Source organism: Pocillopora verrucosa, chromosome 1, assembly GCF_036669915.1.
Source record: "Pocillopora verrucosa isolate sample1 chromosome 1, ASM3666991v2, whole genome shotgun sequence".
Lineage (NCBI taxonomy): Eukaryota > Metazoa > Cnidaria > Anthozoa > Scleractinia > Pocilloporidae > Pocillopora > Pocillopora verrucosa.
In genome coordinates, this window is record NC_089312.1 from 11,282,886 (window position 1) to 11,354,974 (window position 72,089).

At 37.1% G+C, this 72,089-nt stretch overlaps 3 protein-coding genes and 1 pseudogene across 4 annotated transcripts; all 4 read left to right on the top strand.

The window, feature by feature from the left end:
• Nucleotides 1-3,203: 3,203 nt before the first annotated feature.
• LOC131774755 (thrombospondin-type laminin G domain and EAR repeat-containing protein-like) lies at nt 3,204-8,323 on the top strand. Its single transcript, XM_066166904.1, has 9 exons — nt 3,204-3,299; nt 3,463-3,523; nt 3,715-3,741; nt 3,869-3,895; nt 4,467-4,501; nt 4,690-4,743; nt 5,381-5,461; nt 5,663-5,705; nt 7,138-8,323. Exons 1-9 carry the CDS (start codon nt 3,219-3,221, stop codon nt 8,211-8,213), a joined length of 1,485 nt encoding a protein of 494 aa, XP_066023001.1. The 5' UTR covers nt 3,204-3,218; the 3' UTR covers nt 8,214-8,323.
• Nucleotides 8,324-10,848: 2,525 nt separating this feature from the next.
• Nucleotides 10,849-12,943, top strand: LOC136281670 (uncharacterized; annotated as a pseudogene).
• Nucleotides 12,944-29,994: 17,051 nt separating this feature from the next.
• LOC131781924 (complement C1q tumor necrosis factor-related protein 7-like) lies at nt 29,995-33,923 on the top strand. Its single transcript, XM_066166934.1, has 9 exons — nt 29,995-30,094; nt 30,262-30,322; nt 30,510-30,536; nt 30,659-30,685; nt 31,301-31,335; nt 31,515-31,568; nt 32,197-32,277; nt 32,485-32,527; nt 33,234-33,923. Exons 1-9 carry the CDS (start codon nt 30,014-30,016, stop codon nt 33,317-33,319), a joined length of 495 nt encoding a protein of 164 aa, XP_066023031.1. The 5' UTR covers nt 29,995-30,013; the 3' UTR covers nt 33,320-33,923.
• A 7,891-nt stretch (nt 33,924-41,814) lies between these two features.
• LOC136280945 (thrombospondin-type laminin G domain and EAR repeat-containing protein-like) lies at nt 41,815-50,690 on the top strand. Of its 2 annotated transcripts, XM_066166907.1 has the most exons (9): nt 41,815-41,969; nt 42,134-42,194; nt 42,348-42,374; nt 42,507-42,533; nt 43,173-43,207; nt 43,593-43,646; nt 46,256-46,318; nt 46,511-46,553; nt 49,415-50,690. In XM_066166907.1, exons 1-9 carry the CDS (start codon nt 41,889-41,891, stop codon nt 50,488-50,490), a joined length of 1,467 nt encoding a protein of 488 aa, XP_066023004.1. In that variant the 5' UTR covers nt 41,815-41,888; the 3' UTR covers nt 50,491-50,690. The 2 variants fall into 2 exon arrangements, with proteins under 2 accessions (XP_066023004.1, XP_066023005.1); XM_066166908.1 differs by lacking the exons at nt 42,134-42,194; nt 42,348-42,374; nt 42,507-42,533; nt 43,173-43,207.
• The last annotated feature ends 21,399 nt before the right edge of the window (nt 50,691-72,089 follow it).

Below are 72,089 nucleotides of genomic sequence, written 5' to 3' on the forward strand. Positions count from 1 at the left end.
CGTAGTCGATGGCTTTTCTTGTGTGCTAAAGCGACGAGGCTTCTAGTAAAACAATATGGCTCTAAATGTTTAATGCTTCCTTATACATTTAAAAGGCATTGTTATGTTCTCAAGCTACCCTGCTCTCGAGCTGAAGCAGCAAAACTCCTGTAATAGAACAATAATTTTATGTTTTGAATGCTCTTTTTTTCCATTGTAATTCATGTTGTATATTTTACAAATTGTTTCTCCAAGTTATTCCTCCAGGAAACGAATAGATCGAGTGTAAGTTATCGATGATGATATAAACATCATTATAAATTCATAGTCAAAAGTTTGTAATTGTGGAAAGTTCATTTCTTGTTTACTCAGTGGTTAAAAATCTCCATTCACTTTTATTTTTTCCGTTGAAATTCAGTTTTCCGTTTTAAAAGCCTCATTCACTTATTTAGACACTTATTTTTGTCTTTTAAACAGACATAAAACAAAAATGGTTGATTTATTGATTTAGAAACTTTCATATAACAGACATTCATACCTCTTCTTCATCTCGCTCGCATCAAAAAGACACAACTCATAAATTTTACTTCTAATTGTGAACAAATTGTCAACTCAGCTGTTTTCAGTCTCCTGATTACCCGCCGCTGGTCTAATTTGGTATATGTAGTAAACCAAGCAATATTTACTTGTGTTATTTTAAGTATTCATCAGAGATACACACAATGCAAAATAGAATAGTTTGTCACGCAAATTGGTTCTCCGCTAACAAAGTCGCCGTGATTGCGTAACCTTCCTTTGTCTAATAAATGTGAAGCGACGGTCAAATTTTTCAGGAAGAAACACTGAGCTCTCACTCACCAAAAAAGGCCTGTTCTTGAGGATATAGTGAAATCAGATAGAATATATTTTCTGTGACGAAATTATAAAATAAAATTTAAAAAAAAAAGTATTTTCTGCAAAAACCAAATTTGCATGTTGATTTCAAGTGTTTGATCACAACGCATTAGCCTGATCACAGACTAGTTTACTCTCAAAATAGACTACCAAACTTAAGATCAGAGAAGTGCATCTCTTAAAATGATAACAAAATAGGTTTCTTGACTGTAGATATTTGAAAACTTATTTAAAAATTGCCACAGTATTGAAGCGGTTGATGGGTAAAAAGTATCGCGCAGTTAACAAGAGGATGGTTATTCGAGAAAAGTGGGCAATTATTTGAAAATTTTGCAATATGTCCTTACTTTCGTTAGAACCTAGCGAAAAGATCGATTCTGTCATGATCCTGAAGAACAGTTTTATTAAACCGAGTGAATGAACAATTGGTAAACAATAAGCATTTTTTTATGATGGTCATCTGGACACGTCAGCATAGTGCGACACTGGGACAAGGTGTTTATTTCTACATATCACTTTCATGAATAAGTACGCCTATCGATTGCGAAACCAAATTCTTAGAATTTTAATCGAACTCTCGAAAAATTAAACAAATTGACATCGTGTTTTAAGGTCCTTCCTCTTCGGTTCGCCCACTAATGTGAAACTTAACCGATTACATGAAATGCCGATCGCCAGTCTAAGAATTTCTAAACATAAGAAAGTGAAGATATAGCTTCATCGAGAGTCAGAGTAAAAAAAAAGGCTATCATGGAAGTGAAGTTGACCTCAATATCATTTTCTGTACAACTTAAGTAAATCATGGAACTACATTATATTTGCCACAGAACGCGGTTGTTTTCGTTATTCTCTAATCCTAATATATTCAGCGTTTTCATTACATGTTGAATGTAGAGCATGGTTCTTGAGGTGAAGCAAAGGCTGTTTTAGTGAACCGAGTAAACGGACAGTTAACAAACAATAAGCAATTTCTATTTCTGATCATCTGGACACGTCAGCATAGCGCTACACGGGATAAACACAGCGGGGTACGTAATAGAACAATGTGTGTGAGCCGTTTGCTCAACTTGATCAAATTTCCAACGGACCAAGGTAATTACTTTCACTTGTCAACTTTATTAAGAAGTAACCCTTTCAGCGATAAGTCATAATTTTTCCTTAGTGACCCCCTACTCTTTAATGTTTTTCTTAGAGTTATGTCTTCTGCCTCTTAAAAAAAGAAGGAGAATATTATATTTTCAAAATAATTGCTATTTTCATTACACCTGGTTACTCTGGTAAGCAGGGTCATTTTATCGTGGCAAAGCTATCTCGTAAATCCCCTCCTTTAAAATTTTTATTCGCAGGATAAACACATTTTAAACACAGCATAATACGCATATAGCATTCAATATCAACAAGGTTACTTTATATTGAGTTACACGTCATCTTTTTCATAAACCAGGCTAAGGAGGCAAGAAATAAAGAAAAGCCTTTAAAAAAAGGTTTGTCCCATAGATACTGCTTGATTCTAGAACCGAAAGATTCAAGGGATGCACTATTAGGAAAAATTATCTCATTCAAAGGAACCTTTGGAATTATGCCACTGATAATATTTTTCTAGTTAAAATGATAATTGGGTGAACTAAGTCTCGTCAGTCGCTTTTGAATAATTGCGGTACAGTGTTCTGATCTACGGTTGCAGTCAACCGATTTTTTTCCTTTCAAACACGCTTACGGTGAATGGCGTCGTTACAATCCCATTAAGCTCCACGAGAATAGTTTTAACAAAAAGTTGCACACTTATATCCTAAATCCACGGCAATTAACTATCTTAAGTTTATTTCATTTTTATTCAACCGTATTTTATATTGAATGAATTTACGTGTTTCCTACTTAGTAAAAGCAAACGAGAATTTTCTTTCAACTCACAGTATTCATATCAATCATCATATATTTGAAAAATTTCTCAAATTGATGTCAAGCGAGCTGAGTTCTTGCTATGGACACCTTTCCTTTCACAGATCAAAACCTTTTTTTTTTTACTACAGTAATTAGTGAGAATTTACATAAAGATCAAACAACTAATCTTCGCTGATAAGGGCCTAAATTCTCCATACCAGATCACTGTACAAGATAACGATGTTTTAAGGAGATATAAGAAGTTCATTGTAGTCAGTCAGGTAGTATATCATAATCCATAAACTACAAATTCTCATTGTGCATTGTAAACACTATTCATAACACAAGCCCTTGAACATCCTGAATTTTCCTGTTGTGGGACAAAATAAACAGAGTTGGAAAGTGTTCCTTCTATGCTGACAGATTCGTCTGCCATTTCATATCGAAGGGTGTTGAGAGTAAAAATGTTTCGCTTATTCTTTGTGTTGGCTCTTGCCTTTTTGTTGAGTTCCTTCGCAAAATCACAGAACAAATCTGCAAATCAGGTAACCAAATTGATAACTAGGCTTGAAGTAATTATATTCGAATCGGAATTCGAGTGAAAGTGAGAAGCTTTGTGTTTTGTTCGTGCTTGTGATTTCCCAAACAACACCTTGATTTCATAATTTATGTGTACACTGCTCGTTTTTACTTTCAAACCTTCAACAGAGTCATGGAACAGCGACAAAATCAAACTGCCGCGTTTCACAAGTTGGATACTGTAAAGATGGTGGGTAAAACTTCAAACAAAAATCCCACCTTGTTCAGCACATTTATAATTACCTTAGAATAATAATAATGATAATAATAATAATAATACTTGTAACACGCATTTACTTATTTATATCTGCTCATGTGGGCGAGAAAGAAAGAAATTCGAGTTTCTTTATTGATATTTGGTTTCTGTTAATTTCTGGACAGGAAAAGACGGAAAAGATGGACAAAACGGTGAGTGTGCAAAAGTTACTTTATGGTTCATTCATCAAGTTATTGACTTAAAAACGAACAACTTTTCATCAAAATAAACTGTTTACTTACCTTTCTAACACAAGAAAATTGATTTCTTTCTATGCAGGAAAAGATGGACGCGATGGAATAAACGGTGATGTAGTTATTTATTCAAAGTGAATTTTTGATTTAGATGGAAACATTTTTAACGTGAATTCCTTCATAAACACAAGTGGTAGGGACGGCTTATTATGGATTTGCTGTGGAGGGGGGGAGGGTTGGTGGAGGACTTTAGGAAGATCACATGTTTTTAAGGGGGTACTGATGGGGGATCAGTCGTCGACAACAGAATATCAAGGGGGGACTATAGCAAAATGACTGTCAATTAGCTGCCAAGGGGGGGGGGGTAGGGGTGGGGAATCATAAGAATATTACAGAGCCTTTGGGGAGGACCAGGTAAATTTTTGCGAGACGCTACCAAAATCCTCGGGCTGACCCGCTGATTGGTCCTTTATGGGAATTTGGGGAGAGAGAAAAACGAAAACCTAGTAATATGATGATTACTTGTGTCAAGTTAACATTACAACGAGTTTGAATGACTGAAAATTACTATGAATAATACATTTTTTGGGAAACGAAGGTGTACCGTGACTTTGTACTTTTGTTGTTGTTTTCGTTTATCTGTGTTTCACGATTTGTACTGATCGCCAACATTTTCAACATAGGACGAGATGGACGCGATGGGACAGTTAGAGCAAAGGTTATGTATTTTTAAAACGATAATGTAACCATCGTTAAAAAAATGACATTGAAACGGACTTGAGAATACAAATGCATTGAACTGTATATGACGTATCTTTTCTTGTTAGTGGTGAACTTATGAGTACATCAATCAAACTGTTGTCATGGTTACCGGTAGATTACTTCCATTCCTTTTAACTCATCCAGGGAGAGAAAGGTGAACCAGGCATGCATGGTGTGAATGGAAATGCCGGCATCAAGGTTGGTAAAAAATTAAGTGGTTTTCTGGCTAATTTTTCTTTGGTTTTGATCAGATTGACACTTTAACTGTTACCAATTATTTGGTTGGAATATTTAAATCGTGATTACTGCAGGTATCCCAGCCTAAAAAGATGCAGTTATAGAATTAGGTTTTAGCAAAGGAAAACATTTCATTATTCCGAACTGTAAGAGTTCTCTTGCTTCTTATTTTACCCTATTGGAGAATTATCTGACTGTCAATGAATACAATGAGGTATGTCATACGTTAAATTTTGATTTATTCAGGGGGATGGGGGTGAGCCAGGAATAAAGGGAAAGAATGGTAGTTGTAGTTCCGAAGTTAGTTCTATGAATCATTCGGTTCAACTAAAAACTGACAGACAAATGCGATAATAGTAGGACTAGGAACCCTAGTAGGACCTTGCAGGGATTGATCATTATTAAGTTGGGGGGGAGGGATCTTCTAAAGAACGTTTCATGAGGTTCTTATGAAAAATTCTTTCGTCGAGCACAGCTTAAAGATAAACTTGAAAAACAGTAACTTCTCAAAGTTATTTCATGATGGATAGCGAAAAAACTTCTCCCCCTCAAGTCCGTGCTATACAACCTTTTTTTATAAGTTTGCTTTTTCATCGAGGGCGAGAAAGGATCTGTTGGACAGAAAGGATCACTAGGACTAAAAGGACAGAAAGGAATGCCGGGAACATGTGATGACCTGGTACGGAAAGATATAATGGATAGAAATCATCACTTAAAAGTGCAACAGTCCTTGTGTACTTCTAAAGCAATGAAATATTGCAACAAGTAATTTGCTACTTCTTTTTTTATTATTATTTTTTGGCAGTTATTGTATGAAGTTCTTTGACATGCACAAGCACGAAACGATAATGATAACGAGATTTCTAATGATTCTTTGCAGAGCTCCTCGTCATCCTCCGGGAAAAGAGGGTGTTGTAAAGTCGGTAGGAGTCATTTTTTACTTGTTTTTGTGGCTTATGTCTCCTACAGGAGGCGAGGCTACTTATGTCGTCAAAATGAGTGAGTGAGTGAGTGAGTGATGGTTACAATAGAATTCCGATCTTGATCCAGTTTTTACTCGATGTTAACTGTGCTACTCACTCTTTGTTCTGAAGTAATAAAGAAGACGAGAAACATCTTACAATAATTTCACGATGGCGCGTAAAAAAACCAAAGTTTTTCCTATATCACATAAGGTGATCGGCGCAACATGAAAACCTACAGGAAAACATTTTTCTTTAAACGGGGAGTATCTTACCGTTTGAATCAGCGAATTATGCCCAGTAGATCGGAATATACCTTTTTTTCAGTCCTTGCCGTCACGCTACAAAAGATGATAAACACCTCAGAATAATTCACAGTAGCCTTACCAGCACGTTATTAAAAACAAGGGATTTCCTTGCAAAAATATCTAGATAAGTTTTATCTGCACATCGTGGAAACTATCGAGAAAAATTTTATGATGAAAAAATTTCTCACCAGTGAGAGGACTTAGATTTAATTTCTTTTATAAAATAGCACTACAACAATAGCAGCAAAATCAAAGACGGCAACATCGAGCCGTATACATCAGACACGAGCTATTTTTTTTATTCGTAGGACACTAGTTTTGTTTAATCAATTTTTTTTATATTGCTTCTGCTTAAATTTAAGCTTTCAGGGAATTCTTGTTATAATTAACAAAAAGTGCCAAAAACGCCTTCCAAAACGTAAGAACAATCAAATGAAAGCTGAAATCGCGGACAAGAAATAAAATTGCCACAAGTCTCGAGTGGACATATACTTTGTAAGTGGTTTTCGTTCCAATGTAAGATTTTCATCAAACTTCTGAGGGAAAATCTTGTTTGATGCTCCAGTTTTATGGAGTACAATAGAGGATATATTTTTTGACAAATTAGACGCCCGTTGTGTGTCAGTTATGTTAAGATTGACCATTCCCTCCATTCGCAGAAATGAACTTATTAACTTCCTAAGTGAAGCAAAAAACAAAAGAACAAAACAAATAAAAAGAAACCAGTTGAGTCAAGTTGTTCCATTGTCCATATAACTTACATATTTTTATATGCTGATTGCAATACAGTGATTGAGAAGTAGGGTTTGTTTTCGAGTTACAGGAAAATAAAGTGAAAAAAAGGACGTTGTTTGAGAGGATGGAGTGTTGCTTTGGTAACCTTATATTTTATAGAAAGAATTGTTAAATAACAGTTTCGCATGTCGTATGGAAATTTCGAAAAGAGCAAACTGTTAAAGCTTCGGTACGTTAAAATAAGGTGATTAAAAATAACGAAACTCTTTTGAACCACCTTTAATAGGGTAATAACCAGAAACAAAGGATGAGAGGTAAACTCTGTCAACTCTGTTTTGTTTTTGTCAAAGAATGTTCCACTGGTTTCCCTTTCTTCGAGAAAGTTCAAGACTTGCCAACCAGGGGAGCTACAGCTGTTCAACATTTCACCATCAATGGAAGTCTGTTCCTCACCTTTGGGAACTATTATGGAGATGTTCACAAATACAAGACAAGTTCCGTGGTTTATAAGATGGATGAACCGACTGAAAAGTTCACATTATACCAGACCCTGCAAACTGGAGGTGCATATGGCGTTGAGTACTTTTCTATCGCTGATAAACATTTCCTAGCTGTGGCTTGTCATTGGGATGGTACGTACCAAGTTGACTCTGTAGTATTCCAGTGGAATGGACAGCGGTTTGTGGTATTTCAGAAATTACCAACAAAAGGAGCTGCACACTTCAAGTTCTTCACATTAAATAGCCAAAAATTTCTCACAGTGGCAAACTATTTCGATGGAAGTACCCGCTCAATAATATCAGTCATCTACAAATGGAATGGCGTCAAGTTCAACAAGTTCCAGGAGATAGCAACTGAAGGTGCCTTGGGATGTACGGCATTTGAAATAAACAATGTCACTTACATCGCTTTCGCCAACTACTACAACTCTCAACAGAAGCATTCTGTTCAGTCCACTGTCTTCAAATGGTCAGGAAGACACTTTGCCAAACTACAGTCTCTTCAAACTTATGGCGCATATGACGTGAAGTCCGTAAATATCAATGGTCACACATTCCTCGCTTTTGCCTGCCACTACTCTGGAAGTTCCCACAACACTGACTCGTTTATTTTTAAATGGGATGGTACCAAGTTCGTTCTTTTCCAATCCATTCCTACTCGTGGAGCCGTTGCATTGTATCCATTCGCGATCAGCGGTCATACCTACTTAGGCATGGCCAATCACTACGACAGCAGCGTGAAACATAACACTCAGTCAGTTGTGTACCAGGCCTCTGGAGCACAGTTTATTAAGTATCAAGAGATTTCCACCCATGGAGCGTTTGATATGACATCCTTTGAGTACAAAGGTCACACCTATCTGGCAGTGGCAAATCACTACAATCAGAAATACAACATAAACAGCGCTTTGTACAAGTGGGTGTAGAAACAGGGGCACAAAACTAAAAGCGTAATGACCAAGGGTCTTAGCTGCTTATGCATTGGTGTAGTGATAGTATTTGCTCAATAATCGAAGAACAAGGTTTAGATTTAGGGATTTTTTTATCAGCCTCTTTAAAGTGAAAGTAGCAATAAAGCTGTGCATTGAACAAGACACTAACGTCTGGTTTAATTCCAATTTTGTTTGAGTAAATGATATCCACTTTTATTGATAAAAGTTGATCCCCAGAAAAGTAATATCAGACACGTTCAATATTCTGAAATGGACTTAAATACCTTTAGGTCATCTGTTGTGTGTGTGTCGTCACATAAGTAACACCTCCCTTCCCCTGCCCCCTAATGAATTATTTACAGAGACAAAGAGACCAGGGGTGATATTTCCATTTAATTCAGATTTTTTTGGATCCAAGAATGTTGAAAATGGCTAGAACTATAATTCTAAGCAAGAAAATACTTCGAAATTTAAAAGTTCAGGCAGCTCATAACATTCTTTTCTATCTACGTTCTGTTGACTTTGAAAAGAGCATAAATGTAATATAATAATTGTTGTATAGTTTATGATCTCCTCCTCAACAAGGGTTGTTGCTTACATCACTTGTCAGAAACATTCTTTCTTTTTGCTTTTAACAATCATAGAAATAAGCTCGTAGGCACAACTTTTTAGATTAAGCAAAGTGAGGAAGGAGGCGAAGTCCAGAGTAAAGAGTTAAGGAGTTTTGTGAAAATTTTCAAAATAGCTTACCTTTTCGCAAGCAAATATTGAGAGAAGAATATAAAAAAGAAAATTGTTTACAAAGCTTGTTTTTGAAGCTATGTGAGTTTACAAAATCGAATTTTTATTTAATAAAAAAAGTGCAACTGACTACAGATGAACTGTTGAATACGTCAAGGAGCACGCACAGGTTTCTTTAACTTTCCATTCTTGATGGCTCTGAGCTTTCGACATGATCGAACTTTTCTTTCTGTTTCTTCAATACAGTGTAAAAATGCCCAATTATTTCCGCCTCAACAAATTGTGATCATTTTTATGACATTAGGTTACCATTATAACACCACAGCCTTGAAATAGCCACAAAACATCCACTTTATCGCATTTAAGGCTTGAAATTTGTGCTAACAAGTTTACCATTCTCTTTAAGGGAGACGTCTGCACACATAGACAAACCCACGAATCTCTAATCAAAATAAGTCGAAGTTACTATCATCTGATTTTCTGAATTTCCTGAATTTCCTGTTCCTACTAAGTCATCCATCTTTTACAATAAAAAGAGTGCTTAACTATATATTATGGTATCATGGTACAAGACCGACCGAAGACTTTTACCAGGTTATCAAAGCCATGTGAACAATTGGTATTATAAAATAATTCAAATAGTACGCGCGCTCTGATTGGCCATAAAACCATTCTACATGAGCGTATGTAAACACGGTTTTCGTTCCTCTTTCATTAGTTATTTTATAAAAGAAATGTAAAATGGTTTCCGTGTTTACATAGCCTAATCGAAACACTTGGGAGGTTGGGAGAACACGAGATAAGTTTCCATTCATTATTGATCACTATTGAGATGAAGTACTAGAAATTGAAATATCTAAAGCGATGTAGAGTTTTTATTTACAACAGATTCCACACTTCTTAACAGTACCAGGACCAGGCAAGTACAGAGCATAAGGGAGCCCCTACTCCCCCCCTTCCCGCCTTTCACTCCCCCTAAGCACGTGGATTCAGAGCACTGTAGGAATCACCTTACCCCTCAAAGACTAGAAAATTGCCGACTTATTAAGAAAGGAGCCTCGTACCCTCAGCTGGAAAGCTTAACCCGAATATGGTAACCAGTCGTCATAAGCAAATTACGAAAAAAAAGCCTTCTCTAGTGAACCAAAAAAATGAATTTAAATGTAAGAGATGTGATGCATATTATGCAGGCGATACAATCTATTTACTATGTAACAGGGAGCATAAATACTCTAAATGTGATGAAACAACAGAAGCAGGCCATCTCACATAGCTGGTGGCTTTTCTTGTGTGCTGATGCGACGAGGCTTGAGACAGTGGCTGGTTGTCTGTTCACAAGATGAAAAATTCCCATTAAATTGTTTCCTCTACAGAATGCTTTCCTTGAAATTAGCGTAAGTTGACTATGGCTATAACGAGATGGAAATGAGGACGATGGAAAGAAACCACACAAAAAGTTTTTTCGTCACCAAATATGTGTCGAGAGGGGCGTAAGAGTTTGCCTAAGAAAGATGTAGAGCAAGTCATGAAGTATTTTTTTATCAAGCGTTGCGGTAAACGGAAAAATGTTTGAGCCATCCTTTCCAAGGGCTTCGGCAATAGTATTAGTGTTTTTATGATCTTTGTTCTGGCGAGGAAGGAAGTGAATTCAAGGAAGGTTTCTGGTCGCCTCCCGGTTGATAAGTAATCAAATTATAGGGTACTTGACCGGCGGCGAGAAGGGACACACTTTAAGTCATTGATTGACACCGAAAAACTGGCGCGATTATCCCTCGAAGAATAAGGAAGTGCTTTACTAAAACTGAGAGATTTCTTGGGCATTGAATTTTTCTCCGCGCGGTTGCTACCGTACTAGGTTAGGGACTACACTCTGGCGAAGAAAGAGAAGATGGCAAAAGCCATATTTGCATATGATGCAATGGCGGCCGAACGTGTTTTGGGAAGCTCTCTAAAACTTTTAGCTTTCCTGTTCACAGTTGTATTTATAATTCAGGATAATGTCATCACATTTAGGAAACAAGACCCTACCGTCCCACAGACGGTTTCAACATCACTCGAGGTGCTGGGGCTTGCCTCCCACTCAACTCTTCGACCGAATGGCAGGTTTAAATCTCGCGCCCGGCGCTTTCTGGCGCTCAGAGTGCAATACCAAAGGGAAAAGCAGCTTTAACTTGCAGAGAAATTTGATAGTATATGGGGATATATCGTCCAATCCTGGTCCTAAAAGAACGAAGATTTCGCCAAAATCACCAATGCGGTGAGTCTCAGAAGGCTGCGAAGAACAACCGAGATGTTATCTTGTGTGCCTACTGTAACAACTGGTCGCACTCTTAGTGTCTTCAGATTTCTCGTCTTATTTTTCAATACTAATTAGACAGGCCCGACATTGAGTGGACTTGTCCCACTTGTGCTCTGCCGTGATTCTTTCTTTGCGGGGTTTTCGGAAGGAGAACTTGCCGAAATCAATGTACTGGAAAGGGATCGAGAGAAAGTTACAAAAGAAGATGATGCCGAACTGTCGTTTGGAGAAGAAGATGAGGATATTATTTCTGATAATGTACAATTGGAACTCCTAGCAAAACGCCATAGCAAGGATCGCCTATTAGCTCATCTAAACATGAATAGTGTCCAGAACAAATTTGAAGAACTCAGCGCTATTATCAAGACCTTACGCGCTCACATATTGTTTATCAGCGAAACAAAGATTGATGCAAGCTATCCCAACACTCAGTTCTCTATTCCAGGTTACTCTCTCTATCGTAATGACAGAAAAAAGGGAGGCGGTGGAATTTTTTGGCACTAATATCTACATCGCTTATTAAGACACAACTTAAACCCGCCAAGAATTACAAAACATTGGAGCTTCTTGCTTTTGAGATCAAGACAGATACAGGCAATATGGTTATTATTGGCATTTACCGCCCCCTGAGACCAATGTGCGGTGAATATCAACCATTGCTTGAAAATCAGCTGAGCGAAATTTGCAATTAGGCAAGTTTACAAAGTAACTATGTAGTGGCCATGGGTGACCTGAACCTAGACAGGATGCGTCCTGATAAACCTGAGGGCAAATTGTTACTCGACCTCGAAGTCGAACAATGTTTTGAATGTCTAATTACAAAACCGACAAGAACAGGAAAGAGCAGAACAAAAAAAAAACAAATACTCTCGTCGAGGTGTTATTTAACAACAGACCGGAGTTATTTCAATGCGCTGGGAATTATTATCCTTGCCTGAGTGATCTGCCCTTATTTACGGTATCTTAAAGTATAAAGTAAATCCTAATCGATCAAAAGTCATCGCGTTTAGGAGTTATAAGAACTTTGACCCCGAAGATTATAAGAAGCTTCTGTCATCGGCCTCCTGGCATGTTGGACAATTGTTCGACGAAATCGATGATCAAGTACATGTCTGGTATTTGTTAATGAAGGACATATTAGACGTAATGGCACTAGTGAAAAGAATGAGAGTGTGTGATAAGGTCGTACTCTACATGATATCTGACTGGAAGAGTGCAATCAGAGCAAAACGAAAGGCCACAGCAAGGTATCTTTAAAAATAAGACACAAGAAAACTGGGAGCTCAGACGAAGAACAAGGAAATCGGCAACCAAACAGAGAAGAATAGCCATAAAAGAGTTTTGGGGGAAAAAGACTAAGGATTTGAAAAATAATCCAAAATGCTTTTAAAAAACGTTAAAGCCCTTTCTGAGTACCAAGAACTATACAAGAGATGAAGAGATTCATTTAAATGTGAACGGAAGTGTAATTAGGGATCAAAAACAAGTTGCGGAAGTACTGGTGGAGCATTGTGCAACGTTAGCGGATGGAATTGGAGGTGACGTGGCTGAGTGCAGGCATTGGAGGATTTTAAAGATCATTCCTGTGTCCAGCAGATTCAACAGGAAACCGATAATGGGAAACAGACCATCGATGTTAATCCTGTCACGCAAGGACAAGTTCTCGCTGTACTTGAATCGTTGAACATTAGAAAAGCTACTGGCAGTGACGGTATTCCAGCAAAAGTTTTAAAAATCGGAGCTGAGGAGTTGTCTAAACCACTGACTACCTTATTCAACTCATGTATATGAAACAGCGTGTGGTCCAGCGATTGGAAGAGAGAGGACCGGACCATGGTGTATAAAAAAGACGATAAGCTCTCCAAGGAGAACTATCGACCAAATACCATCGTCCCATACGTGAATAAAATCATGGAGAAACTGGTGGGTTCGTAGATATCCGCTGGTTTCGACTCCCGCATGTATAAAAATTCTAAGGCGTATCGTAGACATCACAGTTGCGAAACTACACAAATTAACCTAATAGAGTCATGGAGAAAGGCAAGGGATGATAAACTCGTTGTCAACATCTTCTCCACAGACATGTCAAAAGCCTTTGACTCACTCCATCCGCCTTTGCTACTAAGCTTAAAGCATACGGTTTTCAGGAGAGTCTGATACAACTCCTGAACAGCTACCTTTGTGACAGATGCAAAATGTGTCAAAATGGGAAATGAAGTCAGTTCGTATCGGCTAGTAAATAGAGGCTGTCCTCAGGGCTCCGTCCTTGGGCCTTCTTTATGGAATATCTTTCAGAACGACCTCCCTCTGTGCGTATCGACTGACATATCAATGTTTGCGGATGACCATCAAATGTATCGTAGTGGTCACAATCAAGAAGAGGTCACATCTAAGCTAAGTGCAAGTGCGGATCAGGGAACTAGGTGGTACAAGTCCAATCTACTGGCAGGGAACCTTAAGAAATACCAGGCGTTGAACATCGGCTACCGAACGGAAACAACTAGTTCTGAAAGAGAAAGTGGAGGGATCCGCATAAATAATGAGGAAATTAAGACCGCGGAAACTCTCAAACTTTTAGGGGTGACAATAGATTCCAGATTAAATTTTTCTTAACATGTAAACTCAGTTTGCAAGAAGACCAGTCAAAGAATTGCTGTCCTCATGCGACTAAGAAATCTAATCCTTATCAAGGCCAAACTCCAACTGAACAAAGCAGCTGTGTTACCTCATCTTACATACTGCCATCTGGTGTGGCCCTTTTTTTAGAGCTAGTGATTCGCACAAGCTTGAACGGCAACAAGAAAGAGGCCTGAGAGTGGTGTATAATGAAAAGCAAGCTAGTTATCTTCAATTATTGGAAAGGGCTTAGCTGCCAAATTTGATGAACAGACGTTTGCAGGACATTAGTATTCTTATGTATAAAGTTAAATATTTAAACTAAGTAATATTTGCAATCTTTTTAAAGAACATAGCTCTAAGTATAATTAGAGGCAATCTGATTTCTCCACTCCTAGGTATAACTCTGTAACTTATGGTGGGCACTCACTGCTACACTTGGGACCTAAATTATGGGCGAAGCTGTCATCAGATGACAGATCAGCCAAAACACTCAATGAGTTTAAAAGGCGCATTCGTGGCAAAGATCTTGCTGAGTTAATAGAAACCGGCTGCAAGGGTTGTATCCTCTGTTCTGCTTTCCATTTATCTTTACTCTCTGCCATCGATATCCTCTAACCACCTCTTGATTTTTTTCATTGTAAAGTGAATGAACTCTGACGAAGGGCTAACACTCGAAACGTCAGCTTTTTTACTCTTCAGGGTGGCATATACGTTTTCAACTCAGTTGTTAACACTAAATTACCTGCTACACTGCCCCACCGACGCAGTACCACAGTTTCTTTAGAAACTTACCCATTTATTTTAGAAAGAGAGTCGATTTGAGTGCGTATTGAACACTCTCCCAGCTGTGTTTAAAAGTTATCACCAATTATAAACATGCCCCAAGACTGTGCGACCACAACAAGCATGGCTTACCTTGTTTTTTACTCAGCCTTAGCACGGGTCACTTAATGGTGCTCGTTGCACCCGCTTTCTGGTTTCCTCGTACTTCTTCCGTTCATTTTCTTAACAAATGCAAATCTAGAACGATAACAAACATTTACTTCAGTGTCAAGTGTATTTAGGTACGAGCTATTTGGGGGCACTATATATAGCCGACATAAAATTTAGCCGACAATAAAACATTGAAAAATTAATTGAGAGCCTTATATCGACTGCATAGGGATTATTCTAACCTCACATTTACAATCTACAATCTATAATCTGAATCCAAAATCTAAAATCATTATTATGATCTAGAATGCTACTGATGTCTAGTTTTCTTATGGTGTTTTTAGAGGACTGAAGGTTAAATAATTATTTGCTTGTTTGCGCAGTCTGCTCTCTAGTGCAGGTCTGAGGTGTTTGAAAAATCAAGGTAAATTAAAATCTTTGGTGCGCAAATGATAACTTGAACTATTTCAAATGGTTTAAGCTATTATCAACACGTATTATCTGAAACTCTCTATCCACAGCTGCAAAGGATGTTGACCTTCAGCTTGAAGGAAGAGGAGTAACCAATCATTCTGTCAGGAAAACCTGTATTTTAAGGCTACTCGCTGCAGATATTACGGAGAACTTGTCAGCCCAACTGTGTGAACACAAAACCACGGATAGTCAGCGAGTTCGGAACACCAAAGGAGGATGTCCATGACCCTCAGTCGAGTTACTCGTTTCGAAACCGGTATGAAATAATGAATGTCAAGTCGCCACTTGTTCGGCTGCAGAAATCGCCACCAGTACACAGAAGATTCATTGATCATGAACCATTCTAACACCCCCCTACTGTCTTACGCCGCTCTACTACTTTCTTGCCGGTGCAAACGTAAGATCTAGCTCTGGATGCACCTTCCAGATATTTCATGGCGATGTAAAAGTCGATACGAATTAGAATTTTCCAGTTCTGAGCCAAAATAAAAAGAGATGAACTCTCTTTCTTAAAGGAAATCGAACTGAGTGCTTATATTAAACTTTCCTCTGCATTTCAAGGATTCTCTTATCAAAAATACACGCCAAGACGGCGTAACCGCAATAAGCGTGGCTTACCTTGTTTTACCTCGATTTGGGCATATTATGGTATTCCTTACACCCGCTTTCATTCCTTTCATTCCTCCATTTTACTCTTTCAGCGAAAACAGGGAAGGCGTTTCAGGTCTATTTTGCGATCTAACTTTCATATGCCCTTCTGTCGACTAAGCCGACTTCGCACTTGTGAAAGACATACAAAGGAAGGAAAAAGACGAAAAGCTTAAGTTGTAACCACGCCCGCCCTCGAATCTAACTTGTCACTCTTACTTTTCAGACAGGATACCCTGGACAGGATAGTTCAGTTTTCCGTTTCAACAGCTTCATTCATTTTATTTACATACCATCATGTTAATATAAGCTGTTTGGCATTATGATATTTGCGGTTTTCTTTTAAACAGATGTTTTAAAAACAAAAATGATTGATTCATTGATTGAGAAACTTACATATAACAGACATTCATACATCTTCTTCATCTCGCACGCATCAAAACGACGCAACTCACAAATTTTACTTCATATTGCAAAAAAATATCAACTCAGGCGTTTTCAGTCTTCTGAATATCCGCCGCTGGTCTATCTAGGATAGGAAGTAAACCAAATAATGTTTACTCGTGTTATTTAAAGAATCCATCAGAGATAACACAATGTAAAATTGAATCTTTTGTTACGCAAATTAGTTCCCCGCCAACAAAGTCGCCATGATTGCGTAACCTTCCTTTGTCAGAAGTATTCTGTTAAGTCCACTGTCTTCAAATGGTCAGGAGAACACTTTGTCAAACTACAGTCACTTCAAACTTACGGGGCATTTGACGTCAAGTCTGTTAATATCAATGGTCACACATTCCTCTCTTTTGCCTGCTACTACTCTGGAAGTTCCTACAACACTGACTCGTTTATTTATAAATGGGATGGTACCAAGTTCGTTCTTTTCCAGTCTATTCCTACTCGTGGAGCCCTCGCTTGCCATCCTTTCGTGATCAGCTCTCATACCTTCTTAGGTGTGGCCAATCACTACGACAGCAGCCAGAAATACAACACACAGTCAGCCGTGTACCAGGCCGCTGGAGCAAAGTTCATCAAGTACCAAGAGATTTCCACCCATGGAGCGTTTGATATGACATCATTTGAGTACAAAGGTCACACTTACCTAGCTGTGGCAAACCACTACAATCAGAAGTACAACATAAACAGTGCTTTGTTCAAGTGGATGTAGAAATAGGGACAAAAGACGAAAAGCGTAATGACCAAGAGTCTTAGCTGCCTTATGCATTGGTATAGTGATAGTATTTGATAAAAATCGAAGAAAAAGGTTCAGATTTAGGAATAGTTGAAATTGATATCTTTGATAAATGAGTGCTTATCAGCCCATTTAAGAGTGAAATCTACAATAAAGCTGTGCATTGAACATGATACTAAAGTCTGGTTTCTTTCTAATTTTGTGTGAGTAAATACCTTTCACTTTCATTGATAAAAGTTGATCCCAAGAACAGTACTATCAGATACGTCCAATATTCTTAAATGGACTAAAATACCCTCAGCTCATCTGCTATGTGTGTGTTTTGTCACAGAGTTCACATCTCCTCCCACCCCCACTCCCTAATGAATTCTTTACAGAGACGAAGAGATCAGGGGTGATATTTCCATTTAATTCTGATTTCTTTTGGCTCCAAGAATATTGATAATGGTTGGTACCATAATTCTAAGTAAGAAAATATCTTCGAAATTTTAAAAGTTCATACAATTCATAACATTCTTTGCTCTCAACGCTCTGTTGACTTTGACAAGAGCATAAATGTAATATTACAATTGTTATGTAATTTATGATCTTCTCGTCAACAAGGGTTACTGCTTACATCATTTGCCAGAAATATTCTTTCTTTTTGTTTTTAACAGCCTTAGAAGTGAGCTTGGTGACACAACTTTTTAGATTGAGCAAAGTGAGGGAGAAGCAATTTTTTATGATGATCATCTGGACACTTCAGCATAGCGCGACACGGGAACAAGGTGTTTATTTCTACATATCACTTTCATGAATAAGTACGCCTATCGATTGCGAAACCAAATTCTTAGAATTTTAATCGAACTCTCGAAAAACTAAACAAATTGACATCGTGTTTTGAGGTCCTTCCTCCTCGATTCGTCCACAAATGTGAAACTTAACCGATTACATGAAATGCCGATTGCCAGTCTAAGAATTTCTAAACATAAGAAAGTGAAGATATAGCTTCATCAAGAGTCAGAGTTAAAAAAAAAGGCTATCATGGAAGAAAGGTTGACCTCAATATCATTTTCTATACAACTTAAGTAAATCATGGAACTACATTTTATTTGCCACAGAACGCGGTTGTTTTCGTTATTCTATAATCCTGATATATTCAACGTTTTCATTACATGTTGAATGTAGAGCATGGTTCTTGAGGTGAAGCAAAGGCGGCTGTGATATAAGTGCTTTTTCCGTTTTTCTTCTTATTTTTCTCTTCAGAGTCTTAACAATTTTGTCGAGTAATCCCTTTTTAAACAACTTGCCGTATGGAAACTAGGTGAAGTGTAGCGAGGAGCCCTTTTGGTCCAGAACAAAATGAAAACATAGCACTTTTATTAATTATGGGCCTGAGGACTCAAATTTATGTCATTTAGATACTTAGACCTAAAACGAACATACCCTTTTCAATTATCACTTACTTCAATTATTCCCAATATTTTTTGTTTTGTGACAGTGGATAGCTGGTGTAAACAAACGACCTTGATTATTCTCTTCTGCCTTTGGTTACCTTGTTAATTAATTTTTTTTTGTTGCAATAAATCATAATCCCAGCTCTAAAACTCATGAGCCTATTCTCTGACAATACAGCTTGGACGGTTTTAGTGAACTGAGTGAACGGACAGTTAACAAACAATAAGCAATTTCTATTTCTGATCATCTAGACACGTCAGCATAGCGCAACACGGGATAAACACAGCGGGGTACGTCTTATTACAGTGTGTATGAGTCGTTATACGCAGGATAAGCATATTTTAAACACAGGATAATACGCGTATAGCGTATCAACAAGGGTATTTTATATTAAGTTACACGTCATCTTTTTAATAAGCCAGGCTAAGGAGCCAAGAGATAAAGAAAAACCTTTGGAAAAAAAAGTTTTGTCCCATAAATACTGCTTGATTCTAGAACCGAAAGATTCAAAGGATGTACTATTAGGAAAAATTATCTTATTCAAAGGAAACTTCGGAATTATGCCACTGATAATATTTTGCTAGTTAAAATGATAATTAGGTGAACTAAGTCTCGTCAGTCGCTTTTGAATGATTGCGGTACAGTGTTCTGATCTACGGTTGCAGTCAACCGATTTTTTTTTCTTTCAAACTCGCTTACTGTAAATGGCGTCGTTACAATCCCATTAAGCTCCAGGAGAATGGTCTTAACAAAAAGGTGCACACTTACATCCTAAATCCACGGCAATTTACTATCTTTATTTTATTTCATTTTTATTCAACCGTATATTATATTGAATGAACTTGCGTGTTTCCTACTTAGTAAAAGCAAACGAGAATTTTCTTTCAACCCACAGTATTCATATCAACCACCACATTTTTGAAAAAATCCTCAAAATGATGTCAAGCGAGCTGAGTTCTTGCTATGGACACCTTTCCTTCCACAGATAAAACATTTATTTTTTTCACTACAGTAATTAGTGGGAATTTACATAAAGACCAAACAACTAATCTTCACTGATAAGGGTCTAAATTCTCCTTACCAGATCACTGTACAAGATAGCGATGTTTTAAGGAGACATAAGAAGTTCATCGTAGTCGGTCAGTTAGCATATGTTGAAGTCCTAAATGTAATTACCGTCCTAAATGTTATAAAGTCCTAAATGTAATAACATTAAGTCCTGAATGTAATAAAGCCCTAAATGTAATAACATTCGGTCTTAAATGTTATATGCCTCCTATGTAATCGTGTAACTGCGCTAACATTGAGATGTTAAAGTGATAGCTGTTGCACCAAAGAATCCTCTGACCAATATTCATGCAATATTGCAGGCTCACTGATAGTAATCAGCGTCTTTTTATTTGCTAAAGAAGTAGGTTGAGAAACATTGGCTACAAAACCTTATACTGATACTGATGTGCTTTTGGCTTCAAATTGACGGACGCAAAAGCAACGAGAACGTTGACTAATAGCTCTCTCTATATCATTGGCTCAGACTCTTAAGTGTAACAGATTTTGACAAAATACTTCTGTCATCAGTGCTGAAGTTAGCACTTGATGAACCGAATTACAAGGAAAAGGAAGTCCACCGACTTATACGTTAGACAAATTCTGGGGCTCGGTAGGGCATTTTTTGTACTGTCTTCCATTGCCAGATTTGTATGGGTCTGCATAAAATATATTCATATGCGTTATTGACCAAGCGTGAGGTCAAAATGGCTGGATATTGGCCGAGTTCTTTTTTTCGTTTTTATGGACTGAGACGAAGACGAAAAAACTATTTCTCTGCAAAAACCAAATTTGCATGATGATCTCGTGTTAATACAATTTTGTCAAGTAATCCCTAGATAAACAACTTGTATGTTGTATGGAAACTCGGTGAAGTGTGGCGAGGAGCCCTTTTGGTCCAGAACAAAATGAAAATATAGCACTATTACTAATTATGGGCTTGAGGACTCAAATTTATATCATTTAGATACCTAGACCTAAAACGAGCATATCCTTTTCAGATATCACTGTATTTTTTTTTTCAGTTTTTTTTGGCTGCAATAAATCATAATCTTAGCTTTAAAACTCATGAGCCTATTCTCTCAAAATTCAGTTGGACGGTTTTAGTGAACCAAGTGAACGGACAGTTTACAAACAAAAAGCAATTTATATTTCATCTGGACACGTCAGCATAACGCTGCTACACGAGATAAACACAGCGGGGTAATAAAATAGAGTGTGTGAGTCATTTGTTCAACTTGATCAGATTTCAAACGGACCAAGGTATTTACTTTCACTTGTCAACTTTTTTGGTAAGAAACCCTATCGGCGATAAGTCATAATTTTTTTCCTCAGTGACACCCTACTCTTCCATATTGTTCTTAAGGTTATGCCTTCTGCCTCGTAATAAAAGAAGGAGAATATTATATCCTCAAAATAATTGCTGTTTTCAATATAACTTGTTACTCTGCAATGCAGGTTCATTTCTTCGTGGCAAAGCTGTCTCGTACATCCCCCCTAATATTTTTATTCGCACATAGCATTCAATATTAACAAGGCTACTTCATATTGAATTACACGTCATCTGTATTATAAACCAGGAAAGAACCGAAAGATTCAAGTGATGCTCTACTGGGAAAAAGGATTTTATTTAAAGGAAACTTTAGAATTATGCGACTGATGATATTTTGCTAGTTAAAATGATAATAAGGTGAACTAAGTCTCGTCAGTCGCTTTTCAATAATTGTGGTAAAGTGTTCTCATCTACGGTTGCAGTCAGCCGATTTTTTTTCTTTCAACCTTTCTTGCAATAAATAGCGACGTTACAAATACATTAAGCTCCACGAGAATGGTTTTAACAAAAATATGCACATTTATATCCTAAATCCACGGCAGTTTACTATCTTTATTTTATTTTATTTTTATTCAACTGTATTCTATCTTGAATGAATTTGCGTGTTTTCCATAAAAGAGAATTTTCTTTCAACTCACAGTATTCATATCAACTATCACATATTTGAAAAATTCCTTAAAATGATGTAAAGCGAGCTGAGTTTTTGCTATGGACACCTTTCCTTCCACAGATCAAAACATTTATTTTTTTTAATACTGTAATTAGTGAGAATTTACCTAAAGACCAAACAACTCATCATCACTGATAAGGGTCTAAATTCTCCTTACCAGATCACTGTACAAGATAACGATGTTTTAAGGAGACATAAGAAGTCCATTGTCGTCAGTCAGTTAGCATATCATAATCCATAAACTACAAATTCTCATTGTGAATTGTAAACACTACTCACAACACAAGCCCTTGGACATCCTGAATTTTCCTGTTATGGGGTAAAATAAACAGAGTTGGAAAGTTGTTCCCTTTATGCTGACTGATTCGTCTGCCATTTCATATCGGAGGGCGCTGAGAGTGAAAATGTTCCGTTTATTCTTTGTGTTGGCTCTAGCCTTTTTGTTGAGTTCCGTTGCAAAATCACAGAACAAATCTGCTAATCAGGTAACCAAATTGTAGTCTAATCGGAATTAGAGTGAAAGTGAGAATTTTTGAGTTTTGCTCGAGCGTGTAACTTCCTAATCAACCCCTTTGATTTCATAACTTATGGGCAGACTTTTCGTTTTTATTTAAAACCTTTTAACAGAGTCATGGAACAGCGACAAAATCAAACTGCCATGCTTCACAAGCTGGATACTGTAAAGATGGTGGGTAAATAATAAAAGTACTCCAGTACTTGTTACGAGCATGTAGTTATTTGCATATGCTCTATGGGCGAGAAATAGAGAAATTCGAGTTTCTTCACTGATGTTTGGTTTCCTCTCAGGGAAAATTGCTTTAGCTCATTAACTTGTTAGGGCGGAGCTACGAAACAATAGCTTAGAAAGATATTGTTTATGTTATTGTTAGAAAAAAATTACACCTTACATGCGTGTGTTACAACCTGGAATAGCGCTCGATTTTGAAACCGTCGTTATATATTCATCTCGTTCTTCATCTTACTCAACAAACGCTTTTATTCTATAATTATCCATTTAGGATTTGATTTTCATTAGAAAAAATCCACCCGCACAAGTCTGTAAGTCACTCTTACACTTGCTTCTTCGAAACGAAATAAAAATCACACACTGTGTGAAGAGTGAACTCATGCAGTAGCTAGTTCTACCACTTAAATCATAGTTAAAGTTAATGTTTGTGTGGGAGGCCGAGGCTTCCCGAGTTCTATGTGATCATCACCCTGTCGAAGTTTCCTTTGAGGTTAAGGCCTCAAATAGTTTAGCACCCCAAAGGGCATTTTGCCGCATTTTACTCCTGGCAATTGAAAAAGCGAATTTTATCAACGCTGCTGCGCTAGTTTCAGCCATTTCTTCTCTAATTATGGGCTTTTCAAGGTGCGGGTGCATTCAAATCTTCCGCTTCAGTGCTGATGAATAATTAATGATGTCCAGCCATTCTGCGCGGTGAACCGCCTCCTTGATTTTTTTATTGCAAAATTAATGAACTCTTAGAAAGAAAGTCGATTTGAGTGCGTATTGAACTCTCTCCAAGTTGCCACTTGCTCGGCTGCAGAAACCGCCACCAGTGCGCCGAAGATTCTTTGATTAACCATTTTTACAACCCCCTACTGTCTTACGCTGTTCCACTGCTTTTTGCAGGTGCAAACATAGGATCTACCTCCGGATGCACCTTCCAGATATTTCATGGCGGTACAAAAATCGATACAAATAAGAATTGTTCTATTCTGAACCAAAATAAACAAAGTTGGACTCTCTTTCTTAGAGGAAGTCGAATTGAGTGCTCATTTTAAACTATCCTCTGCATTCCAAGGGTTCTCTCATCACAAATACACGCCAAGACGGCGTAACCACAATAGGCGTGGCCTAACTTGTTTTAGTACCAAGCCTCGATTTGGGCATATTATTGTATTCGTTACACCCGCTTTCTACTTTTCTCTCATTCCTCCCTTTCAGCGAAAACAATCATAGGGAAGTCTTTTCAGTTCTTTTTTGCTCTCTAACCTTCTTAAGCCGTCTGGCACTTATGAAAGACAAACAAAGGGAGGAAAAGAGACGAAAGGCTTAAGTTGTAACCACGCCTCGCCTCCGAATCTAACTTGCCACTTTCGCTTTTCACACAGGATACCCAAAACAGGACAGGGTACTTAACGAGACCCATGACGACGACGGTTATATTTTTCGTATTATAATCAGACTATCGCAAAACAAAATGAATTAAAATTACTTATTTTGTCTTTGTTTCGCCGCCACATCTGTAACATTGTATTTTCAGTTTAAGCATGAGTCGCAGCAAATTATGGCATTCCTGGAAATGCTAACTTTTTCTTTCTCCTTTTATTTATTCATGAACTACAAATGTTGATATATTGAGAATCAGAGTTGAGCTATTCATAATTAACGACCGGAGGAAACATTAATTTAATAATTTTTTTGTACACAGTTCAAGTAAATAGAGGAAAAAGCTGAGCGGAAAGATCCATGATTTACCAAGAGAAACTATTTTATAAATTTACTGAACAAGGTTTTAGAATTAGTGTGTAGTTAAAAGTATAATTATCAAATAAGAAAAAGTGGGCAAAAACAATTATTTTGAATAGTTTCACGAGTTCCTTTCTCTGGTAAACTACACAGACTAATAAGTGATCTCCACTGATGATCCCTTCGACAATATTCAATCACAGTTTGGCTCTGGTAAATTCTGTTATAAAATAATTTATTTGAAGCGAAAGCTCTTTTGTTCTTCTACTAAAACATTTTGGCTCTAAATGTTCAATGTTTCCTTTGTATATTTAAAAGGCATTGTTATGTTGTCAAGCCGCTCCGCCCTCGGGCTGAAGCAGCAAAACCCCAGTAGTGAAACAAAAATTTTATGTTTCGAATGCTCTTTTTTTTCATCATAATACATGTTTTATATTTTCCAAAATTTTTCGCCAAGTTATTCCTCCCGGGAACAAATAGATGGAGTGTCAGTTATTGATGATGATATAAACATCTTTATAAATTCATAGTCGAAAGTATTAGCAATTGTCGAAAGTTCATTTCTTGTTTACTCAGTGATTAGAAATCTCCGTTCACTTTTAATTTTTTCAGTTGAAGTCCAGTTTTCCGTTTTGAAAGCCTCGTTCATTCATTTTTATCACATTAACTGTGGTGTTATGCAGGGATTTCTGGCCCTGAAAAATGCCGTAACTTTCTGAACTCGAAGTACGGAAACTTATCGAAGGTAGCGCAAAGAAAAGCTGTTCTTTTGATCCGATACCCACCTCACTGGTTTTTAGCTGCATTGATGTCCTGCTATAGTGATCACAAAAATGATAAATCTATCCCTCGTGGATGGTTTGTTTGCTGATGTCTGGAAATGTGCACTTGTTAAGCCGTTGCTCAAAAAAGCTGGTCTTCATCTACTTCTTAGTAACTACAGACCTGTTAGTAATTTGCCATACATATCGAAGCTCACCGAAAAGGCGGTGTATAATCAACTTCATTTACACATGATAGACAATTCTGTTTATCCAGAAATGCAATCATCTTACAGAAAAGGACATAGCACCGAAACAGCGCTTCTTCGAGTTGTTAACGATATCTTAATGAAGATGAATTCACAAGAGGTCACTCTTCTTGTCATGTTGGATCTTAGTGCCGCCTTCGACACTGTTAATCATGATATACTGATCAAACGTCTACACGAAGAATTAGGTATTGCTGATTGTGCCCTGAGCTGGTTTGAGTCATATCTCCATAACAGGATGCAAAAAGTCGACATCGAGGGATCGATATCTAACCCATTCGATTTAGGCTGCGGAGTTCCTCAAGGGTCGTGTCTTGGACCGATTCTATTTATTATATATGCATCTAAGCTCTTTAAGATCATTGAACACGAGCTTCCTTGTGCTCATTGTTATGCTGATGACACCCAGTTATATCTGAGTTTTAAACCTAATACTACATCTCAAGACCAAGTCTTGCAAGCAATGGAGAACTGTATTGAAAAGATCAGGAAGTGGATGATTCATGATAGACTGTTAATTAATGATAGAAAGACTGAACTGATTTTATGTCTGCTGAAGACATTTGGAGCTCGGTCTTTTCAGGCAGCAGCACCATACTTATGGAACAGACTTCCTCATGAAATTAGAATGATTAAGTTTTTGGATAAATTTAAAAAAGCTATTAAAACGCTTTATAAGAAACCTTTTTTTTATCATTTTAAGAGATGCACTTCCCTGATCTTAAGTGTGGTAGACTATTTTGAGAGTAAACTAGTCTTTGATCGGGCTAATACACTGTGATCAAACAATTGTGAACATGAAATCCACATGCAAATTTGGGTTTTACAGAGAAAATACTTTTTTTATTATTTTATTTTATTATTTGTTTTGTAAGCTTTTTGTAATCATTAACTCAGATATATTACATTAAAATGATTTATTCTAATATATTTTTAGCTACCATTACTATTGTAAATTTTATTTAGATATATAAGGTTTTTAATTTTTATTCAGTGTAAAGCACTATTGATCTGTACATGTAAATAGGGCTATACAACTAATAAATTATTATTATTATTATTATTATTATTAACCACACGTGAAAAAATATCGTATTTTTTCACTTGTGTTGATATAGCCAATCAGCTGCTGAACGTCACTCGGCTTTGGCGCCACTCGGTCAGGTTGATGAATGAACGGCAAAGCCTTCACGATTCTCAATACAAGTTGTTTATCGGAGCTTCCTCGAATTATATGGCGGCTAAAACACTAAAAAATCCGTATTGCCGACTGACAGTGACTTTCTTAGAAGGGGACAAAAAGCAATATACTAAAAGAAAAACCGAAAGTTACGTTTTCAGTGGCTTTGGTGTTAGCATTTCTCTCAGCTGAGAATGAAAATCGACAACTGGAAGATTTGTTACAGGCCCATTTTGGCCGTTTACCTGAAAGACTTTTTCTGTCGGTAAGGACAAAGTCAATAATTGAGAATTTTGTTAATTGAAAATTAGGCCATTGTTGGTTTTGTGATCATGATTCAACGCATTTTCCATCCTAAGAGTTGGCACCAAACGTACTCTTCGATTGTTATTCGGAGATTGTCGATTCATTTATTTTCATTCATTAATGAAGTCGGCCTTTCTTCTCAGTAAAGGGCTATTGTGTTTATATGATAAACAAAATAATACATGGCTGCTTGTAGATATGGAATTTCTCTTCTCGTGTTCAACTCGATATCTCAGTCGTTCGCTGCACTCACTCGTGAGCTATCGAGTTAAACACTCGAAGAGAAATTCCTTATCTACACGCGCCCATGTATTAATCTCTATATATACCATTATAATAATATAAGTTGTTTGGCATTATGATATTTCCGGTTTTCTTTTAAACAGACATTTTAAAACAAAAATGATTGATTTTTGGATTGAGAAACTTACAAATAACAGACATTCATACCTCATCTTCATCTCGCTAACATCAAAAGGACACAACTCTCAAATTTTATTTCTCGTTGTGAACAAACTATCAACTCACCTGTTTTCAGTCTTTTGAATATCCATCACTGGTCTATCTAGAATATTAAATAAACCAAACAATGTTTACTTGTGCTATTCAAAGCATTCATCAGGGATCCACACAATGTAAAATTGAATCATTTGTTTCAGAAATCAGCTCTCCGCCGACAAAGTCGCCACTATTGTGTAACCGTCTTTTGTCTAATACATGTAAAGCGACGTTCAAACTTTTCAGGAAGAAAAACTGAGCTCTCACTCTCCAAAAAGAAGACCTGCACTTCAGGATATAGTGAAATCAGCTCGAATATCTTTTCTGTGACGAAATCATAAAAAAGAACAAATAATAAAAAAGTATTTTCTCTGTAAAACCCAAATTTGCATGTTGATTTCATGTTCACAATTGTTTGATCACAGTGTATTAGCCTGATCAAAGACTAGTTTACTCTCAAAATAGTCTACCACACTTAAGATCAGGGAAGTGCATCTCTTAAAATGATAAAAAAAAAGGTTTCTTAACTGGAGATTTTTGCCAGCTTATTTAAAAATAGTTACAGTGTTGAAGCGGTTAATGGGTAAAAAGTATCGGGCAGTTAACAAGGGAATAGTTATTCGAGCAAACTGAGCAATTATTTGAAAATCTTGCGAAACGTCCTCTTTTTCGCTAGAACCTAGCGAAAATGACGATTTTATTATGGTCCTGAAGAACCAAATCTGTGACATTTTGATTCAACGCCAACATCTCCCCCTCCAAATATCACCCAGTTCTGTGGCAAGATAACCTTCTGGACCTTATTCCCTTCGTCAGTTTTTCTACTGATGGTTTTGTGTTTCAGTAAATAACTATTTCAGCAATTTTTTTTTCGAGCCTAATATCAGTCAATTCAGTAAACCGAGTGAACGGACAGTTGATACACAATAAGCAATTTTTATTGATGATCATATGGACACGTCAGCATAGCGCAACACGAGAACAAGGTATTTCAGGACGCCTAACGCGTAAACAAATTCTTAAAATTTTCATCCAACTCTCGAAAAAACTAAACAAATTGACATCGTGTTTCGATGTCCTTTCTCATCAATCCTTCCATAGATTGTGAAACTTAAACGATTCCATGAAATGCCGAGTGCAAGTCTAAGAATTCCTAAACATTAGAAAATGAAGTTATAGTTTTATCGAGACTCAGAGTAAAAAAAGAGACCATCATGTAAGTAAAGTTGACCTCAATATCGTTTTCTATATAACTCGGTTAATCATGGAACTATATTGTATTTACCAAAGAACGCAGTTGTTTTCGTTATTCGTTAATCCTGAGGAGACGGCTTTATGTATTCAGCGTTTTCATTTCATGTTCAATGTAAAGCACGGTTCTTGAGGTGAAGCAAAGGCTGTTATGTTACAAGTGCTTTTTACGTTCTTCTTCATTTGGAATCTTAATACAATCTTGTCGAATAATCCCTTCGGTAAACAACCTGTCTGTTGTATGGAAATTCTGTGAAGTGTGGCGAAGAGCCCTTTAGGTTCACCAGAGCAAAATGAAAATAGCACTTTCATTAATTATGGGCTTGAGGACTCAAATTTATGTCATTTAGATACTTAGACCTGAAACTAACTTATCCTTTTCAGATATCACAGTATTTAATTATTCCCAATTTTTTTTTGTTCTGTAACAGTGAATAGCTAAGGTAAACAAAGGACCTTAATCATTCCCTTCTGCCTTTGGAAACCTTGTCAATCAATTATTTTTTGTTACAATAAATCATAGTCCCAGCTCTAAAACTCACGAACCTTTACTCTGACGATTCAGTTTGGACGGTTTTAGTAAACCGAGTGAACGGACAGTTGACAAGAAATATGCAAATTTTATTTCTGATCATCTAGACACGTCAGCATAGCACTACACGGGAAAAACACAGGATAATACGCATATAGCATTCAATATGAGCAAGGTTATTTCATATTGAATTACACGTCTTCTTTTTAATAAACCAGGCTAAGGAGGAAAGAAATAAAAAAAAACCTCCAAAAAAAGGGTTTGTCCCATAAATACTGCTTGATCCGAGAACCGAAAGATTCAAGTGATGCTCTATTGGGAAAATAATTTTATTTAAAGGAAACTTTGGAATTATGCGACTGATGATATTTTGCTAGTTAAAGTGATAATTAGGTCAATTGAGTCTCGTCAGTCGATTTTGAATAATTGCAGCACAGTGTCCTAATCTACAGTTGCCGTCAATCGCTTTTTTTCCTTTCAAACTTGCTTGCAGTAAATGGCGACGTTACAAAGACATAAAGCTGTGCGAGAATGGTTTTTAACAAAAAGGTGCACACTTATATTCTAAATACACGGCAACTTGCTCTCTTTATTTCATTCTATTTTTATTCAAACGTATTTTACATTGATTGATTGATTGATTGATTTGCGTGTTTCTTACTTAGCAAAAACAAACGAGAATTTTCTTTCAACTCTCAGTATTCATATCAACCATCATTTTTGAAAAATTTCTTAAAATGATGTAAAGCGAGCTGAGTTCTTGCTATGGACACCTTTCCTTCCACAAATCAAAACATTTATTTTTTACCTACAGTTATTTGTGAGAATTAACGTTAAGACCAAATAACTCATCTTCACTGATAAGGGTCTAAATTCTCCATACCAGATCACTGCTCAAGATAACTATGTTTTAAGGAGACATAAGAAGCCCATTGTAGTCAGTCAGTTAGCATATCATAATCCATAGACTACAAATTCTCATTGTGAATTGTAAAACACTCTTCATAACACAAGCCCTTGAACATCCAGAATTTTCCTGTTATGGGATAAAATAAACAGAGTTGGAAAGTTGTTCCCTGTATGTTGACTGATTCGTCTGCCAGTTGATATCGGAGGGAGCTGAGAGTGAAAATGTTTCGATTATTCTTTGTGTTGGCTCTTGCCTTTTTGTTGAGTTCCGTTGCAAAATCACAGAACAAATCTGCTAATCAGGTAACCAAATTGATAACTAAGCTTAAGGTAACTGTAGTCGAATTGGAATTCGGGTGAAAGTGAGAATTTTTGTGTTTTGATCGAGCGTGTATTTTCCCAAACAGCCCCTTGATTTCATAACTTTTCACTTTTTTAACTTTTCGTTTTTACTTATAAACTTTCAACAGAGTCATGGAACAGCGAGAAAATCAAACTGCTGTGCTTCGCAAGCTGGATATTGTAAAGATGGTGGGTCAAAATTAAAACAAAAATCTCATCTTTTTCAGTACATTGATGATTACCTAGTATTAATAATAATAAAAATACTTCAGTACCCGTAACACGCATATATTTATTTACATCTGCTCATACGGGCGAGAAAGAAAGAAATTCGAGTTTCTTCACTGATGTTTGGTTTCTGTTAATTTCTGGACAGGAAAAGACGGAAAAGATGGACAAAATGGTGAGTGTTACTTTATGGTTCATTCATAGATTTATTGACTTAAAATAAATAGCTTTTCACCATAAAAATAAACTGTTTGTTTTCCTACCTAACAAAAGAAAATCGATTTGCTTTTTATGCAGGAAGAGATGGACGCGATGGAATAAACGGTGATGTAGTTATTCATTCAAAGTGAATTTTTTATTTAGAAGGGAAATATTTTCAACATGAATTCCTTCACAAACAAAAGTGGAAGGGACGAGTAGTTATTAATCTTCTGCGGGGGGGGGAAGGACTATAGGGGGATCACATGGTTTTAAAGGGGTACAGATAGGCGATCATTCATCGCCAACAGACTGGTAAGGGAGGACTAGAGCAAAATAACTGCCAATCAGCTGGCAATGGGGGTAGGGGTGCGGACTCATGAGACTATTACAGAGCCTTGGGGGAGGATCAGGTAAATTTTATCGTGACACCACCAAAATTCTCTGGCTGACTCACTGATTGGTCCCTCATGAGAATTTAGGGAGAAAAAGAAACGAAAACCTAGTAACGTGATGATTACTTGTGTCAATTTAATATTACAACGAGGTTGAATGGCTGAAAATTACTGTCAATAATAGAAACCTTGGGAAACGAAGGTGTAACATGTGAAACTATTTACAAAGTTGAAACAGAAGAAGTATTATGTCGAAGATGTGATTGTCTAAGGCGTGACTTTTGCTGCTGTTTTCGTTTATCTGTGTTTTCACAATTTGAACTGATCGCCAATATTTTCAACATAGGACGAGATGGACGCGATGGAACGGTTGGAGCAAAGGTTATGTATTTTTAAACCGATAATTAGAAAAAAAAGACTTTGAAACGGACTTGAGAATACAGATGTGTTGAACTGTTTATGACATACCTCTTCTTGTCAGTGGTGTACTCATAAGTACATCAATCAAATTGTTGTCATGGTTATCGAGAGATTATTTCGATTCATTTTTAATTATCCAGGGAGCAAAAGGTGAACCAGGCATACACGGTGTGAATGTAAATGCTAGCTTCAAGGTTGGTAAAATTTATATTTGGCATATTGAATTTAAGGATATAATAATCTTTTTACTGTCAAATGCAAAAAATTAAGTGATTTTCTGCCTAATTTTTCTTTGGCTTTGATCTGATTGACACTTCAACTGTTACCAAATATTTGGTTGGAATGTTTAAATCTTGATTACTGTAGGTATCCCAGCCATGAAGATTCAGTTATAGAGTTTGATTTTTGCAAAGGGGAACATCTCATTATTTTGAACTGCAAGAGTTCTCTTGCTTCTAAATTTCCCCGTATTGGAGATTTATCTGACTTTGACACTGTCAATGAATACAATGAAGTATGTTGCTAATACATTAAGGGAAAGAATTGTAGTCCTAGTTCCAAAGTAAGTTCACTGAATCATTCAGTTAAACTAGGACCTGGAAAAAAAACTGCGATAATAGTAGGACCAGAAACCCCTGGTAGGACCTGGTAGGAATTGGTCATTATTCAGCAGGGGGGAAGTCTTCTAAAGAAAGTTTCATAGGGTGTTATGGAAAATTCTTTCGTCGAACACAGCTTAAAAGATAAACTTGAATAGCGAAACGAGTTCTCCCCTTGAATTCCGTGCTATACAACCTTTTTTAAGCTTGCTTTTTCATCGAGGGCGAGAAGGGATCTGTTGGAGAGAAAGGATCACAAGGACTAAAGGGACAGAAAGGAATGCCGGGAACATGTGATGACCTGGTATGGAGGGATGGATAGAAATCATCAATTAAAAGTGTAACAGTCCTAGAGTGCTCCTAAAGTAATGACATATTATAACTAGCAATTTGTTACCTTTTTCCTTTATTACTATTATTTATCCTTTTTTTTCAGTTATTCTGTGATGTCCTTCGGCATACACAAGCATGAAACGATAATGATAACGAGATTTTTAACGATTCTTTGCAGAGCTCCTCGTCATCCTATGGGAAAAGCGGGTGTTGCAAAGTCGGTAGGAATAATTTTTCACTTGTTTTTGTCGTCAAAATGAGTGAGTGAGTGAGTGAGTGAGTGAGTGAATTCCGATCTTGATCCAATTCTTACTCGATGTTCACTGTGCTACATATTCTTTGTTCCGGAGTACTAGAGAAGACGATAAAGATCTTAAAATGATTTCAGAATGGCACATGGAAAAACAAAGCTTTTCTTCGCAAAAATTTTCATAAGGCGTGATCGGCGCATCATGAAAACTTACAGAAAAATAACAACTTGCACAATGCAATGAGTTCGACTCATTGCATTGTGCAAGTTCACATGTCATGTCATGTGATCTCTTGAAAATGGAATCAAAAAATGACCAGATAATTATTGATCTTTTAACTATCATTATTTAATTTTATTACACTAACTAGCAAGAATACGGAATTTTGGAAACATCCTTAATTTGAGCTTAATGTGCCTTCGGCTAAAAGACGGGTTCGGCAACCCTCATATTTTATCATTGAATTGTAATCAGTACAGTATATCAATATTCATCTTTCTGCTATACATGCGATTTAAAGCCCCCTAAATGAAGTCGTTCTATTCTATACAAATGGAATGGCTTTAAGTTCAACAAGTTCCAAGAGATAGCAACTGAAGGTGCCATGGGATGTACGGCATTTGGAATAAACAATGTCACTTTCATCGCTTTCGCCAACTATTACAACTCTCAACAGAAGTATTCCGTTCAGTCCACTGTCTTCAAATGGTCAGGAGGACACTTTGTCAAACTACAGTCTCTTCAAACTTATGGAGCAATTGACGTGAAGTCTGTCAATATCAATGGTCACACATTCCTCGCCTTTGCCTGCTACTACTCTGGAAGTTCCCACAACACTGACTCGTTTATTTATAAATGGGATGGTACCAAGTTTGTTCTTTTCCAATCCATTCCTACTCGTGGAGCCGCTGCTTGGTGTCCATTCGTGATCAGCGGTCATTCCTACTTGGGTATGGCCAATCACTACGACAGCAGCGTGAAACATAACACTCAGTCAGTTGTGTACCAGGCCTCTGGAGCACAGTTCATCAAGTATCAAGAGATTTCCACCCATGGAGCTCATGATATGACATCCTTTGAGTACAAAGGTCATATTTATCTGGCAGTGGCAAACTGCAAAAATCAGAAGTACAACATAAACAGCGCTTTGTATAAGTGGGTGTAGAAATAGCGACACAAAACGAAAAGCGTAATGACCAAGAGTCTCAGCTGCTTATGCATTGGTGTAGTGAGAGTATTTGCTCAAAAATCGAAGAAAAAGGTTCAGATTTAGGGATAGTTTATCAAAATTGATATATTTGATAAATGAGTGTTTATCAGCCTTTTTAAGAGTGAAAGTAGCAATAAAGCTGTGCATTGAACATGATACTAACGTCTGGTTTCTTTCTAATTTTGTTTGAGTGATGAACTTTCTCTTTTATTGATAAAACTTGATCCCAAGAAAAGTATTATTAGATGGCTTCAATATTCTTAAATGGACTAAAATACCCTCAGCTCACCTGTTGTGTGTGTGTTGTCACAGAAATCACACCTCCACCCGCTAGTGAATTCTTTACAGAAACGAAGAGATCAGGGGTGATATTTCCATTCAATTCAGATTTTTTGTGGATCCAAGAATGTTGATAATGGTTGGTACTTCAACTGTAAGTAAGAAAACATCTTTGCAAATTAAAAATTTTAGGAAGCTTATAACATTCTTCGCTATCAACGCTCTGTTGACTTTGACAAGAGCATGAATGTAATATTACAATTGTTACATAGTTTATGATCTCCCTCCTCAGCAAGGGTTACATTCTTTCTTTTTGCTTTCAACAGTCATAGAAATGAGCTCGGAGACAAAATTTTTCAGATTGAGCGAAGTGAGGAAGGAGGCGAATTCCAGACCAAAGAGTTAGGGAGTTTTGTAAAAATTTTCAACTTGTTTTTGAAGCTATGTGTAGAGATTTCGGGAGTTTTGGGAAATTTTTACAATAGCTTACCTTTTGGAAAGCAAATAATAAAAAAGAAAATAAAAAGAAGACAAGAGCGTTTACGAACTTGTTTTTGAAGCTATGTGAGTCAAAAAAAAGGAATTTTTATGTAAGCAAAAAGTTCAACTGACTAAGGATGAACTTTTGAATACCTCAGGGAGCACGCACAGGTTTCTTTTATTTCAGAATTAAACTCTTTGATGGCTCTGAGCTTCTGACATGATGGAACTTTTCTGTGTGTTTCTTTAGTACAATGTAAAAATGCCAGATTGTGATCATTTTCATGACATCGGGTTACCTAACAACACCACAGCCTTGAAATAGCCACAAAACATACGCTTTATCAGTTTAAAGGCTGGAAAATTTGTTCGAACATCCCATTCTCTTTTAAGGAGACATCCTAACACATCGACAAACCCACGAATCTCTAACTGAAATAAGTCGGAGATACTATCGTCTGATTTAATGAAATTCCTGTTGCTATTTATTCGCTCATCTTTTACAATAAAAAGAGTGTTTAATGGTATATTATGTTATCATGGTAGAAGACCGACCAAGGAACTTTACCAGGTTATCAAAGCCATGTTAAAAATTGGTATAAATGATCACTTTTGAGATGAAGTTCTAGAAATTAAAACATTTAACACTTTTTAACACACAGATTTCACACTTCTTAACAGTACCAGGCGTCAACAGAAAAATGTTTGAGCCAACCTGTCCACGGGCTTCGGCAATAGTGTTGCTGTTTTTACGATCTTAGTTCTGGCGAGGAAGGGAGTGAATCCAAGGAAGGTTTCTGATCGCCTCCCGGTTGGTGAGTAATCGAATGACAGGGTACTTTCACCTGCGACAAGAAGGGACACACTTTAAGTCCTTGATTGACACCGAAAAACTGACGCCATTGTCATTCGAGGAATAACGAAGCGCTTTCTTGAAACTGAAAGATTTTCTTGGCCATCGGATCCTTCCCCGGGTGGTTGCTGCCATCCTAGGTTGGGGACTACACCGGCGAAGAAACTGAAGATGGCAAAAGCCGCTAGAACCTTGAAATATTTTGAATCAGCGACGCGCGGCGAATCAATGAAAGTGGTTTCGGAACCCTATCTTAAGGAACAATCGCAGAAACACAATCTGCAGGTAACGTTTCCATTGTTTCCTTGTAAAGGTCTCTCGCTTGACGGACTTTTCGTTTATCTTCATTCTCTGCCATCGATACTCTCTAACCCCCTCCTTGATTTTTTCATCGCAAAATGAATGAACTCTTGGAAAGTAAGTCGATTTGAGCGCTCATTCAGCACTCTCCCAGCTGTATTTGAAAGTTATCACTAATTATAAACATGCGCCAAGAGTGTGCGACCATGTCTTACCTTGTTTTTTACAAAGCCTAAGCACGGGTCACTTAAAGGTGCTCGTTTGCATCCGCTTTCTGGTTCCTCGTACTCCTTCCGTTCATTTTCTTAACAGATAGAAATTTAGCCAGACGTTTAAATTAATAACAAACATTTACTTCAGTGTCAAATGTACTTAGGTACGAGCTATTTGGGGGCACTATATATAGCCAACATAAAATTAAGCCGACAATAAAACATTGAAATATTAATTGAGAGTTTTATATCGACTGCACAGAGATTATTTTAATCTTACATTTACAATCTAAAATCTATAATCTATAACTGAATCAAAAATATAAATCATTTTCCTATAAAGGTAGCAACACTCACTATACGATCTAAATTACTACTGATGTCTAGTTTTCTTATGGTGTTTTTTGAGGCCTGAAGGTTGTTTGTCTGGTTTGCCTGGTTGTATAGTCTGACCCATGGTGCAGGTCTAAAGAAAAGTATTTTTTCCGTAAGTAGAAGTGTTTGAAAAATCGAGGTAAATTAAAATCTTTGCTACGCATATAATAACTTGAACTGTTTAAAATAGTTTAAGCCATTATCGACATCTACGATCTGAAACCCTCTATTCACAGCTGCAAAGGATATCAACCTTAAGAGCGCTTGTCTATAAAAACTAAACATATCGCGGCAAGGGTGGAAAAGTCGATTTCTTTCTTATTTTAATGTTAGATAGGCTAGGCTATAACTAAAATCACCGGATACTTTTTTTGGCGAAATACCTATTTATTTCAGAAATAAAATACAAATAACGAAATTCCGTTAAAATCGTCATTTTTTGGAGGAAATTATTGCACGAGTTTGAGGGCTTCGCGTGCAAAAACTGATCACTGTCTCTTCTTTTAAACACTCAAATCTTCTTTTTCGATCTCCTAAGACCTCACGAAATGATTTTTGTAAACATTGCGCTCTTCTTTGCGCTTAAAATAATTTAATTTCGAAAGCATGCATTTCTCTTCAGTAAAAATACTTCGTGAATAAAATTAATTTTCACCATGTGCTAAACCTTCAAATGGATTAAGCTTTTGGTGGTTGAATTTCGAAAAGATGTTCTCAATATAACTGTAAAAATTTGTTTGGGCAAATGATTGAGAGCGCTACAAAAGCTTTTCAAAGTCCGTTAAAATGCAGTTATTTGACCTTTTGCGGTCAACATTCCAGTCGCGAGTCACACATATTTTAAAATGTTTCAACCAATATGAGGCCGAAAAATGTACATAGAAACATATTTCCAAATGCTCTAACCTCGTTTACCGCAGAAGACCGATCCAGAGACCATTTTAGTGTGATGCTCTTGTTGTTCGTCGTATTTAGGTCTGTATAAATGATAACGTCCGATGAAACCACCAACCCTGTCGAACACCATCTTGTCGTCAAACGTTCGATATCTTTCTTCACTGTGGCATCTTATTCAACGGTTCAGTTGACTGCGAGTATTGCTCAGTTTACAATGCACTAAAAGATTACATCTGACAGTCTAATTACTGGGACACCTGTGGTAGCCCAGTCATAAAATGCTTTTGTTTTTTGTTTTTTTTTTCCTCCGCCACAAAATGGAAAAATTGCGCAATAGTACCCAGAGGTCATTGGGCCCTCAACACCATGACAACCAACTGTGATCCAATGAGGTGTTCACATGCTGATCACGCATGTTATCTTGATGATGATTGACGTTGTCATGCACAGACAGGGCCGGGTCACATGACGAATCACGAGATTTTGCTTATAAAACTCTTTGATCATTTATTTTGTATTTCAACGTATTTGGATTGCGATCTCCTGAAGCATTATGGCGCAAACGCGCAAAATACTTAGAGACGCATATACAAGTCGTTTTAATCGCGGCTAATCCACATTGAAAGATGTTATTGAGCGGTAATTTTGGAACGGATTGAGTCGCGAACGCTTGAAAGCCATGAAAGCCTTGAATGCCTTGTATGCTAAGTATGCCAATGTCTTAGTTGAAAAACGTTCACTTGTTGTAAAAAGCAAAGTCTGAAATCTGAAACCAAACTGCATATACTCTATGCAATCTATTGAACAACACTACTACCGTGAGACTGAAGAAATAACTATAGTGGATGCAAACTGCTTGTGAAGAAAGACGACATGTTGGATTCACTTGATGGCAAGGAACGTGACTACGATAACAGTACGAATGGTAATAATTTCACGATCAGAAAGGTGAATCTTATGTCTGTTTCCATTGTAGTTGTATGGATATTCTTTTTTAATAAATACGTGAACCAAAACCCTGTGTTTTTTTGTGTATAATGTTATTATGTTAAATATTGTTTACTCAATTGTCTTGTCACAGGCAGCCCAAGGTCACGTCTCGAGAAAAAGCCAACGATTAATTCATGAACGCGTTACGCGTTGTGTGACTCGGTCTTAAGTTACGAGAGGAGCTGCACGTTATAAGGAATAGTATAGGGAACGAAGTATGGTCGATTTACAACGATACATATTTCGAAATACGAACATTTTTTCTCGTAAAATCAATAAAACTTACTCATACCCTGTGTATCCGTTGTATTTTCTGGCGATTTCTGCCGTTTAAGCTTTCTATACCATCACTGTTATTCACGTCATCTACTTTTATTACGTTGGTAAAATCTGTACAGACATCACACTAACCAACTCGCGCGCAAAGTAAGAAGACTATATTGAAGGCTTGAAATAATATTGCGATCGATTTTCATCAAGAAATGGGCCAGGAATATCTCACAATAGTGCAAATAGTCGTGAAGGCGGATCGCAGAAAAGCGATTGCGTGACGCTCGGTGAGCTGTAAGATGACATGTTATTATATACTAGACGTAAAAACTCTTTAGAGGCTTAGTCTGCATTTTGTACCCACTCTGCAGTCTGCAGTCTATATTTTGTATCCGGTCTGCAGTCTGCTGTCTGCATTTTGTACTAACAGGTATCTGTGGCACCAATACATTTATTCGCAAAACACACATAATCTACCACCTGTGAGTGAGGTAATTCGACATTTTCGTTCTTTCCCACATTAATATTCTTCTCTCCTTTTGTAAGAATGTAGACATCACTCACAATGTTTCAAGTAATCCACCCACCCTACAAAAAAGTATGCCCTTGGCCAGACTTGAGCGCACTATTTCAGTATACTAGTCTGACACCCGTAGTATCACTACACTTGATTCCAAGGATCCAGTACCATCCAGGTATCCCAGTTACCCTGCTCACAGGGTCTAGTTCAATGCTAAACTGAGTTGTCTACAAACATGTACGCCCTAAGTATTTGGGTTGTTACGCAATACCGGTGACAAAGGAACTTTAGGGGGTAGGCGAAGGGCAAAACTCCATGTAATTAAGCACTTTCAGAACTGAACTCTTGGAACCTACAAAATATTTTATTCTGTAACCATTTTTGTAATAGTGCCATCTTTTTTCTGATGAAAAACATTTATTATTCTTGTTTTTTTGGCGCTCTGTACCTTTCGTACTCGTTAGGGGTGTTTTTCTCTCCACTAAAAATTGCAAGGAATACCCTAAATAGCATGAAAGAGAACTTTTTATACATTTTTGCTGCACCATGCTACAAAACATAGTGGTGGGGATGTGAGGCAGGGGTGCTACGTTCCGTGGCCTATGGGTGGGGCTTGCAAAAGGGAGTGGTACTATTAACCACTGTTAACAGACCCAAGTACCGTTTAAAACCTTAAACTAAAGAGGGGCCGATGTATGTGCGCTCGGCACAAAATAAGGTCGATCTCATCTCCAGGACCGGTAAATTTGAAAGCCGACTTATGACTTGTGATATTCTTGGTGCATGAAAGTAAAGGAACAATTTCCGTTTCACGCTTTCGATCTCTAGTGTTGTAGCAACAAACTCCGCCGATAAGCGACTTGAACGAACAACAACCTTCCATTGTTTTTATGTAACAAAGTTGACCGTGTAAGTTAGTGTATTTGTGAAAAACAAAGTCCGAAGCCCCGCCTGTAAGCAAACAATAGGCATCGTGTAATTACCATAAACCAAGTTTTGTTTACTAAGGCTTACTACTTTTAGCAGGTACTAAATTTAGCTTTTTAACGAGTATTAGCCGAAGGCCCGATCTCCGCGACTTACATGTAAGAGATTTCGATTTGATTTTTTCTGTTGAAGTTCAGTTTTCCGTTTTAAAAGCTCCATTCACTTATTTATATACCATCGTGATAATATCAGCTGTTTGGCATTATGATATTTCTGGTTTCCTTTTAAACAGACAGTTTAAAAACAAAAATGATTGATTTATTGATTAAGAAACTTACAAAGCATCCATCAGGGATACACACATTGTAAAATTGAATCATTAGTTACGCAAATTAGTTCTCCGCCAACAAAGTCGCCACGATTGCGTAACCTTCCTTTGTCTAACAATTGTAAAGCGACGATCAAATTTTTCAGGAAGAAAAACTGAGCTCTCACTCACCAAAAAGAAGGCCTGTACTTAAGGATATAGTGAAATCAGCTAGAATATCTTTTCTGTAGCGAAATTATCCAAGAACAAATAAAAAAAGGTATTTTCTCTGCAAAAATTGTGTTTGATTACAATGCATCAGCCTGATCACAGAATAGTTTACTCTCAAAATAGATTACCTCACTTAAGATCAGGGAAGCGCATCTCTGAAAATGATAAAAAAATAGGTTTCTTAACTGTGGATTTTTTCCAACTTATCTTAAAATAGCTACAGTGTCGAAAGGTTAATGGGTAAAAAAATATTGGGCCGTTAACAAGGGAATGTTTATACGAGGTAAGTAGGCAATTATTTGAAAATCTTGCGATATGTCCTTCGTTTCGCTAGAACCTCGCGAAAATATCGATTCTATTATGGTTCTGAAGAATTAAATCTGTGAAATGTTTAAATTTTGGTTCAACGCCAACATCTCCCTCTCCAAATATCACTTTAAGCAATTTCTATTTCTGATAATCTTAACACGTCAGCATAGCGCTACACGGGATAAACACAGGAAAATACGCATATAGCATTTAATATCAACAAGATTACCTCATAATAAATTACACGTCATCTTTTTAATAAACCAGGCTAAGGAGGCAAGAAATAAAGAAAAACTCTTTGAAAGAAAAAGGTTTGTCTCATAAATACTGCTTGATTCTAGAACCGAAAGATTCAAGTGAGGCTCTATCAGGAAAATTGTTTTATTTAAAGGAAACTTTGGAATTATGCGACTGATGATATTTGCTAGTTAAAATGATAATTAGGTAAACTAAGTCTCGTCAGTCGTTTTTTAATAATTGCGGTACAGTGCTCTGATCTACGGTTGTAGTCAACCGATTTTTTTTCCTTTCAAACTTGCTTACATTAAGGCGACGTTACAATCACATTAAGCTACACGAGAATGGTTTTAACAGAAAGGTGCACATTTATTTTCTAAATCCACGGCAATTTGCTATCTTCATTTTATTCTATTTTCATTCAACCGTATTTGATATTGAATGAATTTGCGTGTTTCCTACTCAGTAAAAGCAAACGAGAATTTTCTTTCAACTCACATAATTCTTATCAACCATCACATTTTTGAAATTTTTTTTTAAATGATGTAAAGCAAAATGAATTCTTGCTATGGACACCTTTTCTTCCACAGATCAAAACATTAATTTTTTTTACTAAAGTAATTAGTGAGAATTTACATAAAGACCAAACAACTAATCTTCACTGATAAGGGCCTAAATTCTCCATACCAGATCACTGTACAAAATAACGATGTTTTAAGGAGATATAAGAAGTTCATCGTAGTCGATCAGTTAGCATATCATAATCCATAAACTACAAATTCTCATTGTGCATTGCATACACTATTCATAACACAAGCCCTTGGAAATCCTGAATTTTCCTGTTGTGGGGCAAAATAAACAGAGACGGACAGTTGTTCCCTGTATTCTGACTGATTCGTCTGCCATTTCATATCGGAGGGCGCTTAGAGTGAAAATGTTTCGCTTACTCTTTGTGTTGGCTCTTGCCTTTTTATTGAGTTCCTTCGCAAAATCACTGAACAATTCTTCTAATCAGGTAAGCAAATTGATAACTAGGCCTAAAGTAATTGCAGTCGAATCGGAATTAGAGTGAGAGTGAGAAGTTTTGTGCTTTGTTCGAGCGTGTAACTTCCCAAACAACCCCTTGATTCATAACACATGGGTACACTTTTCATTTTTTATTAAAAAAAATTTCAACAGAGTCATGGAACAACGACAAAATCAAACTGCTGTGCTTTGCAAGCTCGATACTGTAAAGATGGTGGGTAAAACTTCTAACAGAAATCCCAGTTCAGTACTTTTATAATTATCTAAGAATAATAATAAAAATCGGTCAGTAGTTGTTACGAGCATATATTTATTTACATCTGCTCATATGGGCACTGAAGTTTAGTTTTTGTTAATTTCTGGACAGGAAAAGAAGGAAAAGATGGACAAAACGGTGAGTGTGCGAAGGTTACTTTATGGTTCATTTATGCATTAATTGACTTAAAAAATAAATAAATTTTCACCATAAAAATAAACTGTTTATTTACCTACGTGATATAAGAAAATTGATTTGCTTTTTATGCAGGAAGAGACGGACGCGATGGAATAAACGGTGATGTAGTTATTTATTTAAAATGAATTTTTGATTTAGATGGTAAATATTTTCAGCGTGATTCCTTCATAAACAAGAGTGGTAAGGACGAGTTATTCGTAATTTTCTGGGGGGGGGGAGATGGTGGAGGACTTGGAGGGGCATTACACGGTTTTAAGGGGGTAAAGATAGGGGATCAGTCGTCGCCAACAGATTGTCAAGGGGGGAGTGTAGAAAAATGACTGTCGACCAGCTGCCAATGGGGGGTAGGGGTGGGGAATCATAAGAATATTACAGAGCCTTCGGGGAGGATCAGGTAAATTTTGTCGTGACATTACCAAAATCGTTGAGCTGATTGATGTTTCATGGGGATTTAACAAGGAAAAAACCAAAAGCTGGTAACGTGATGATAACGGTAAATGTTAGAAACTAAAAAGTTGCCCTGTGTCAAGTTAATATTTCAACGAGTTTCAGTGACTGAAAATTACTGATGATTAATACATTTCTTGGGAAACGAAGGTGTAACAGGTGAAACCATTTACAAAGTTGAAACAAAAGAAGTATTATAGAAGATGTATTTGTTTAAGACGTGACTTTTGTTGCTGTTTTCGTTTATCTGTGTTTCACATTTTGTACTGGTCGGCAATATTTTCAACATAGGACGAGATGGACGCGATGGGACAGTTGGAGCAAAGGTTATGTATTTTTAAAACGACAATGTAACCATTGTTAAAAAAATGACTTTGAAACGGACTTGAGAATACAAATGTGTTGAACTGTATATGACATACCTCTCCTTGTTAGTCGTGTACAGACTCAAAAGAGAGAGCATTTTTACCATTTTTATCAGCGACTAGTGCACCAATGAGCCGCTAAACTCGCGAAGCAAGCAAGGTCTGAAATACCATACCTTGAGTTTAACAGGATGACCCTATTCAAAGTAATGTTAGAACGGTAGAATGATGGATTGGTGGAATGGCAAATGGGCAGAATGCCTTGTTGTATGAACGGATTAGTACATGAATCAAACTGTTGTCATGGTTACCGGAAGATTATTTGCATTCATTTCAAATCAACCAGGGAGAGAAAGGTGAACCAGGCATGCATGGCGTAAATGAAAATGCTAGCACCAAGGTTAGTAAAATTTGTATTTAGCATATTTAATTTTAAGATTTAATAATCTTTATATTGTCAAATGCAAAAATTAGGTGATTTTCTGGCTAATTTTTTTTGGCTTTAATCTGATTGACACTTCAACTGTTACCAAATATTTAGTTGGAATGTTTAAATCGTAATTACTGTAGATTTCTCAGCCAAGAAGATTCAGTTATAGAATTAGAACTGGGAACCCTGTTGAAGTCCTAAATGTAATAACTGTCCTAAATGTAATAAAGTCCTAAATGTAATAACATTTGGTCCTAAATGTAATAAATCCCTAAATGTAATAACGTTCGGTCCTAAATGTAATAAGCCTCCTATGCAATCGTTTAACTGCGCTAACATTGAGATGTTAAAGTGACAGCTGTTGCACCAAAGAATCCTCTGACCAATATTTATGGGATATTGCGGGCTCACTGATATTAATCAGCGGCTTTTTATTTGTTTAAGACGTAGGTTGAGAAGCATTGGCTACAAAACCTTATTCTAATACTGATGTGCTTTTGGCATCAAATTGACGGACGCAGAAGCAACGAGAACGTTGACTAATAGCTCTCTCTATATCATTGGCTCAGACTCTTAAGTGTAACAGATTTTGACGAAATACTTCTGTCCTCAGTGCTGAAGTTAACACTTGATGAACCAAGTTACAAGGAAAAAGAAGTCCACCGACTTATACGTTAGACAAATTTTGGGCTCAGAAGGGCATTTTTTGTACTGTCTTCCCTTGCCAGATTTGTACGGGTTTGCATAAAATATATTCATATGCGTTATTGACCGAACGTGAGGTCAAAATGGCTATATATTGGCCGAGTTCTTTTTTTTTTGCGTTTTTATGGACTGAAACGAATTCACGGTCCATAAAAAAGTAGAAAAAGAACGAGGCTAATATCCAGTAATCTTGACCATACAAGAGAGTTTATATTCTCTTGGCTTAATCATTAAAGGATTCATTGTATAGCAAAAGATTTCGCTTTGATAAGAATCAAGAATGGCCTGTTTATTTCGAGAGCCGATAGTGAAAGCCAACTGTGTTTGCAGCACAATAAACCCAAGAGGGTCGTTTATTTTTTCTATGCATATATGAAAACATTATCCAAAAGTAACGAACTTTGTAAGTTTTCTTGCGTGGGATCAATACGGGGGATCCCGAACGGGCGAGGGTGGGCCCATCATGCCCGCTCAGGTAGCCAATCAGAACACAGGATTCACTTCATCTTGCCCGCGTGCGCTGCTAGCTATATGATAATGTGACTTGCAGAGCAAGATATCGACTGACCAATGATATGTTATCCCATTTCACGATCACAGGTCTCGACATGTTGCCTTTTTTCTAAGCAAGAGTCAAATTGAACCATTGAGCTACACCATTCAACACATGATGGTCAGTTGGCGGTCTAATGAACCATTCATTTTTTTCCTTTAGCCCCTTATGACGGGTTCATCAGTTCCCGAACCGAAATATTAGGAAAACATACATTTTAAAGTTGATCTCAAGTTTATATTTCATTTTTTGTCTTCACCTCTTCTCCCCGCCGTGAGGGGAGAAAATGAATAGATAAATAGATGAATGAAAAAAGAAAGCTCAACAGTTTCCACTTATAGTCATATGGTACATGAACTGATTACTGAGGTGGAGTAAAGCCATAGAGGGCTGGAAATGCAACACCCCAGGTTCAAAATTGAATAAATCAGGATAGTCATTCTTAAAAAAGAACTCAAATGCTTCATTAGAATCAATTGACACTGAATAACATTAATGTGCAAAATTTCAATAACGCTACTGATAATAATAATTTTCTTTTGGATTAACATGTGACACAGCGAAATCATTCAAACTGCTCTAAAATGGTGCATCACTTCTAAAGACTTTAACACGAACGATAACATCAACAATAGCATGCTAGTTCATCATCAATTGTAGTAAATTTCGTTCCCAAAAAAATCTTAATGGTTACGTACCAATCGATTCCATCCTATTGAGCTTCCAGCCAAGCACTAGCCCACATTGGGCTGGAAATGATTTTCTTCAACCGCTATAAGGACCATACTTCGACTGCTGATATTTCTTATGTCTAGCAAGTAAAAAGACGCTGATTGATATCAGCGGGCCCATAATGTGACATGTATACTGGTCAGCGGTTTTTTTGGAGCAACAGCTGTCACTAACATATCAATGTGGATGTCCGCCATAACAACAATGCACTGCAGGAGTTAAACGATTGCATAAGAGGCTTATTACATTTAGGACTAAATGTTATTACATTTAGGACTTTATTACATTTAGGACCAAATGTTATTACATTTAGGACAGTTATTACATTTAGGACTTCAACAAACCCCTGGTAGGACCTGGTAGGGTTTAGTCATTATTCAAAAGAGATGGGGGGGGGGGGGGGGGGGGTTAACAGCTGCTTTCTGAAGCAAGTTTTCATGAAGTGTACATGGAAAATTCTTTCATCCAACACAGCTCAAAAGAAAAATATTTATTTCTCAATTTTCTTTAATGACAAATAGCGAAACAAGTTCTCTTCTCCAAGTCCATCCCATACAACCTTTTTTTATAAGCTTGCTTTTTCATCGAGGGCGAGAAAGGATCACAAGGACAAAAGGGACAGAAAGGAATGCCGGGAACATGTGATGACCTGGTATGGAAAGATATAATGGATAAAGAATCATCTCTTGATAACCATTCTCGTGTACTTATAGTAATAACATATTATAACAAGCAATTTTCTATTTTCTCTTTTATTACTATTTTTGCAGTTATTTTGTGATATTCTTTGACGTGCACAAGCATGAAACAATAATGATAACGAAATTTAAATGATTCTTTGCAGAGCTCCTCGTCATCCTCCGGGAAAAGAGGGTGTTGTAAAGTGGGTAGGAATAAATTTTCACTTGTTTTTGTCGTCACTGTCCCATATAGGAGGCGAGGCCACATATATCGTCAAAATGAGTGAGTGAGTGAGTGGGTGAGTGATAGTAACAACAGAATTCCGATCTTGATCCGATTTTTACCCACTGTTCACTGTGCTACTTGTTCTTTGTTCCGGAGTACTATAGGAGACGGTAAACATCTCACAATAATTTTAGGATGACGCATGAAAAACAAAGCTTTTCCTTACAGAAATATCTTATAAGGTGTGATTGGCGCATCATGAAAACCTAGAGGAAAACTTTTTTCTTTGAAGGGGGAGTATTTTACTGTGTGAATCCGCGAATTATGCCCAGTAGATCCAAAGATACCTTTTTTTTTCACTTTTTGCCGTTACACTACAAAAGATGATAAACATCTCAAAATAATTTTGTAGTGGCCTCACGGTCATGTCATTAAAAACAAGGTTTTTGCTTGCAGAATAGGTTTGATCTGCACATCGCGGGAACTTTCCAGAAAAAAACTAAGTTGTTCAAAGAGAGAGCATTTTACCATTTTTATCAGCGACTAGTGCACCAATGAGCCACTAAATTCGCGAAGCAAGCAAGGTCTAAAATACCATACCTTGAGTTTAACAGGATGACCCTATTCAAAGTAATGTTAGAACGGTAGAATGATGGATTGGTGGAATGGCAAATGGGCAGAATGCCTTGTTGTATGAACGAAAGTCTTACATAAATAGAATTGCAATGGAATAAGAAAAAAAATTATAATTTACAAGCAAAATGAAAAGAAGCATAGTGTAATCATTATTGGACCTAGAGGAGAGACCGATAGAGGAACGGTGTGGTTCTTCAGCCAACCCCAAAAAAATATCAATACCTTCACTATTGTTATCATTATTATTATCATTGATATGGTGGTATGATTATTTGTCACCATTTTATCATCGGTTGAGTGTCAATTAGTCACTATATTCTTGAATCATCTCTCTCTTGTGTAACAGAATATTCATAGATGTGAGATGCGGCAGGTTTTCTTTTTGGTATGAGAGACAAATCTTGTACAACACTTCCTTCTAGCATCATTATACACTCTCCACTTCTTTTCAATACTATAAAGATTGTGATACTATCCACATAGCTACATACAGTCTTAAACTATTCATTTCTTTGACGATTGCCGTTTAAGTGCACAGTAAAACGCCCCTTTCAATTTCAATGCAAGCTGAAGGCATAGTTGGTTGGAATAAGTTTTCTATTTGTTTTGTTTTAATGATAAATGTTTTTTAGGTGTACAGTAAAATACCCCCTGATCAAGACACAAACTATGTTGTATTGAAGAATACTCCAATGTGGACAAATAAAACGCCAAATTTGCTCTACCACATGGATAGTGATGTGATAATCTGTTCGAAAAGTTTCTGAAGGTTGCAAGGCTATGAAACAGTTCTAATATTTTAAGAGCTTTTCAGCGAAGTAAAGGCCAGTTGAAGAAATTATGCTGAAGAAACTTATTACTATTTAGAAGACTTAGTTTTGATTTCTTTTATAAAATCGCACCACGACAATTGCAGTAAAATCAAAGACGTATACGTCAGAAACTAGCTAATTTTTTGTTCATGGTATACTATTTTTGGTTAATCAAATTATTTTTGCATTGCCTATGCTTTAATTGAAGCTTTTAGGGAATTCTCATTATAATTTACAAAAAGTGCTAAAAATGCCTTCCAAAACGTAAGAACAATCAAATGAAAGCTGAAATCGCTGACAGGAAAAGGAGTTGCCATAAGTCTCGAGTAGACATTTTTACTCTATAAGTAGTTTTCGTTCCAGTGTAAATGAGATTTTCAACAAATTTCCGAGTGAAAATCCTACTTGATGCTTCAGTTTTATATACTATAACGGCACAATGACGATAGATTTTTGACCAATCAGAGCGCCTGTTGTACGTTAGTTATGTTATAAACATCGGCCATTCCCTATATTTGCAGAAATGAACTTATTAAACACAGATTTCGCACAATAATGTTAACAATATTGTGCATACAATCGGGCGACGGAGGAGAAAGAGGAAGAGGTAAAATAAGTCCGATATATGGATTTTTCTGAAGCCAACATCAGCTTGAACAAAACCTGAGAAACAACGCCTTGCAATGCAATGAGTTCGACTTTTTGAGAAAGTTTTAGCCAATTTAAAGAGGCTCAACGCATCTTTTTTGATGGATTTTTTTACCACAGTTAGCCATGTGATCTCTTGAAAATGGCGTCAAAAAATGACTAATTAGTTATTGATCTTTTAACAATCATATATTCATTTTATGACACTAACTAACGAGAATACGGAATTTTAGAAACACTGGTACCCTTAATTTGAGCTTAGTGTGCCTACAGCTAAAAGACGAGTTCGACGAACTTCATATTTTGTCATTGAATTGCAATCAGCACGGCCTATCAATATTTATCTTTCTGCTATAAAAAAAATCTTTATACGCGATTTAAACCCCCCTAAGTGAAGCAAAAAAGAAAAAAAAACCGGCTGGGTCAAGTCGTTCTATTCTCTATATAACTTTGAAAAAAAAATGTGTTCTAATACGCTGACTGCAATACAATGATAGAGAATTAAGTGTTTTAGAGGATTGAATGTTGCTTTGGTAACATTAGGTTTGTGAAAAATAATCGTTGAATAACAGTTTTGCATAGCTTATGGAAATTCCCGAAAATGGGGAAACCGTTAAAGCTTCTGTACGTTACAATATGGTGATTAAAAAGAACGAAACCATTCTGAGCCACTTTAAAAGGCGAATAACCAGAAACAATGAATGAGAGGTAAACTCTGTTAACCATTTGCTTTGTTTTTATGAAAGAATGTTCGACCGGTTTCTACTTCTTCGAGAAAGTTCAAGACTTGCCAACCAGAGGAGCTGCAGCTGTTCAACACTTTACCATTAATGGAAGTCTGTTCCTCACCTTTGGGAACAATCAAGGAGATATTCAGAAACACAAGACAGGCTCCGTGATTTACAAGATGGATGAACCGACTGAAAAGTTCACATTGTACCAGACCCTACAAACTAGAGGTGCACATGGCGTTGAGTACTTTTCTATCGCTGACAAACATTTCCTTGCTGTGGCTAATTATTGGGATGGTACATACCAACTTGACTCTGTAGTATTCCAGTGGAATGGACAGCGGTTTATGGTATTTCAGAAATTACCAACAAAAGGAGCTGCACACTTCAAGTTCTTCGCATCAAACAGAGAAAAATATCTCACAGTGGCAAATCGTCAAGACGAAAGTACCTACTCAACAGAGTCAGTCATCTACAAATGGAATGGCTTTAAGTTCAACAAGTTCCAAGAGATAGCAACTGAAGGTGCCATGGGATGTACGGCATTTGGAATAAACAATGTCACTTTCATCGCTTTCGCCAACTATTACAACTCTCAACAGAAGTATTCTGTTCAGTCCACTGTCTTTAAGTGGTCAGGAGGACACTTTGTCAAACTACAGTCTCTTCAAACTTATGGTGCATATGACGTTAAGTCTGTTAATATCAATGGTCACACATTCCTCGCTTATGCCTGCTACTACTCTGGAAGTTCCTACAACACTGACTCGTTTATTTATAAATGGGATGGTACCAAGTTCGTTCTTTTCCAATCCATTCCTACTCGTGGAGCCCTCGCTTGGCATCCTTTCGTGATCAGCGGTCATACCTATCTGGGTGTGGCCAATTTCCAAGGCAGCAGCCGGAAAAAAAACATTCAGTCAGCTGTGTATCAGGCCTCTGGATCACAGTTCGTCAAGTATCAAGAGATTTCCACCCATGGGGCTCGTGATATGACATCATTTGAATACAAAGGTCACACTTATCTGGCAGTAGCAAACTACTACAATCAGAAATACAACATAAACAGCGCTTTGTACAAGTGGGTGTAGAAATAGGGACCCAAGACGAAAAGTGTAATGACCAGGAGTCTTAGCTGCTTATGCATTGGTGTAGTGATAGTATTTGTTCAATAATCGAAGAAAAAGGTTTAGATTTATGGATTGATTGTCAAAATTGGTTCTTTGATAAATGAGTGTTTATCAGCCTCTTTAAAAGTAAAAGTAGCAATAAAGCTGTGCATTGAACATTATACTAACGTCTGGTTAATTTCAATTTTTATTGAGTAAATAACTTTCAATTTTATTGATAAAAGTTGATCCCAAGAACAGTAATATCAGACACGTTCAATATCCTTAAATGGACTCAAATACTCTCAGCTCATCTGTTGTGTGTGTGTTGTCACATAAGTCACACCTCCCTACCCCACCCCTTAATGAATCAATTACAGAGATGAAGAGACCAGGAGTGATATTTCCATTTAATTCGGATTTTTTTTTGGATCCGAGGATGTTGATAATGGCTAGTACTATAATTCTAAGTAAGAAAATACTTCGAAATTTAAAAGTTCAGGCAGCTCATACCATTCTTTGCTATCAACGCTCTGTTAACTTTGATAAGAGCATGAATGTGATATCATAATATATAGTTTATGATCATCTCCTTAACAATGGTTACTGCTATCATCACTTGTCAGAAACATTCCTTCTTTTTGCTTTTAACAGCCATAGAAATAAGCTCGTAAACACAACTTTTTCGATTAAGCAAAGTGAGAAAGGAGGCGAAGTCTAGAGTAAAGAGTTAGGGAGTTTTGTGAAAATTTTAAAAATAGTTTACCTATTCGAAAGCAAATATTAAAAAGAGAGTATAAAAAAAGAAGAAGATTGTTTGCAAAGCTTGTTTTTGAAGCTGTGAGTTTACAAAATGGAATTTTTATATAAGAAAAAAAGTGCAACTGACTAAAGATGAACTGTTGAACACCTCAAGGAGCACGCACAGGTTTCTCTAATTTTCCATCCTTGATGGCTCTGAGCTTTCGACAAGATCGAACTTTTCTTTCTGTTTCTTCAATACAATGTAAAAATGCCAGATTATTTCCGCCTCAACAAATCGTGATAGTTTTTATGACATTTAGTTACCATAATAACACCACAACCTTGAAATAGCCACAAAACATCCGCTTTATCGGTTTTAAGGCTAGAAATTTGTGATAACAAGTTGACCAATCTCTTTTAAGGAGACACCAGTGCACATAGACAAACCCACGGATCGGAAAATTGCCAACTTCTTACTAAAGGAGCCTAGTACTCTCAGCTGGAAAGCTTAACCCGACTATAGGAACCAGTCGTCATAAGCAAATTACGAAAACAAAGCCCTCTATGGTGAACCAACAACCTTTGAAACAAATTTAAATGTAAGAGATGTGATGCATATTGTGCAGGCGATACAACCTATTTACTATGCATGGGCAACGGGGAGCATAAATACTCCACATCTAATGAAACAACATAAGCAGGCCATCTCGCGTAGCTGGTGGCTTTTCTTGTTTGCTAAAGCGACGAGGCTTGAGACGGTGGCTGGCTGTCTGTTCACATGATGAAAAATCCCCATTAAAGTGTTTTCCCCTCAGAATGCGGCTTTCCTTGAAATTAGTGTATGTTGACTACGGCTGTAACGAGATGGAAATGTGGGCGGTGAAAAAAAAAAAACGACACAAAAAGCTTTTTCGTCACCGAATATGTGTCGAGAGGGGTTTAAGAGTTTGTCAAAGAAAGATGTAGAGCAGGTCATGAAGTTTTTGTTTAATCAAGCATTGCGGTAAACGGAAAAATGTTTGAGCCATTCTTTCCAAGGGCTTCGGCAATAGTATTACTGTTTTTATCATCTTAGTTCTAGCGAGGAAGGAAGTGAATTCAAGGAAGGTTTCTGATCACCTCCCGGTTAATAAGTAATCGAATGACAGGGTAGTGTCACCTGCGGCAAGAAGGGACACTCTCAAAGTCATTGATTGACACCGAAAAACTGGCGTCATTGTCTCTCGAGGAATAAGGAAGCGCTTTCCGGAAACTGAGAGATTTCTTGGCCATCGAATTCTTCCTCACGCGGTTCCTGCCGTCTTAGGTTGGGGACTACATACTAGCGAAGAAACAGAAGATGGCAAAAGCCACTAAAAGCTTGAAATATTTTGAATCAGCGAAGCGCGACGAACCAATCAAAGTGGTTTCTAAACCCATCGGGAGACTCCGTTTTATCTTATGGAAAAATCACAGCAACACAATCTGCAGTTATCATTTGCATTGTTCCCTTGTTAATGTCTCTCTCGCTTGACGGGCTTTCCGTTTATCTTTACTCTCTGCCATCAAATATTCTCTAACCACCTCCTTGATTTTTGCTTTGCAAAATGAATGAACTTTTAGAAAGAGAGTCGATTTGAGTGCGTGTTGAACGCTCTCCTAGCTGTATTTAAAAGTTACCACTAATTATAAACATGCGCCAAGACCGTGCGACCACAACAAGCATGGCTTACCTTGTTTTTCACTCAGCCTTGTTTGCATCCTAAGCACGAGTCACTTTATGGTGCTCAATGTATCTGCTTCCGTCCTTTTTCTCAACAAATACAAATTAAGACAGAAGTTTTTAAATGTTAACAAACATGTATTTCAGTGTCAAATGTATTTATGTACGAGCTATTTGGGGACACTATAGAATTTAGCCGACAATTGAACATTGAAAAAATTGATTAAGAGCCTTATATCAACTGCACAATAGTTATTCTAATCTCACATTTACAATCTAAAATCTACAATCTATAATTTGGATCCAAAATCTAAAATCATTATTCATAGAAGTAGCAACACCTACTGTTACGATCTAAAATACCAATGATATCGAATTTTCTTATGGTGTTTTTAGAGGACTGAAGGTTAAATAATTATTTGTCTGGTTGTGTAGTCTGTTCCATAGCGCAGGTCTGAAGTAAAGTATTTTTGCCGTAAGTTAAAGTGTTTGAAAAATCGAGTCTTTGTTGCGCAAATGATAACTTGAACTATTTAAAATAGTTTAATCTATTATCCACACCGATTATCTACAACTCTCTATCCACAGCTGCAAAGGATGTTGACCTTCAGCTTGAAGGGGAACGAGTAACCAATTATTCTGTCGTGGAAACCTGTATTTTTAAGCTTCACGCTGCGGATATTACAGAGACCTTTTTAGCCCAACTGAGTGGAGACAAAAGCACGGATAGTCAGCGAGTTCGGAACACCAAAAGAGGATGTCCATGACCCTCAGTCGAGTTGCTCGTTTTGAAACCGGTATGAAATAATGAATGTCAAGTCGCCACTTGCTCGGCTGCAGAAATCGCCACCAGTACGCAGAAGATTCTTTGATTAACCATTTTTACAACCCCCACTGTCTTACGCCGTCCACTGCTTTTTGTAGGTGCAAACATAGGATCTACCTCTGGATGCACCTTCCAGATATTTCATGGCGATGAAAAAATCGAAATAAACAGAGTTGGACTCTCTTAAAGGAAGTCGAATTGAGTGCTTATTTTAAACTCTCCTCTGAATTTCAAGGATTCTCTCTTCACAAATAAACGCTAAGACGGCGTAACCACAATAAGCGTGGCTCACCTTGTTTTAGTACCAAGCCTAGATTTGGGCACATTATGGTATTCGTTACACCCGCTTTCTCATTTTCCCTCATTCCTCCCTTTTGCTCTTTCAGCGAAAACAGAGAAGACGTTTCAGATCTATTTTGCGATCTAACCTTTTATGTCCTTCTGTCGACTAAGCCGACTTCTCACTTGTGATAGACAAACAAAGAGAGGAAAAAAGAAGAAAGGCTTAAGTTGTAACCACGCCTCGCCTCCGAATCTAACTTGTCACTTTCGCTTTTCACACAGGATATCCAGGACAGGACAGGGTACTTAACGAGACCCATGACGACGAAACCCATATTTTTCGTATTATTTCGGAATGACTTATTTCGTTGTTGTTTCGCCGCCACATTTGTAACATTGTCATATCAGTTAAGCATGAGTTGCAGCGCATTATGGCATTCCTTGAAACGCTAACTTTTTCTTTCTCATTTTATTCACTGAGAAACTGCAAATGTCGATATATTGAGATTCAGAGTTGAGCTATTCAAAACATTCATTCGATAATTTTCTGTATACAGTTCAAGTAAACAGAGGAAAAAGCTGAGCGGAAAGATCCATGATTTACCAAGAGAAGCTACTCCATAAATTTATTCAAGAAAGTTTTAGAATTAGTGTGCAGTTAAAAGTATAATTATCAAATAAAAAAAAGTAGGCAAAGACGATATGATTTTGCATGATTCACGACATCCTTTCTCTAGTAAACCACACAGACTGATAAGTAATCTCCATTGGTGGTCACTTCGACAATATTCAATCACAGTTTGGCTAGGTAGGTCTGTTATGAAATAGTTTTTGTGAAGCGAAAGCTCTTTCTTCTTCTTTCTTCTCCTGCACTCTAGCATAGAGTGAAATCAGCTTGGATATCTTTTATGTGACGAAATTATAAAAGAACTAATAATGAAAAAGCATTTCTCTACAAAAAACAAATTTTGCATGTTGATCTCGTGTTCACAATTGTGTTTGATCACAATGCATAAGCCTGATCAAAGACTAGTTTCCTCTCAAAATATACTACCACACTTAGGATCAGGGAAGTGCATCTCTTAAAATGATAACAAAGTGAGCTTCTTAACTGTAGATTTTTGCCAAATTATTTGAAAATAGCTACTGTATTGAAGCGGTTAATGGATAAAAAAATATCGGGCAGTTAACACTGAGGGAACGGTTATTCGAGCAAATTGAACAATATGTCCTCACTTTCTCTAAAACCTAGCGGAAATCACGATTCTATTATGGTCCTGAAGAACCAAATCTGTGAAATGTTTACATTTTGATTCAATGCCAAAATCTTCCTCTCCAAATATCACTACTTGTTATTCATTCCCGGTCACTTTTGTTCTGTTACAAAAGAATCTTCTGGACCTTATTCCCTTCGTCAATTTTTTATTGATGGTGGTAGTAATTAACTATTCCAGCATCAATTTTCTGAGCCTATTGTCTGACAATTCAGTTTGAACGGTTTTAGTAAACCCAGTGAACGGACAGTTGGTACACAATGAGCAAGTTTTATTGATGATCACATGAACACGTCAGCACAGCGCGGAACAAGGTGTTTCAGGACGCCTATCGCGTAACCAAATTCTTAGAATTTTCATCGAACTCTCAAAAACCTAAACAAATTGACATCGAGTTTTGAGGTCCTTCCTCAACATATCCTTCCGGCATAGAGTGTGAAACTGAAGCGATACCATGAAATGCCGAGTGCTAGGCTGAGAACCCCTAAACATTAAAAAGTGAAGTTATAGTTTCATCGAGACTCAGAGTGAAAAAAAAAGAGAGACTATCATGGAAGTAAAGTTTACCTCAATATCGTTTTCTATTTAACTCAAGTATATCATGGAACTACATTGTATTTACGAAAGAACGCGGTTGTTTTCTTTATTCATTAATCCTGACGAGACGGCTAAATTTATTCAGCATTTTCATTACATGTCTAATGTAAAGCATGGTTCTCGAGGTGAAGCAAAGGCTGTTATGTTACAAGTGCTTTTTACGTTCTTCTTTCTTTGGAGTCTGAATACAATCTTGTCGAGTAATCCCGTCGGTAAACAAACTTTATGTTGTATGTAAATTCTGTGAAGTGTGGCGAGGAGCCCTTTAAGTTCACCAGAGCGGAATGAAAATAGCACTTTCTTTAATTATGGGCCTGAGGACTCAAACTTATGTCATTTCCATACTTAGACCTAAAACGAACATATCCTTTTCAGATATCAGTGGATTTAATCATTCCCAATCATTAATCATTTTCTGTGACAGTGGATAGCTAGGGTAAACAAACGACCTTGATCATTCTCTTCTGCCTTTGGTTACCTTGTTAATCAATTATATTTTGATACTATAAATCATAATCCCAGCTCTAAAATTCATGAGCAATGGGCAGAAATGAAGGACATCATGGCGGCCAAGCATGCGCAGAGTTTTCCTAATGCCCTTTAAAAATGTCCGAAGCTTCTAAGGATTTGTATGGCAAAGTTCTAATATTAAAAAATTTTGAAAAAATAAAAATAATTATCGTACTTGCGAGCATCGGTGTGCTATTGTGTTAGTGAGTTGCTGCTTTGGACGAAATTTCGAGGTTCACACTCGTTTCATCTTTGATCCCAAACAAATTACGCAAATCCCATATAAGAGTCATATTGCACTTCCATACAAACACAGTAAATTGGCTGAAATAGCCAAACTTCGACCCGGCACATCCGCGAAAGAAGACAATATTGGTAGGTTGCGAGCATCGCGCAGCGAACTGGGGTCTCTTATCTCTCATTTTGTGCCGCTTTTTTGGATGAATGTGGCATTCTTTTTGATCCCCGTAAAGTTGAAGATTTGCAGTATTCATCGCGAACAGAACTTTCGCCTTTAGTCAGAAAGGATGTCGCAGAAGTTGGATCGACGGTTCTTCCCGAACAAATGGTTTCCGACGCCATTTGTACTTTCAAAGGCTTGGTATCTTAGCTTGTTTACATAGGTCAGATGATATAAATAAAGAAAACTGATTGGTTCAAGGGTGATATTAAAAAATAACCGTGCTTTGCCGTAACGCTATCCATTCCGTGACATGGTTGCGTGACTTCCAATTTAGGCATAAACGTGACGCAAGTTTCTCATTTCTTTCCGGTCTCAATCTGTTATTTTGCAATAAAGTAATAAAACATCTTACCTCTCCAGTTTCGTAATCACTTGAAACATTTACAATGTCGGACGCACCTCCTCCCAACTATATATTTAATACGAAATTGGCACCACAACCTCCTTCACTGAAATATGTCTCAGTCCATGGCGGAAAATGTTGCATTTACCTTTGACATACCTTTCCCTATGCTTAAAGCTTTGAATGAATTCCTTGATAAACCAGAAAATGAAGGGACAGAGGAAGAAGAACACGTGGATGGTGAACTGACGCAAGGTCCGATCACGCTGGAAGTATTTCAGAAACGTATGAGGAAAAAATATAAAACTTACATAGACTTGTTTGAACTTATTATTCCTAGCAATCTGTTTTCTATCAGAAAGTCGGAAGAAGTGAGAGGAGAGTTGAATGAATCTCTGCGAAAATTAGCTTCTTCTGTGAAGTCTCAATACAAGCAGATCAGGGGGAGAAAGAGCCTTGCCCTAAACTCGAAAATAAAAAAGTTCCATGTGTTTGAGAGACATGTTCAGTCAGTAGCAGAGCTGGAGAGGGAAAATGAACAACTAAAGGAGTTGAACTCTTCCCTGCATGAAGAAATTGAAGAGTGGAAATCAAACTATGCAAATTTGGAGGAAGAAAAGAGAAAAATGCTTCATGAAATGCAAGCTGAAATAAGAACACTTCAAGATGATGTTGAAAAAGCTGAGACCACAAATAAAGAATTAATTGATTATATTGAACGCCTGCAGACAGCTCAGCAAGACTACAAGGGGAAAGACATTTCTCAAGTAAAGAAAAAGTCGAGGACTTTGAAGACTTTCATGACAAGAGCTCAGACAGCACTGTGGTTTGCCAAGTCCTTTGGACTAGAAATTGAGTCAGTTGCCATGAGAGAAGTCCAGACTGGAAGCAAACATAATGTAAAAATGGCCAGTGATGAGCAGCAAGAAAACACTGCCACAGGGTTTGACTCCCTTTCAGAAGAGGAAAAAGAAAAAGTAGATAAAATTTTATTTCTATTAGAAAAATTTTGTGTGGGGGACTCATTTTATCATGAGTTCTCAATGTATAATGATCTTCCTAAATCATATATAATCAAGCAACGGCGAACACAACTAAATGACATGTGCCATATTGTATCTACACCTGGGAGGGTTGAGGGGGCAGAAGTTTCATTCAAGGAACTTCTCAAGGAAAGGGTGCAAGATTTAATCGACCAAAATCCAGAATTTAATTTTGAAAATGAAATTGTTAAAGTTAAAATATCAGGGGATGGGGCAAGGATGACTCGCAATACAACCTTTATCGTTCTTTCTTTTGCTTTGTTGCAAAATAACAGTCATTTAATGTCAGCAAGGGGAAATAATACAATCGCCATTGTGAAGGGCTCAAAAAATTATGAAACGCTGAAGGAGTCATTTGCTAATGTTTTTCCAGACATAAATGATCTAAATTCAATGACCAAAATCACAATGAATGGGAAAGAAATAAAACTTGAATTCTTTTTGGGGGGAGATTATAAATTCATTTTAATCATGTTGGGTCTCAAAGGTGCCACCTCATTCTATGCTTGTACCTGGTGCAAAGTTCACAAAGATAAAAGATGGGATATGAACCATGAGGAAGATTTTTACAATAAGCCACCATTGCAAAGAACACTAAAAGAATTAAAAGAATTATCAAAAAAGGGCTGAGAAAATTTTTGCTGTGAACATGAGCCTCTATTAAACATTGAGTTAGATCATGTAATTTTAGACGAATTGCACATAATAGGCTATTATCTGACAATTCAGTTTGGACGGTTTTAGTAAACCGAGTGAACGGACAGTTGACAAACAATAAGCAATTACTATTTCTGATCATGTGGACACGTCAGCATAGCGCTACACGGGATACACACAGGATAATACGAATATAGCATTCAATATCTGCAAGGTTACTTCATATTGAGTTACACGTCATCTTTTTAATAAACCAGGCTAAGGAGGCAAGAGATAAAGAGAAACCTTTTAAGGGAAGGTTTGTATGATAAATACTGCTTGATACTAGAACCGAAAGATTCAAGTGATGCGTCATTGGGAAAATGATTTTATTTAAAGGAAACTTTGGAATTATACGACTGATAATATTTTGCTAGTTAAAATGATAATTAGGTAAACTAATTCTCGTCAGTCGCTTTTCAATAATTGCGGTACAGTGTTCTCATCTGCGGTTGCAGTCAACCGCTTTTTTTTCCTTTCAAACTTGCTTGCAGCAAATGGCGACGTTACAAAGACATTAAGCTACACGAGAATGGTTTTAACAAAAAGGTGCACACTTATTTTCTAGAGCGAGCTGAATTCTTGCTATGGACACCTTTCCTTCCACAGATCAAAACACTTTTGTAAACTACAGTTATAAGTGAGAATTTACTTAAAGATCAAGCAAATCGTCTCCACTGATAAGGTTCTAAATTCTCCATACCAGATAACTGTACAAGATAACGATGTTTTAAGGAGACATGGGAAGTTCATCGTAGTCGGTCAGTTAGCATATCATAATCCATAAACTACAAATTCTCATTGTGCATTGTAAACACTTTTCATAACACAAGCCCTAGGACATCCTGAATTTTCCTGTTGTGGGGCAAAATAAACAGATTTGGAAAGTTGTTCCCCGTATGCTGACTGATTCGTCTGCCATTTCATATCGGAGGGCTCTGAAAGTGAAAATGTTTCGCTTACTCTTTGTGTTGGCTCTAGCCTTTTTGTTAAGTTCCTTCGCGAGCTCACAAAAGAAATCTGCTTATCAGGTAACCAAATTGATAGCTAGGCTTAAAGGCTTAAATTGTCGTCAAATCGGAATTCGAGTGAAAGTGAGAATTTTTGTGTTTTGCTCGAGCGTGTAACTTCCCAACAACTCCTTCATTTCATAACTCATGGGCACATTGTTCATTTTTCAACAGAGTCATAGAACAACGACAAAATCAAACTGCTGTGCTTCACAAGCTGGTTACTGTAAAGATGGTGAGTAAAACTTCGAACAAGAATCCCACCTTTTTCAGTTGATTTATAATTACCTAAGAATAATAATAAAAATACTTCAGTACTCGTAACGCACATATATTTATTTGCATCTGCTCATATGGGCGAGAAAGAAAGAAATTCGAGTTTCTTTACTGATGTTTTTGTTTCTGTTAATTTCTGGACAGGAAAAGACGGAAAAGATGGACAAAACGGTGAGTGTGCAAAAGTTACTTTTTGGTTCATTTATCAAGTTATTGACTTAAAAACAAATGACTTTTCACGATAAAAAATAAACTGTTTATCTACCAACCTAACATAGGAAAATTGATCTGCTTTTTAAGATGGACGCGATGGAATAAACGGTGATGTAGTTATTTATTCAAAGTGAATTTTTGATTTAGATGGGAAATATTTTCAACGTGATTCCTTCATAAACAAAAAGTGGCAGGGACTATTTATTTTTAATTTTCTGCGGGGGGGGGGGGGGTTGGTGGAGGACTTAAGGGGGAAACATGGTTTAAGGGGGAAAAGATTGTGGTGGGGAATCATAAGAATACTAAAGAGCCTTCGGGGAGGATCAGGTAAATTTAATCATAACTCTACCAAAATCCTCGGGCTGACTAACTGACTGGTCCCTTATGGGAATTTAGGGAGAGAAAAGAAACCTAAACTAGTAACGTGATGATTACATGTGTCAAGTTAATATTACAACGAGTTTCAATGACTGAAAATTAATGTGAATAATACACTTTTTGGAAAACGAAGGTGTCACATGTGAAACCTTTTACAAAGTCGAAACAAAAGAAGTACTATGTTGAAGATGTAAATGTTTAAGACGTGACTTTTTTGGCTGTTTTCGTTTATCGGTGTTTTCACAATTTGTACTTATCGCCAATATTTCCAACATAGGACGAGATGGACGTGATGGGACAGTTGGAGCAAAGGTTAGATATTTTTAAAACTATAATGTAACCATTGTTAGAAATAAAATGGCATTGAAACGGACTTGAGTATACAAACGTGTTCAACTGTATATGACGTACTTAGTCGTTACTCATAGTATATCAATCAAATCGTTGTCATGGTTACCGGGACATTATTTCGATTCATTTTAAATTATCCAGGGAGAGAAAGGTGAACCAGGCATGCATGGTGTGAATGAAAATACTGGCACCAAGGTTGGTAATATTTATATTCAGAATATTTAATTCAAAGATGTGATAATCCTTATCTTGTCAAATGCAAAAAATTAAGCGATTTTCTTGATAATTTTCTTTGACTTTGATCTGATTGACACTTCAACTGTTACCAACTATTTGGTTGGAATATTTAAATCTTGATTGCTGTATATATCCACCCAAGAGGATTCAGTTATAGAATTAGATTTTGGCAAAGGGGAACATCTCATCAATTTGAACTGCAAGAGTTCTCTTGCTTCTAAATTGTCCCGTATTGGAGATTTATCTGACTTTGACACTGTCAATGAATACAATGAAGTATGTTACTGATACGTTAAATTTTGATTTCTTTGGGGGGAGAGGGGTGAACAAGGACAAAAGAGAAAGAATGGTGGCTCTAGTTCCAAAGTTAGTTCTCTGAATCATTCAGTTAAACTAGGACCTGCGAAAAACTGCGATAATAGTAGGACCAGGAACCCCTGGTAGGACCTGGTAAGGATTGGTCATTATTTGGCAGGGGGGGGGGGGAGGACGGCTTCTTTTCATGAGGTGTACACAGAAAATTCTTTCGTCCGACACAGTTTAAAAAATAAACTTGAAAGACGCTAACTTCTCAAAGTTGTTTAATAGCATATAGCAAAACATGTTCTCCATTTCAAGTCCATCCCATACAAACTTTTTTTATAAGCTTACTTTTTCATCGAGGGCGAGAAAGGATCTGTTGGACAGAAAGGATCACAAGGACTAAAAGGACTGAAAGGAATGCCGGGAACATGTGACGACCTGGTATGGAAAGAGATGATGGATAGAAATCATCACTTAAAAGTGTAACATTCCTTATGTACTTCTAAAGTAATGACATATTAACAGTTATAATATATATATATTATAACTGCGGTTGAAGAAACGAATATAGAAGCGGTCCTCGCAGTTATGAACACTACTGAACTAGTGGTTGAAATAAGTCCTGAAAAATATTCATAACCTCTGTGATACCGGCGCAGCGCTCTATCAACAAGTCAACTAGGAGCTGGTTATTATGTTGGATCCAAATAAACCTTCGAAGTAGTGAATGATGGTTGTAAACATATGAAAATGATTTTCATATAAGTAATTTGCTGCTTTTTCTTCTTATGCTCTTTATGTTCTTCTTTTTTTTTTTTGCAGTTTTTGTATGATATTCTTTGACATACACAAGCATGAAACGATAATGAATGATAACATGGTTTATAATGATTCTTTGCAGAGCTCCTCGTCATCTTCCGGGGAAAGAGAGTGTTGTAAAGTTGGTAGGAATAATTTTTCTCTTGTTTTTGTGGCTACTGTCTCCTATGGGAGGCAAGACTTCATATGTCATCAAAATGAGCGAGTGAGTTAGTGAGTGAGTGAGTGATGGTAACAATAGAATTCTGATCTTATTCCTATTTTTACTCGACGTCCTCTGTGCTACTTATTCTTTGTTCCGGTGCAATGTAGAACACGATAAACATCTCACAATAATTTCAGGATGGCGCATGAAAAAACAAAGCTTTTCTCTACAGAAATATCTGATAAGGTGTGATCGGCGCATCATGAAAACTTAGAGAATAACTTTTTTCTTTGAAATGGAGTATTTTACCGTTTGATTAAGCGAATTATATCCGGTATATACGAAGATACTTTTTCTCAGTTCTTGCCGTGATACCACAAACCATGATAAACATCTCAAAATAATTTCTCAGTGGCCTAACCGGCATGTTATTAAAAACAAAGCTTTTCCTTTTATCTGCACATCGTGGAAACTTTCGAGAAAAAAATTCATTCGAAGAGAGAGCATTTTACCATTTCAATCAGCGACTTATGCGTCAATGAGCCGCTAAATTTGCGAAACAAGCAAGGTCCGAAATGCAATACCTTGAGTTTAACAGGGTGACCCTATTCAAAGAAATGATAGAACGATGAAATGGCGAATTGGAGGAATGGCAAAATGGCGGAATATCCCACAACGCAGAATGCCTTGTTGTAAGAAACGAAAGTCTCACAAAAATGGAATTCTAATGAAAAAAGAAGAAAAATTTATAATTTACAAGCACAATTAAAGGAAGCATAGTTTAATCATTATTGGTCCTATAGGATAGACCGATAGAGGAACGGTGAGGATCTTCAGCAAGCCCCCATAAATTATCATTACTTTTAATATTGTTATTGTTATTATTATTATTATTGATGTTATAATTTTTTATATGATTATTAGTCACTATATTCTTGAATTATCTTTCTCTTGTGTTATAGGATATTCATAAATGTGAGATGTGGCAGGTTTCCTGCTTTCTAAGTGAGACCAATCTTTAACAACACTACCTTGCGACATCATTTTACAATCTCCACTTTTATTCAATGCTATAAAAATGTTGATATACCAGTAGCCACTTACAGTCTTAAACTACTCATTTCTTTAACGATTCCTCTTTAAATGTGCAGAAAACTCCCCTTTTAATTTTGATGCAAGCTGAAGGCATAGTTGGTTGGAATAAGTTTTTATTCATTTTGTTTTAATGATAAATGTTTTTCAAGTGCACAGTGGAATACCCCTTTTAAGTCTAAATTTAATGAAAGATGAATGCACAAACTACGTTTTATGGAAGAATACTTCAACGTGGATGGATAAAAACGCCAAATTTGTCTACCGCTGCGATAGTGATGTGATAGCGTCTGTTCGAAAAGTTTCTGATGGTTGCAAGCCTAGGAAACAGTTTTCATATTTTAAGAGCTTTTTCAGCGAAACAAAGGTCAGTTGAGGAAATTATGCTGAAGAATCTTATTACCATTTAGAGGACCTAGTTTTAATTTCTTTTATAAAATCGCACTACGATGATAGCAGCAAAAGCAAAGACCGCAACATCGAGCTGCATACATCAGACACTAGCTATTTTTTTATTAGTGGTATACTATTTTTGTTTAATCAATTTTTTTGTATTGCCTCTGCTTGAATTTAAGCTTTCAGGGAATTCTCTTTATAATTTACAACAACTACTAAAAACGCCTTCCAAAACGTAAAAACAATCAAATGAAACCTGAAATCGCGGACAGGAAACAGAATTGCCAGAAGTCTCTAGTAGACATATACTTTGTCAATGGTTTTCGTTCCAATGTAAATACGATTTTCAACAAACTTTTGAGTGTAAATCCTGTTTGATGCTACAGTTTTATATAGTTAAACGGCACAATAGACGATAGATTTTTGACCAATCAGAGCGCCCGTTGTGTGTCACTTATGTTAAGATCAGCCATTCCCTTTATTCGCAGAAATGAACTTTTTAAATAGATTTCGCACTAATCCGAGATGCTCAGCCCCCCAACATTTCTCGAAGCAAACAACAATTCTGTGCATATAATCGGGCGACGAAGGGGAAGGAGGAAGAGGTAAAATAAGTCCGATAGATGGATTTTTCTGAAGCCAACATCAGCTTGAACAAACCTGGGAAATAACAGCGTGTAAAATGCAACGAGTTCGACCTTTTGAGACAGTTTTAGCCAATTTAAAGAGGCTCAACGCTTTTTCTTTGATAGATTTATTCTACCACAGTCATGAGATCTCTTGAAAATGGCGTCAAAGAATGATTAATTACTTATTGATCTTTTAATAATCATATATTTCATTTTTTCACATTAACTAACAAGAATACGGACTTTTAGAAACACCCTTAATTTGAGCTTAATGTGCGTGCAGTTAAAAGACGGGTTCGGCAACCCTTATATTTTATCATTGAAATGCAATCGGTAAAGCACATCAATATTAATCTTTCTGCTATTAAAAAATCTTTAAATGCGATTTAAACCCCCCTAAATGAAGCAAAAAAAAAAACCGGCTGGGTCAAGTCGTTATATTCTCTATATAACTTTGCAAAAAAATATGTATTTTAATATACTGATTGCAATACAGTGATAATGTAGAGAACTAATTGTCTTGGAGGATGGAGTGTTGTTTTGGTAACATTAGTTTTTATAGAAAGAATTGTTGTATAACAGTTTCGCATGTCGTGTGGAAATTTCGAAAAGAGGAAACTGTTAGAGCTTCGGTACGTTAAAATATGGTGATAAAAAAATAACTCTTTTGAGCCACCTTAAAAAGGCAAATAACAAGAAATAACGTATGACAGGTAAACTCCGTTAACCAGCTGTTTTCTTTTTTTATAAAAGAATGTTCCACCGGTTTCCACTTCTTCGAGAAAGTTCAAGACTTGCCAACCAGAGGAGCTACAGCTGTTCAGCACTTTACCATTAATGGAAGTCTGTTCCTCACCTTTGGGAACAATCGAGGAGATATCCAGAAACACAAGACAAGCTCCGTGGTTTACAAGATGGATGAATCGACTGAAAAATTCACTTTCTACCAGACCCTGCAAACTAGAAGCGCATATGGTGTAGAGTACTTTTCTATCGCTGGCAAACATTTCCTTGCTGTGGCTAATCATTGGGATGGTACGTACCAACTTGACTCTGTAATCTTCCAGTGGAATGGACAGCGGTTTGTGGTGCTTCAGATATTACCAACAAAAGGAGCTGGACACTTCAAGTTCTTCACATTAAATGGAGAGAATTATCTCACACTGGCAAACTACTATGATGGAAGTACCTACTCAACAAAATCAGTCATCTACAAATGGAATGGCGTCAAGTTCAACAAGTTCCAGGAGATAGCAACTGAAGGTGCTAAGGGATGTACGACATTCGAAATAAACAATGTCACTCACCTCGCTTTCGCTAACTATCACAACTATCAACAGAAGTTTTCTGTTCAGTCCACTGTCTTTAAGTGGTCAGGAGGACACTTTGTCAAACTACAGTCTCTTCAAACTTATGGTGCATATGACGTAAAGTCTGTGAGCATCAATGGTCATACATTCTTAGCTTTTGCCTGCCACTACTCTGGAAGTTCCTACAACACTGACTCGTTTGTTTATAAATGGGATGGTACCAAGTTCCTCCTTTTCCAGTCCATTCCTAGTCGTGGAGCTCGCGCATGGTATCCATTCGTGATCAGCGGTCATACCTACTTGGGTATGGCCAATTGCTACGACAGCAGCCAGAAATACAACACTCAGTCAGTTGTGTACCAGGCTTCTGGAGCACAGTTCATCAAGTACCAAGAGATTTCCACCCATGGAGCGTTTGATATGACATCATTTGAGTATAAAGGTCACACTTATCTGGCAGTGGCAAACTACAAAAATCAGAAGAACAACATAAATAGCCCTTTGTACAAGTGGGTGTAGATATAGGGACAAAAAGACGAAAAGTGTAATAAACAATAGTCTTAGCTGCTTATGCATTGGTGTAGTGATATTATTTGCTCAATAATCTAAGAAAAAGATTTAGGGGTTGTTAGTCAAAATTGATATTTTTGATAAATGAGTGTTTATCAGCCGTTTTAAGAGTGAAATTAACAATAAAGCTGAGAATTGAACATTATACTAACGTCTGGTTTAATTTAATTTTGTTTGAGCAACTAGCTTTCACCTTTATTGATAAAAGTTGGTCCCATGAACATTAAATTAATCAGGCACGTTCAATATTTTTAAATGGACTGAATTACCCTCAGCTCATCTGTTGTGTGTGTTTTGTCACAGAAATCACACCTACCCCCCCCCCCCACCCCCCCAGCCCCCCTAATGAATTTTTTACAGAGATCAGGGGGGATATTTGCATTTCATGCAGATTGTTTTTGGATCCAAGAATTTTGATAATGACATTCTTTACTATCAACGCTCTGTTGACTTTGACAAGAGCATAAATGTAATCTTACAATTGTTCTATAGTTTATGATCTTCTCCTCAACAAGGGCTGTTGCTAACATCACTTGTCAGAAACATTCTTTCCTTTTTGCTTTTAACAGCCATAGAAATGAGCTCGGTGACACAACTCATTTAGATTGAGCAAAGTGAGGAAAGAGGCGAAGTCCAGAATAAAGAGTTAGGGAGTTTTGTAAAAATTTTGTTTTTGAAGCTATGTGAGTTTAAAAAATGGCACTTTTATATTAAAAAAAAAAGAACTGACTAAAGATGAACTGTTGAATACTAGGGAGAGACCCGCGCACATAGACAAACCCACGGATCTCTAATCAAATAAGTCGGAGACATTATCGTCTGATTTTCTGAATTTCATGAAAATTGTCGACTTCTCACCAAAGGAACCTCGTACCCTCAACTAAAAAGCTTTACCCGACGATAGTAACCGGTCCTCATAAGCAATTACATCTCAGAATGTTTACAAATTACGAAAAGAAAGCCCTCTATAGTGAACCAACAATGCCTTTGAAACGAATTTAAATGTGAGATATGTGATGCAAGTGATACAACCTATTTAATATGCACGGGCAACGGGAAGCATAAATACTCTACATCTGAAGGAACAACAGAAGCAGACTATCTCGCGCAGCTGGTGGCTTTTTTTTGTGCGCTAGGACGACAAGGCTTGAGACGCGGTACAGTGTCTGGTTGTTTGTTCACAAGATGAAAGATTCCCTTCAAAGTGTTCTCCCTCAGAATGTTTTCCTTGAAATTAGCGTAAGTTGACTACGGTTGTAACGAGATGGAAATGAGGAAGGAGGAATAAAAAGACACAAAAAGGTTTTTCGTCACCGAATACGTGTTGAAGGGGCGTTAGAGTTTGTCAAAGAAAGATGTAATGCAGGCCATGAAGCATTTGTTTAATCAACCGTTGTGGTCAACGGAAAAATTTTTGAGCCATCCTATCCAAGGGCTTCCGCAATGGTATTAATGTTTTTACGATCTTATAGTTCTGGCGAGGAGGATGTTATAGTTCTGGCGAGGAGGATGTTCTGACCGCCTCTCGGTTGATAAGTAATCGAATGACAGGGTACTGTCACCTGCGGCAAGAAGGGACACACTCAAAGTCATTGATTGACACCCAAAAACTGGCGCCATTGTCTCTCGAGAAATACGGAAGCACTTTCCTGAAACTGAAAGATTTCTTGGCCACATAGTTCTTCCATCTAATTCTTCCCTGGCGGGCGGTTGCCACTGTCTTAGGTGGGGGACCACACCCTGACGAAAAAACAAAATAAGCAAATAATACAGAAAGAAAATAGAAAGAGAACAGTGTTTGTGAACTTGTTTTTGAAGCTATGTGAGTTAACAAAATGGAAAATTTATGTAAGAAAAAAGTTCAACTGACTAAAGATGAAGTGTTGAATACCTCAGGGAACACGCACAGGTTTCTGTAATTTCAGAATTAAACTATTTGATGGCTCTGAGCTTTCGACGTGATCGAACTTTTCTGTCTGTTTCTTCAGTGCAGTGTAAAAATATCAAATCGTGATCATTTTCATGACATCAGCTTACTGTAACAACACTACAGCCTTGAAATAGCCACAAAACATCTGCTTTATGAGTTAAGGCTGGAAAATTTGGGCGAACAAGTATCCCATTCTCTTTCAAGAAGACACCCAAACACATAGACAAACCCACGAATCTCTAATCAAAATATGTCAGAGATAATATGGTCTGAAATTCTGAATTTCCTGTTGCTACTCATTCATTCATCTTTTACGATAAAAAGAGTGTTTAACCCTTTCACTCCCAAGATCTAATTAGTAATTCTCCTTACTGTCTGCCATACAATTCTTATGATGTTAGCTCAGAGAATTTGGTATTGGATCAACTAATAATCCCATAATTGATATTCTTCTCTATTCTCATCACTTACCTGGTTGATATTGTATCGATATTGTAAAGAGAAATTTTGTCTTGGTCACATGTGGGAGTGAAAGGGTCAATAATTTATTGTTAAAAGACAAAATTGGCATCTAGCGAGAATTTTCATTATAGGTGCTTTTTGACGTATGTGAACGTTGAAAATGAATGGAAATAGTATATTAGCACGAGCCACTCTGTAAAAATTATAACAGGCCAGTTGATCATTTGTTTTCTTTCGGCGGTCTTATCTTACAGGTATAATTTAGCATGCTCGACACCTCTTTTACTTAGAGGTGACTTAAGGTGTAAACAAGTAGTACTTTTCATCTTCCGCACTGAATTTGTAATCAGACAACTTATGCGGCTAGCACGTAGCTCTTTTGGGGGCGGTACCTTGGGTACGCACTTTCTTCTCCGAATTTTCTGTTTATTCTGCCGATATGTAGCAGTCTTCAAGGACTATTTTCTCTTAAGATATCTTTTCAAGAATGATTTGAATTCTGTTAGTAAGTTTATCATAATTTTATATTGTGAATCTTGTTTTTGTTTCGCTCGACCTTGACCGTAAGACTAAGAAACTAAAGGTAGAAAGTCATTTTGTAAAGCGTAAACATTGCGAAGGTATTTACTTATTATGCGAACTCCGCTCTGCGTAGCTTAGTGATTCGCTAGTGAAGTGTAAAGGCATGACGAAGGTTAGAGATTGACAGTTCAGTTAGGGGACCCCTTATAAGCGGTGACCCACACTTTCCTAGAGAGACCAGAGCTAGTCCCTGTTGTAATAACCTGCGTAATAAAAGAGAGAATAAAAGAAATAGTCAACTGAACGACGAGTGTCAGGAAATTACTTCTAACAGTATTATTGTATCATGGTAGTAGACCGGCCGAGGACTTTTACCAGATTATGAAGGCTATGTTAACAACTGGTATAAATGATCACTTTTGAGATAAAGTACTAGAAATTGAAACATTTTAAGAGATATATTGATTTTACTTTCAACAGATTTAACGCTTCTTAACAATATCAGAACCAGGCGTGTACCAAGCATTTAGAGAACCCTTGCTACCCTCCCCCCTCCTTTCACTCCCCTAGGCATGTGGACTTCATCCACATGCCTAGGGGAGCGTCTGTTCACAAGATGAAAAGTTCCTATTAAAGTGTTCTCCCTCCAGAATGCTTTCCATGAATTTAGCATAAGTTTACTACGGCTGTAACGAGATGGAAATGAGGAAGGAGGAATAAAAAGACACAAAAAGGTTTTTCGTCACCGAATACATGTTGAGGGGGCGTTAGAGTTTGTCAAAGAAAGATGTAATCCAGGCCATGAAGCATTTGTTTCATCAAGCGTTGTGGTCAACGGAAAAATGTTTGAGCCATCCTATCCAAGGGCTTCCACAATGGTATTAATGTTTTTACGATCTTATAGTTCTGGCGAGGAAGGAAGGGAATTCACCGAAGGTTTCTGACCGCCTCCCGGTTGATAAGTAATCGAATTACAGGGTACTTTCACCTGCGACAAGAAGGGACACTTAATTGTAAAGTCATTGATTGACACCGAAAAACTAGCGCCATTGTCACTCGACGAATAAGGAAGCGCTTTCATGAAAGTGAGAGATTTCCTGGCCACCGAATTCTTCCTCGGGCGATTGCTGCCGTCCTAAGTTGGGAACTACACTCTGGCGAAGAAATAAAGGATTGCAAAATATTTTGAATCAACGACGCGCGGCGAACTAATCAAGGTAATTCCCAAACCCTTCAGGAGACTCGATTTTAACTTAAGGAAAAATCGCAGCAACACAATCTGCAGTTATCATTTGCATTGTTCCCTTGAAAAGTTCTCTCTCGCTTGGGGGGCTTTCCGTTTACCTCCACCTTCTGTCATCGATATTCTCTAACGACCTTTTTAATTTTTCATTGCAAAATGAATTAACCCTTTAGAAAGAAAGTCGATTTGAGTGTTTGTTGAACACTCTTCAAGCTGTATTTAAAATTATCGCTAATTGTAAACATGCGCCAACACCGTGCGACCACAAACATGGCTTACCTTGTTTTTACTTAGCCTTGTTTGCATCCTGAACACGTGTCACTTAATGGTGCTCTTTGCATCCGCTTTCTGGTTTCCTCGCACTCCTTCCGTTCATTTTTTCAACAAATACAAACGGCTGAAGCAGACGTTTTCAAATGATAAAAAACATTTCTTTCAGTGTCAAATTATTTAAGTACGAGCTATTTGGGGAGACGAGCTATTTTTATAAACATAATTGCACACTGACTATTCTAATTTCACATTTACAATCCACTCATTATTACGATCTAAAAAACTACTGGTGTTTAGTTTTCTTATGGTGTTTTAGAAGACTGAAGGTTAAATAATTGTTTGCCTGGTTGTGTAGTCTGTTCTATAATGAAGGTCGGAAGTATAGTATTTTTGCCGTAAGTTAAAGTGTTTGAAAAGTCGAGGTAAATTAAAATCTTTCTTACGCAAATAATAACTTAACCTATTTAATATAGTCTAAGCTATCATCCACGCAGATTATCTGCAGCCCTCTATCCACAACTGCAAAGGATGTCGACCTTCAGCTTAAAGGAAAACGAGTTACCAATCATTCTGTTAGGAAAACCTGTATTTTAAGGCTCCTCGCTACAGATACTACGGAGAACTCGTTAGCCCAACTACGTGGACACAAAAGCACGGATAGTCAGCGAGTTCGAAACATCAAAAGAGGATATCCATGACCCTCGGTCGAGTTGCCCGTTTTGAAACCGAAGGTTAAGTAATGAATGTCATGTCGTCACTTGCTCAGCCGCAGAAATCGCCACCAATAGGAATGAAAATTCATTGATTAAACAGTCTTACAATCCTCTATTGTCTTCTGCCGCTCCAGTTTTTGCAGGTGTAAATATAGGATCTACGTCTGGATGCACCTCCCAGATATTTAATGGCGATGTGAAAAATCGATATAAATAAAAGAAGCGTTCA

Bases quoted from the DNA above. Each gene is read 5' to 3' on its own strand.
- LOC136280945 (XM_066166907.1), top strand. From the start codon at position 41,889: ATGTTTCGCTTACTCTTTGTGTTGGCTCTTGCCTTTTTATTGAGTTCC. The intron at 42,375-42,506 runs GTGAGTGTGCGA...CTTTTTATGCAG, and splicing joins AGGAAAAGATGGACAAAACG to GAAGAGACGGACGCGATGGA. The intron at 43,208-43,592 runs GTTATGTATTTT...CAAATCAACCAG, and splicing joins ATGGGACAGTTGGAGCAAAG to GGAGAGAAAGGTGAACCAGG.
- LOC131774755 (XM_066166904.1), top strand. From the start codon at position 3,219: ATGTTTCGCTTATTCTTTGTGTTGGCTCTTGCCTTTTTGTTGAGTTCC. The intron at 3,300-3,462 runs GTAACCAAATTG...AACCTTCAACAG, and splicing joins AGAACAAATCTGCAAATCAG to AGTCATGGAACAGCGACAAA. The intron at 3,742-3,868 runs GTGAGTGTGCAA...CTTTCTATGCAG, and splicing joins CGGAAAAGATGGACAAAACG to GAAAAGATGGACGCGATGGA.
- LOC131781924 (XM_066166934.1), top strand. From the start codon at position 30,014: ATGTTTCGATTATTCTTTGTGTTGGCTCTTGCCTTTTTGTTGAGTTCC. The intron at 30,095-30,261 runs GTAACCAAATTG...AACTTTCAACAG, and splicing joins AGAACAAATCTGCTAATCAG to AGTCATGGAACAGCGAGAAA. The intron at 30,537-30,658 runs GTGAGTGTTACT...CTTTTTATGCAG, and splicing joins CGGAAAAGATGGACAAAATG to GAAGAGATGGACGCGATGGA.